At 35.6% G+C, this 72,089-nt stretch overlaps 4 protein-coding genes, 1 long non-coding RNA gene, 1 other non-coding gene and 1 pseudogene across 7 annotated transcripts; 3 read left to right on the plus strand and 4 right to left on the minus strand.

The window, feature by feature from the left end:
- Positions 1–4,143: 4,143 nt before the first annotated feature.
- On the minus strand, positions 4,144–5,134 carry LOC115228599. The gene is made up of 5 exons (XM_029799156.2): positions 5,121–5,134; positions 4,931–5,051; positions 4,850–4,898; positions 4,751–4,815; positions 4,144–4,719 (listed from the first exon to the last, which is right to left on the minus strand). Exons 1-5 carry the CDS (start codon positions 5,123–5,125, stop codon positions 4,144–4,146), a joined length of 816 nt encoding a protein of 271 aa, XP_029655016.2. The 5' UTR covers positions 5,126–5,134.
- Positions 5,135–12,324: 7,190 nt separating this feature from the next.
- Positions 12,325–22,398, minus strand: LOC115228600 (annotated as a pseudogene).
- A 732-nt stretch (positions 22,399–23,130) lies between these two features.
- On the plus strand, positions 23,131–30,683 carry LOC115228601 (neuronal calcium sensor 1-like). Its single transcript, XM_029799158.1, has 2 exons — positions 23,131–23,659; positions 30,442–30,683. Exons 1-2 carry the CDS (start codon positions 23,131–23,133, stop codon positions 30,681–30,683), a joined length of 771 nt encoding a protein of 256 aa, XP_029655018.1.
- A 329-nt stretch (positions 30,684–31,012) lies between these two features.
- Positions 31,013–31,214, plus strand: LOC118761226. The gene is made up of 2 exons (XR_004997224.1): positions 31,013–31,129; positions 31,181–31,214. It is a non-coding gene; the product is annotated as an uncharacterized LOC118761226 (long non-coding RNA).
- Positions 31,215–32,208: 994 nt separating this feature from the next.
- LOC115228602 lies at positions 32,209–32,692 on the plus strand. The gene is made up of 3 exons (XM_029799159.1): positions 32,209–32,459; positions 32,494–32,559; positions 32,593–32,692. The coding sequence occupies exons 1-3, from the start codon at positions 32,209–32,211 to the stop codon at positions 32,690–32,692; spliced, it is 417 nt and encodes a 138-aa protein (XP_029655019.1).
- Positions 32,693–33,393: 701 nt separating this feature from the next.
- LOC115228588 (axin-2-like) lies at positions 33,394–34,682 on the minus strand. Of its 2 annotated transcripts, none has more exons than XM_029799147.1 (5): positions 34,146–34,682; positions 34,010–34,114; positions 33,820–33,975; positions 33,609–33,787; positions 33,394–33,578 (listed from the first exon to the last, which is right to left on the minus strand). In XM_029799147.1, exons 1-5 carry the CDS (start codon positions 34,665–34,667, stop codon positions 33,446–33,448), a joined length of 1,095 nt encoding a protein of 364 aa, XP_029655007.1. In that variant the 5' UTR covers positions 34,668–34,682; the 3' UTR covers positions 33,394–33,445. The 2 variants fall into 2 exon arrangements, with proteins under 2 accessions (XP_029655007.1, XP_029655006.1); XM_029799146.1 differs by having other exon boundaries at positions 33,820–33,978.
- A 22,892-nt stretch (positions 34,683–57,574) lies between these two features.
- Trnal-aag lies at positions 57,575–57,655 on the minus strand. The gene has a single exon. It is a non-coding gene; the product is annotated as a tRNA-Leu (tRNA).
- Positions 57,656–72,089: the final 14,434 nt, after the last annotated feature.

Here is a 72,089-nt window from a genome sequence, read left to right on the forward strand (position 1 = left end):
CGATCGACAGACGTTTCAAGAGCACGGATGACTCTCTGGAATCGTGTCTTACTCTAGATATCCGTCGGCCGAGAGAGTGAAGGAAGCGAGCGTCCTGGGACCAAAGATTCTTAAGACTCCAAAGCGATTGGGATGAAAAGGAGAGAATTCGAGAGGTGACCGTACTTGAGAATCTTGCGATCCTCGGTTAGCCAGGTTTGACAGCGGAGAGGGCGAGGTTTCCGAAGGTGGAGTCCCAAATAAGTTATTTAACCTGCTTTTAAAGAAAGGTGGTCATGCCGTCTGGGCGTTTTCCGTCTCCTCGGTCCAGCCCAACCAGCTTGAGGATTGACGGGACACCCGCGGAAGCGAGGGCTCGCTGAATGATTGCGTTAGTTCACTGTGACAAGGGGCACGACTAGCACTCAGACGGAAAGCGAGAGGGTGCAAACCGTACTCGTCAACAGTTCCCCCACAGCGGCATTTATGCGCATAACAGATCTTCAGTCCGACACGAAGGGAGACTGCCATTATTAGTCAATCGTTTTCCATTAGATTCCCGATGGAAGGGAGAGGGAGAGCCTTTAACCAAGCACCGCTGCTTTCGCAGCGACCTGTACGTAGACATGCGAGTCGGTGTTGGTTAGAGACAAAGGCCAGAGCTTCGAAAGTCGCCTGACACTTTTCAAGGACAAGATTTTCTAATTTATCTGGTAGACATTTACATTCAGGAACTATTTTAGCGGAACTAGTTAGTTAACTCCTGAATTTTCCAATTTAATATGGTAGACATTTACATTCAGGAACTATTTTAGCGGAACTAGTTAGTTAACTCCTGAATTTTCCAATTTATCTGGTAGACATTAACATTCAGGAACTATTTTAGTGTAACTAGTTAGTTAACTCCTGGATCAAGTCTTATTCTTGTCAGGACATAGTCCATGACTTTTAAATTATATGACTTGCCTCCGTTCGAGTCCAAATGAGGGCGGCTCATGGCTGTCGTTGCGGAAAAGTTGTCGACTCTAAGGGACTTCCTTCTCTCCCTTGCAAACTGAGTGCGATTAGTTTTTCTAGACATTCCGCTTTAAAAGACATTTTGGAGGGCTTTGAACTCAGTTGGCTCTCGTGTTATTCTAGACCAGTGGTTCTCAAGAATTTTGAGCCAGGGGCCGCAAAAATCAAATTTTTTATTTATAGGGGGCGCACATTTTTTTGTCAACTTAATGAAGATAAGATATTTGTTATTTTAGGTTGAACTGAAGAAAATACATATGATTTTTGTTTTACTGTGTACATGCAATTTAGAGTTGCGTCCTATTGCCGCACATTTGTTATATCAATAAATGAAAGAATTTATAAACTACTTTGTCATATTTTCAAAATCTGGTACGATATTAGATGTTAAAATCCGCAACATCTGATCTAGATGGATATCCGTTAGTTCATTGCGGTATTATTTCCTAATTTTAGTATTTTAGTATCGTTACTTAGAGGTAACTTGTGTGCAATATCGAAAACAGCGGGCGAACAACATTCCGATGCAAATATTTCGATTGCCGTTTTATATAATTCGCCATCAGAATAAGGCTTCATATTTTTAGCCAATAGGTAACTAATTTTGTATGATGCCAGGTTAATATTAGACGAATATGTCCCACTTTTGAAAGTGGATGATCGCTTTAAATAATCTTCTTTCATTTGTTTTAGTTTTTTCGTCCTAGGAACACCAGTGAATTTGTCATAAAGAATAGAGTGGGAACAATAGTGCCGTTCGATTGTATACATTTTTAAAGTTACAATAATAGAATTGCATATTAGGCAAAAAGCCTTTCCATTGATCTCAATAATGAAATATTTTTCTTCCCAGATGAGTTTAAAAATCCTATTTTCCTTGGAAATTTTTTGAAAACGTTTAGAATTCGACATCACAACAACAAATAAAAAACGTGACAAAAATAAAATATTTATAGAAACACAAGCCCCTCAATTAAATCCTAGGGGCCGCAAATTAAATCCTAGAGGCCACATGCGGCCCCAGGGGCAGCACTTGAGAATCACTGTTCTAGACTCTAGAATATATACCAGAAATTATGAAGTAGATCTTGAGCTTTTTGTCAATCCTTTTTCCGTAAAAGTTTATGATTTACCTTCAAATATTCAAGAAGAATTTATTGAGTTAATAAATTTTTACGAGTAAAAAATCTTATTTGAATCTGCACCATTAATTAAATTTTGGTGTAAAATGATATCAAAATATCACAACATTGGATTTTATATAATCGATTTTTTGCTTCTGTTTCCGGCTACATATCTCTGCGAACAAGTATTTTCATCGTTTTTTAGTTTAAAATCAGTTCATGATGCGAGGCTGAATGTTGTTGATAATATTCAGTTGTGTCTTTCGTCAAAGGATCCAGAAATCGATAGATTAGTAGTTGAAAAACACCACCATCCATCTCATTAATTGAATAATTTTGTTCTTAATTTTTTAAAAATCGATAAGGGTTACGCGAAAAATTATTTAGATGGCAAAAGGTACGCAAGGAAAAAAAGTTCAAGAACCACTTTTCTAGAGCATGTGGTACTTGATCGCAGAGATAACGATTTTTTCGGGAGGGTAAATGTTTCGTTTGGGATGCCACCTGTGCTATTTTTTTGAAAACTTAATCTGGTTGACTTTTCCTGCATTCCCTGGACCATTCCTGAGTTTGTCGAGAATTCGGAAATCGTACAATTTTTTTCCATTAATGAAAATTTCTGAATGACACATAATACGGGAGAGACCAGCAATGTTTTCGGTGTGAAGGTATGCAAATTCTTCTCTTTTTTGGGTTCTCTCATCTCAAAAAAAGTGTGTGACCCTAGAGAGTCCAGCTGGCTGTCCCTGTATGTTTGTTAGGCAACTGTACTCCGGAATTACATTGCAATTTAACTGATTGCAAAATGTTAAAAAATTACATTATCTGTCACAGGTAAGAGACGGAACCACGCCGGAGGCGAAACCTGGAGGCGGAATTTTTCAAATTGTTTTTAAAATTAAAATTATACACTAAAATATTTATTAAAACACTCAAATATACATTTTTTGCTCAAATTTATTTCACTTTTTCCCCAAGTGAAAAACTAACCCTAACGCTAACCTTAACCGTAACCCTAACTCTAACCCTAAATGATTTTCCAATGAAAATTAAATCAAAAAATTATTGTTTATTAAAAATTCCGCCTCCAGGTTCCGCCTCTTACCTGTCACATTATCATTTTCATTCTCTAAAATTATCTTTTTTTATAAAAATAACTGATCAAGTATTTAATTAGTAGCAAAGGATAAGATGGAATGGCAATTCCCACGCAAGATGGCTATTGATATGCGTTGGAAAAGCCATCTCCGTTCCCGATAATCATTTCTCCTTCTGCTTGCCAGGTCCCCAGTTTAATAAGGAATTTTTTAGTTCTGGGACCGAGGACTCCCGACGTTTCCACTGCGATCGGGGCAAAGATATGACGGTGAAAAAGATATTTTTTGAGAATGAAAAAAAATTATCACTTTTAATGTTATCTAAACATGTAATTGATCGATAAGCAAGGTATTACGTATGTACTGAAAAAACCGATTAATTTTTTTAGAAAATCAATAAAAATCTTTATCAAGGACTTTGTTTGGAGGAGTATTATTTTTAGTTAATCAATGGTACTATTGTCTGAAAAACGCTCATTTGTGGTCGCATATGCCTAGACTCATTTAATTAATTTATTAAATACAAAAGCGATGAAACAAATGATTTTATAACGACCATTATATGCATTCAGGCACAAGTTAACAAACCGTAGGAAAATTGGACAATCCTTTTCTGCTTAATATTTTAAGCTAGTATTTTAGCCGCAGAAAATTGATTAATTGTTATAATTAGGATTATTATTTGAGTATGATCGATTAGTCTAATTATTAAAGTAGTAATCTTTACTATATAAATTTCCGCAAATTATAAATAGAAAATTTAAAATATATTTAATCGAAAAATTAATTTGATCGACTACAATAAAAATATGTACAGGGAATCGATTAAAACTAATAAAAGCTGAGATTCAGTTATTAATCAAAAACAAGCAAATTAATCAGAAATAACGATGCACCACCAAATCTCAACCACACACACAAATACACTAGTTGTCATTGGAAACGCCCTTTTTCAGGTCAACGCGTTCCAAACTTTCGCCCAATTCATCAACAGATTTTCGATCTCTCTCCTTTTCAAGTTCCAACTCTAACAATACTAACCCAACATCAAAACCGTAAGACTTTTTCCTCTCTTCAAGAACAGAAATGTCACAGCCTCGCCTGAAATTGCCACCAAAATCTGCTCCTTTTTGAAATCTTCCACATAAATTTTGATCTCTTCCCTTCTGGAATCTTGAGTATCCCCGGTCTTTGTCGACTTCATCTCTCCTATACCCGTAAGAGTATCGGTCAAAATTCCTTCTTTGTTCATTATCTCCATAGCTATTCTTCTGAGACCGCCAGCCTGCATTGGAAAACTGGCGTGGAAAATCACGATTGTTGTTGGAATATTTTCTATTAGTATTGGACTGATCCTGATAGTTCCCATAAGCGTTTTTGTAAGATCTTCTGGGCTGATTGTAACCCTGATTTTGATAGCGGCCGCCGTCGTATTGTCGTTGCTGTTCTTCGCGGTTTCGAGAGAATTTTTGTTCAATTTTTAGATGGCGTTCATCAAATGTCTAAAAATTCCATTAAATATAAATTTCTAACACATCCGTCGAATTCAAGAGCTTTCTTCAGACACTCTTCGCTGCTCAAATTTACGAATGCTCGACCTTGATAAAATCGTTAAGAAAAAGTAAAAAATACCTGTAAATCTTCCATCATCCGGGTTATTTACAAGTTTTATACTTCTTATCTAAAAATAGTCTAGTTGGACCAGAATTATACCATACAGCCATCAAGAATGTCATGAATATCCTTATCTATGGTATCGGAAGGAAGTTCGGATATTACAATACGGAATTTATCCTCGTCATAGTTTCTTAAACCACCAAAGTTTCTCGATTCACTAAATTTTTATAATTATGTAATTTAAGTAGTGATTTTAGTATTTTAGTAAAAAATTCAAACCACCCACCTCATCAAAATTATACAAAACTTCACGATAATGAATAAGTTATTAAATAGGGTTTACCAACAAATAAATAATAAATTAAAATCATATTAAATAAATAAAAAAATACTAATAATTTTTCTTTTAAATTATACATCAACAGATTTAAAAAACCAATAATTAAAAAATTTTGATAGGGATATATCATAAGTAACTACTGGAAATTTTTAAATTTAGGGTAAGAAAAAACAAGTTGAAATATTTAATAAATGCCGGGGAGTTGCAACCACTCTTGGAAGCCAAACGACCTCAACTGAAGCTAGTTCAAGTGGATACCTCAGTTTTATTTCATTTTGCTATATACGGAATTACAAAAATATTAGTCAACATCGGTAAATTGTACGTTTGAATTCGCCAGAAAGCTTAAGTTTGTCCTTTAAATAGGAAAAATCGATGGGATTTCTATAGGCTATAAAGGAGTTTCGGCAGGATCAAGAATCCTTTAGCAAAGAAAGATTTTTGGAGAACACGAAGTAATTTTTCTAAAGAAAAAAGTTTTAAGTTTTTTTATCAGGGTTTCGCGAAAATATAAGTTTATTAGCACATGTTGTGGGAAAGCCTGGGAAAAAGGATTCTTCTGTCGCCAGAAAAATTTTTCGGGGATAAAGGGTACAGTAAGAAACTCAAGGAAATCGTTCTGTTCGTGACAATTTTTTATTATAATGAAAGTTTTATGTAAAGTTGTAGTGGTCATAGAGTTGTTAAAAATGAAGTGAACTGAAAAATCTCCAAAATCAATAAAAAAAATTTTAAATGTGAAAAATTACGAAATTTTTGTATAGTATGAATTGTCTGCTTTTATAGAACTTATCAATAAATTTACGTGACAGTTGCTGTGGTGTTGTGCATGAGAAGAAATTGAATCCCATGGGCCTTCTTGCATAATCAAATAATAAAAACAGTATAGTGGATGCAGGAATACTGTCTCTGTAGCTATATAATGTCACAAGGGCTAGTATCAATAGTGATCCTACAGTTCGAAGTCGCTAACCCAACTAACTTTTACTTCCCCTCCGACATTATTGAAGTCAATTGTGTCTCCTAGACTGAATGGGTCTCAGATTTTTCATGCCCCAAAATAAAGATTTTGGAGAATACCTCGAGGTGGAATCCTTAGTTTAAAGTTCAACACAACATTTTCGAAGAGTACGAGCCTTAGTTGACTGAAAAATATGATCTAACCAATAGATGGAAACATTAATGAAGGTGGTCGATGTAAAAGGAAGCAAAGCCCCATAAGGAAGAAAGTAGAAATTTCCTATTTCCGAAAGTGCTTAGAAAAGCTTAATTTTCAAATTAAGGAAATTAAATCAATCTCCAGAGAGGCCCGCAAGCCTACCCAGAAAGTTCCAATGAAGTATGTCAAAGCCGATATTTTATCGAGATTAAATTATGAGATATATTATATCACAAAAGACAACCCTCCTCACGATATCAATGTTATCTGTGATATTTTGTACGACTATTTAACTTTAAATAAGTTAAGCCACAGATCACATAGTTGGGGAATGCCCAAAATTATCTGCTCTATGACATTAGTTTTGATGTTTCCGACTGTTTTTCCAAATTAACATCTATTTTATTCGAACCAATGTTCAGTTCTGTAAGAACGAAAACGGAAGCTGTAATATGTAATGCAATTTTTCCATTGGCCAAAGAAGATTTGGCAATTAAATTAATGACGGTCTGTTTTGTATCGATTACAATTAGCACGTCAAATAAAAAAATGTTAAACTTATGTTAATTGTCGTCAGATATTTTTGCCAGAGATGGAGTGAAGGTTAAATTTATTGCTCATGTGTGTCGTATTTGGAATTGTGGAAAAAAATTATAGCGGAAGAGAATGCTTTCTTTGGATACAAAAAATGATATTGAATGGATTAATGTAGAAGTATCGGCAGAAAAAATTAATAAAGCAATTGGATTCAAAGATATAAATGTCGACGATTTTTTAGATGAATTTGGAAGGACTCCCGTAAAGATAATATTTGCTTTGAACTAAACAGAAGAAGATTTACAGAAATTTATCAGGGAAAAATGGAGACGTCATATGCTTTTGGTGATGAGGAGTCTATGTCGTTTTGGGAAAAAGTCAGGAGCAAAAGGTACGAAACATCCGTGTTACCGAACATTGTTAATTAAAGAACAACCTTCAGTGAAGATATGCTACCGGATTTCACGAATAGTTACATGATGGAAGTCATTAAATATCTTCCTGATTGGAAGGCATCTGGGTGCGACGGAATATATAATTTCTTCGTTAAAAGATTGGAATCTTTGCACAGATTCCTATTTGCTGAAATTAACAGAATAATCAATGGGGACTACATGCTCGAAAGCTGGTTTTATACTGGGATAACATACCTAATTCCTAAAAAAATGATTGTGAGACCACAAAAGATTTATGCCCTACAACATGCATGCCGACACTTTAAAGTTAGTTACCAAATATGTTGATGGAAAACTGTCTGAGTTCGAGGATGCATTTGGGTTGATTTCCGACAATTAACTTGGTATGAGGAAATAGTATCAGGGTGCTAAAGAGCAGATTTTTATTAACCAGTGCTTAAATAAAGAGTATGGAAATAGGTTACAAAGCTCCATATTGATGGAAAAAGAATTAATTCTATAAAACTGGGCCGAGAAATTCTATGAGGAAACTCATTGTCCCCGCAACTATTTGTAATGATAATGGACCCTCTAAGGAGGATCCTTAATCTCATGTTTCCAAAGTCCAGATTAGTCAGGAGGACCCAAATATGTTGTCTTATACTACGAATCATTTGTTCTATGGAACATATAACAATTTTGTCCGGCAGAAAGATAGAGAACAAGGGACTAGCAGCAAATTCTCCCCCTAAAAAAAGAATGATTTTTAACAATAAGGAGTGAAAGCCTTGATTAAATAGTGAAATTTTGGAAATTAGTTTGATTTTTATTTCAAATAGATTTCAATAAATTTAGTTTTTCTTTTTGTTTTATGAAATTATTTTTGATATGTAATTTACAACACACAAATGAAATTTAAATTTTTACAGGCCGGAGTACATTTGGTAAATTTTAAGGATTGCAATAAATATGTACTACATTATCACAGTAAAATGAATTGATTGAACTAATTCAAAAACGATTTTTTAATTTGATTAATTAAAACAAAAGCAAATATATATTGTGAAAATATAAACTAGTGTCGAATTCCTCGTTTATTCCAATGAAGACATTGTCCTAAACCTGCAAAGAATTCAGTATCAGGATCAAAAGTAACACATGGAATCGGATACTTTGATTTACACACAACAATCCTAAAAAATATAATAAAAAGCTACTTTTGACCATGAGAGACATCCCAAGCAGCCACTCCATCAATAGAAACCTGAGCATTCTCAATCGGTTCAAGCTATCGCAATAAATTCAAACACAAACTATAATTTTGGAGTATAAAGGGACAATTAATGGACGAAAAGACAGAGAATGAGAACAAATTGGGCATATGACCATCCCCGACACTTCAGGATGAAGTAAAGACGAGCCTGCAGCCGCTGCATAAGCTGTACTGCCAGTGGAAGTCGATATGATGACACCTAAGAATAACTAAGAAATAAAAACCATCCCCTTCGACGGTTGTTAAAAGAAAGTCGTCAATATAAATATTAATTCGACAAATTCTCATAAACTTATCAGCCATTCTGATAGCCACAATGTCATTCATTGCCTTTGTGGTCAACCACAAAAAACTGTTGAAATTGTAGGATTGTCGCCGTCCTGGTTAATTTCAGAATTGTCTGCCTTGATTATTTTGCAACAAATTCTTTCACGGTTGAGTATTTTATATTTACCTACAATTAAACATCCAATTTAATAATTTAACCGTCAATAACTTTTTCTAAAATATTTTTATAGTCAACAAATGAATGTGGAGTCAGAAAACCCATCGTCCCCAAATTGAAGGAAATTGTCAAAGGCATAGAATGAGGAAAAAGTGAAGAAGCGTGCATTAGAGTTCCATCTCCACCAAGAGTTACAACAAGATCAACAATATTGTCTAATATAAAAAGAGACTTAAAACTACCACTGTTAAAAGTCTTTACATTTCCATTCATTGCAAAATTATCAGTCTGACTAATTGCTATTTGTTCGGTATAAACAGTTACATTTTTGTGCTATAATATTTGAAAAGGATGTATTTTACGTTGACGAGCCAGGATACAATATCACAAAATTCGTTTACTAATTCACAATCGTTAATCTTTTTGACGACTAGAACTCTAGAGAAACGGGACAACATAACGAAATGTTATCAAATTTTAAATCAATTTAGAATATTCTTTAAATTGAAACAAAATAATTAAAATAACATTCAAAAGTCATTAAATATTTCAATAAGAACGTTTTATTGGGAAATTTATACAATTTTTCAAAAATTCTGAACAAAAAATTTAGGAACGACTGTGCTTGCTAGCCGAGCTCATTCAGATACACCCCAGGAACTATAGCAGAAGAATAAATTGTGTGTCAAAGATGTATGTATAGTCATTTACTTAATGCCATTTCAGATAAGATTGAAATGACTTCCAAGTCTTTTTTCCGGGGTAGGCATCACTTAGTCTGCTCAGTGGCGAATAGAGTTGCTTAAACAAACCATAAATACTAATTTCAGTGAGTTTTTTTATTTTCGAGATAATGTTGTGTTACTTTTTTGTATACAGACAGGTATACAGACAAAATAGAATTCTGGAAAGGATAACTTTGCAATAAACAAATATGAAGTTTTTTTTGGCCCAGATGAAGATTCCTTTGAAAGCAAATAGATGGTATGACCTTTTCCAGGAAGATATGGAGTAAGTAACCTGGTTTTTTTTTAATCGTGAGGTCCAAGTGACGGATAGTTCTAGAAATCTCTTAAATGATCATTGGTAATAGACGACAAGTAACTTTTAATGAAACTCTGACGTAAACGGATTTGCTCAAAGCAAGTTTTAGTAGTTTAAGCCATTGATTCGTTCTCTTCATCTAAAGCAGTGTTTTTTAATCTGGGTTCCGCGCAAAATTTTTGGAGTTCCGTGAACTTCAAAATATTGTGAATAATTTTTCATCATCTGTTTCCATTATTTATAAAACGGAATTGTTTTAAAAACTTGCAAATAGTGCAATGGCTCCAGCAAAACTTAAACTTCATCTCTCCTCCAAGCATCCTATAATAAATAAATTCTGAACTTTCTAAGACAAAAAAGAATATTTTATAAGAAAATTGGACCAGAATAAAGTTCAAGCATCTAATTTTTCTAAAAGATTTAAAATAACCGAAAAAGTACTGCATTCTAGTTATGCTATGGGTGAGATCGGTGCCAAAAAGATGAAATCACAGACTCTTGCGGAAACTGTTATTTGTGCCTACATGCAAAAAAGCAGTGAAGATAATGTTTGGAGAAATTCGCTGCCGCTGAGCTCGATTGAAATTTCAAATACTTCTGTGAGCAGATGGATCAAGGATGTCTCTGATAATATGGAAAGCAGTTTGGTTCGGCGAATAAAAAAATCAGAATTTTTTGCGCTTCAAGTGGATAAAAACTCAGATATTACAGAAAGAACCCAACTGCATTGATGATGACAATGACAGGGCATGTTAAAGGCTTTGTTTCTGTTGCGAAAAATAAGAATCCGGACTTAATTTACGCGCATTGTTTACTTCACCGTGAGACATTGGTCGCACAGGCTAATGGGCATGAACTTAAATATTCTTTGGACATGGTCGTAAAAATTATCTATCATATCAAAATTAGGCCGTTGAAATTACGACAGTTCTCGAAACTTTGTAAAAATGCAGAACATTCAGTTTTGATTTTCAAGAATGCATACCTTGCAGATATTTTTAATCAACTCAATGTTCTCAATAGCAGCATGTAAGGAAGAAATAAAAATCTTATTTATTTCAAATGGCAGAACATTAAAAATGGAATATTTAAAGCGTAATATTGATTCATTGTCAAAAAAAGAATATCCTATTATAGCCAACAAATCTTTAAGTTTAGTTCAATTTTCAACGACCAATCTCTGTGAAAGTGAATTTTCTGCTTTAACAAATATAAACCATAAAAACTTACTATATGTAGAACAAGACCTGCGTTTATCCTTGTCAAAGATAAGGCAGAGCTATGCAAGAGACATCAGCTTTAGCCATCTCACTAATTTTTGTCTTAATATAATACTGATAATTGTTAAAATCATATATGGGTTCTGTAGGTCAAATAAAATTTAGTTAGGGTGCCGCGGTCTCAAAAAAAATTGGGAACTACTAATCTAGAGAGACAGGCGTGGTTCCGTGATCAGATGGCTGATGCTTATTGTTTTGTGTTTGGTGCAAAATACAGCTTTTTGTTTGAATATTGAGTATGGTTCAGAGCTGTTTCTTATAAAATTAGTCCAGTCTTTCAATTTCTTTAATGCTTTTTCACCAATTGTGCAAGTTATATAGGAGGACAAAATAAGCGTTTCAAATAGTCTTAAACACTGTTTTACTAAAACGATTTTGTGATGAGTTTCAGGGTCTTTCTTGAATTCCTCGACGCACCTAAAGGTAGACAACAAGGGACAAATAATCTTTTTCAGAGTGTTATCATTAGTAAATAGCTTTTCAGTCTGTTTTGTGGCTAATCAGCAAATTAGTTTCGCTTCAGAAAGAAGTTTCTTTATTTTCAAGCAATCAAAAAGAAGTTAATAGCCTTTTTAGTGTATTCATCACCAATTCTCTATTGATGCAATCAAATGCCTTGGTAAGGATAATTCCTACGACCTCTGCGTATTTTTGGCATGGAACTGCATATCAGAGACAAATTCATACTAAATCCGAAGCTACTGTGACAATGCGGTGAAAATTCTACCTTATCCTGAAAAACATAAAAGCGATCTTGTATTATGTACGAATATATAAAAAATTGTTTTATTACAATCCTCATCTCTAATTTATTGGATAAAAAATATCAAATTAAAGAAAACTTATTTAAAATATTGGGACCTCGACGGAAAATTAAAAGCTTTTCGCTATAATCCATAGGGCAACAAGCTGCTATCCATGAAATATTAGTGCGCTACTATCCACGAATCATGAAAGATCAGGATACAAAACAAGAACTGAATAATCGAAAAATCAAAAAAGTAAAGTGGCCGTAAATTAGGCGTATAGATTTTCGACATCAGCACCAGCGGTCAACTCATGATCCTCAATTGCAGCAAAATTTATGAAATGTGCAGGACGATGACTTTCATCATAAAATTCCTTTGGATCATTTATAGTTACTTCATAACGTGCCTTATCGTCAAAACGCACTCCTATTCATAGTAATAACTATAAATTACCAAGAAAATGATAATTCCACGGACCTTGGGTCGGTACCAGGAAATACCCCAAAAATCTATCCGACAACAGCATTTGCACTCTCTCATAATGTGAGATCATATATCCCTTAGGATTAGCTCCAGTCTCCTTATTTTGCTTTCCCCACTCATAGCCACTCGGATTTAACTTATATGCCATTAAGGAACAAGATCCAGGAGTAAAACTATTTATTAACCAAACTAATAATACCTGCAGGTAATAACTATAACTTTTTCACAATCCCAGAGAAGATTGTCAGACATCATTCTTGAATGAAGTGTGATGTCTTGAGGACTCATTTGAGGCAATTCATTAGGCTGTGTATGAATCCAACCCAATGGTTCCAAATCCTATAAAATGATAGAGATAACGTGACCTCCAATAGAATATGTTGTGGTATTATACGCGGGAACTTGACATCCTGCTGCGTTCCAGTTTGTGGCGGAATCACAACACAATGAATCTCCTTCACTTGAGGATTATCTGCTGGACTCTTTCCATAAATAAATCCAGCAACCTAAAAATGACACATAATAAAAAACTTGAATTCTCAGATCGGAAATGATAATAAATCTCTTGAGTATATTCTTTGGTAATATATATGTATAGCCAGTCTCTCTAATATCATCTGACGAGACATAGATGTATTGAGTTCGATTATAAAGACTGGACGCCGAAATGGCCCGTGTTCTCCACTCTGTCTTGGACGCGAATGTCTGTGTTTCATAAGCACTCGTGGTTGTTGTGATTATCTCATCTCCATGTTTGTTGAATGATTTGGTAGTTATGGCCGCTAATTGTGACAAATCCTTCGTCTGCTTCTCGATCTCAATGATTTGTGCTCTTTCTTGAGAAGGGGCAGAGATTTCCATTCCCAATATTATATCTCTCACTTCAGATTGGGTAAGTGATGCAACGTTCACGCTATAAATCAATCAATGTGATTTATACTTATTTTTCTTTCCATAATCAGCCAGAATTAAATCCTTCAACTGAACTTCGACCTTCATCCACTCTTCATCACCAAGAGTGGGCCAAACATGGTGTGGCTCTGTCACAATCGTCTTGTCAGGCTTTAATATAATTTTAGTTCTGTCGTTATTGACATGCAATGCACGTAATATTAAAATCAGACGAGAAAAGGCCTAGAAGATAATATTAAATAAACACATCACAGTATAGGAAGATATAGACTCGAGCCAGTCATCATACAAATTGAACAACACCATTTGTGGCTCAGTCGCCTTTAGAATCAAATCACCAAATTTCTCAACCTAAAAGTTAAATATCAAAAGTATATACTTTGAGACATGCTTGAAATGGCAACTGCAGTTCACTCCCTTTAATGACAATGTTGGGGAAATCCAGAAGGTGGACCTCCAATGGATCCAACATTCCTTTTCGAGTTACTATTATTTGTCGAGGCTGTTCTTCGACTGGTAATGAACGAATTAATGCCGCTACTTCCTCTGCAGTTTTCCATTTTGCAAGCTACTTATAAAAAAAACAACACGACCTGTCCAAGTCGTTTCTGTCCTGCCCAGACAGAAGTATGAATTATCTTCAAGAATAAATGTCCCGTTCTTGGATTCATAATGAATATGGCCCCACTGATTGGCTTAGTCGTCAAATTCCCCTCAAAAGTCTAAAATCAAGACCACTCGTCTTAAACCTTATGAATAGTAACACGGTAAACATTCGTGTCATCCACAAACCAAATAATTTGGTTAGAAAACAACTCTCCATAGTTCTGCGAGTTCAAATAAGGCTCAGTTGGCTCAGAGGAATACAACTGTAGTGCCTTACGAACACGTTCTCTCAGAACATACAAAGCCGGATTTGCTTTCATAATTTTCCCCAATGCTTGTTGCATGATTGGCTTACATCCGGGGAACCAATTCCCATAACAACTAAAAACCATTACAACATTACCAAATACCTGTGCAGGTTATAGGCCAAATCTATGGCAACCAAAGTCCCACAAGGCGAAGGATATATACTCATATTATCGGCAGTATAGTCCAAGAACTTGGCTCTAGCATATCTTTCAATGTCATGAGAGTCATAGTCCCCCCAACGCAGCTGAACGTCGACCCAAAATTTCTGTGTCATTGAATTATCAGTCAATTCTCTGACTAATAAAACAGTTCTACAATTACTTTGAATCGGCCAATAACGACGGTTTCACTATATTCCATTTATAGGCAGCAAATAACAGAATATCGGCACACGAACTATTCATTTTATATGATTTTCGTGGGTGGATTGTCTCCTTTTGAACAGTCTCGATCTCCAACGAGTCCAACTCCTGATCAAACACCTAAAAAATTAGTTGTTACAAAATGAATTACCTGGCAAATATCCATTACTATGCTTTCGTGTATCTTCTGCCACAAGTGGGCTCTAAAGATTTGGATCAATGAAATTTTCAAAGTAGGAATTTTTCCGTGCATAAAAATCCCGGTAAGATCAAGTTGGACTTGAAAACCGACATAAACCTTAAAAATAAGCAAAAAACAAAACATTTGCACGGTTAATTGTTGGTGACCACCACAGCGTAAATCTCCGGTTTGGTATTTGATTGAGACCAGAGCGCTGAGCATTCGTCAGTTTTTTAAACTTCATCGACTCTTCAAAACCAGAAGCCTTCTCCCAAAAAAGTCCTTCCCATGTTGGAAAGTATGTTCCTTTAAACAGCGTATGTTCGAGTATTCCTTCCACGCCACCAAGAGACTGAATCATATCCGTTCTGTAGTTGTTCAAGTTCCATAGTTTTCCATCGTGTCTTTGATGAGTCCACCAGAAGGGGTTTTGTTTTAGTACCTTGATACTTATTTACTTAATTTCAACTTGATATTGTTTAAATTCAGTCCTCACTCGCCATCCTTTGTCATACGCTAATGTGTGTCTGTCCTTCTGGAATAGAGTATTTATACGAGGAATCCCACGATCCCAACTATTCTCCAAATCTTCTAGAGTAAGTCGTCTAAGACTATGTTTCTAATAAACAACCGATTTTGCTGATTTGCTTCCTGTCTCTTCAAAGCATATTCAGCCCAAACTCTATGAGAGTCTATAAATTCGCTTTCCCATGGCAGAATATATCTATTAAAAAAGGATTAGACATTAATCATAATACCGGTAGAGATTCGGAATGAGTTGATCCTTGTCGTGAGTCATCCCAGACCGAAAGTGAGTAATATCTGCGTCCGTTTGCTTTGACCACCGAAGGTCAGACTGAGGAATAAGGACATGCCCCATTGACAACATCCCAAGACCACCTTCGGATTAAATATTAATTAAAACCAAGTTCCTTTGGGGTATAGAACACAACTGGAGGAAATCTGCTTGGCATCTTTGAATTGAGACCAATTTTGACCCTTGTCTGAATCTTGTTCTCACATTTGACCAACAAATCAAGTAATTCTGGAGTACTCACAGCAGCCTCTCGGAAATATGTGATAACTCCAATAAGAGCAGTATTCCATTTATTAATAATCTGTCCAATTGATTAAATAAAATCCACTTTTGTGAACGTCGTTGACCCAGAAGCCATCAAAATTTGTCTAATTCGATTATTGAATTTAGTCAATGATTCGTTATCAAGTCGTAAGAAACACTGTGCGGTCCTTTCTTTAGTGATCTATAAAGTACCATGATATATAAAAGGCATACCTCATTCTGAAGATTCCATAGTCCGTCTCTATGACTGAATTCTTGATGAACTACTCGACATTTTGGGAGTATTCGACATTCAAATCCACACATATCGAAGAGAAGGTTTGGATTGTCTTTACTGTAGACTGAAACAAAGCTCTTTTCCCACAAAATGGTCGTAACTGGACGTGGAAGGCGGTCCTTTATATTCCAGAAAACAGCACGTCCTCTGGATATGATTAATTAATAGTCTACAAATTAACATCATGCTTCATCAATCTCATCCGAGCATCTCTTGGCCAACATTTTTTGTTATTATAGCCAACGATATTTTCGTTGTTGGGATCAGGATGCTTGGTCAAATACTGTTGGATCAAATCACGAGCCTCGTCCGATGTAAATCTAATTACGTTACATTACCAATTATGACTTAAAAAGTATCCATATTTTATCAATATTGCGACAATAAAGTCTGATTGGATGGGAAATTTCGGTTGAAACGTCCTAAAAGTTAGAGAATCTTTGTTTACTTGGAACTGCAAAAATTCGTTATTCATTTGCGGTGGTCCAGCAAGATCGCTCGCTCTCGGCAGTCCAAGGATTAACAAATCAAGTATCAATCCATAGTATTGTACCATAAATGAAGTATATTGAAGGCCACGTACAATTCCATATGTATTAACGTGGTTCATATCCTTGATTAGTAGAATTTTTAAAAACAAACCTTATAGTTAATAACCACGTTGTTCTTTGATGTCATATAATCGGCAATGTTGTGATCTACTATCAATCGGAGGAGTCTATTGAAAAGCGTAAGGTCAATCTTTTCATAAATCCTGTCAAATTCGGATTGAAGCATCACAAGACACTCTCCCTCGGAAGTTGTCCAAATATTCTGAAGATTGTTAATTCCTAAAATTCATTGAAAAAATATCAACCCTGACACCACTTATATACAAGAAGGGGAGCAGGCTCGCTGTCGGATGGTTTTACCCATGAAGGAAACAATCTTCTTTTGTCTGCTTCGTACCATAAATATTGATCGAGGTAAGCATCTGTGATTTTTTCGAGTGGCTCAATGTCGTAAACTGGGACCAAGTGACTGTAAAAGTCCATAAATTGAATTCCGACCTAATTTGGTAATTTTATTTAATTAACAAACCTCTTTAAATGACCTAAGAGTTAAAAGGTGGCGTTTAATCCGAGAAAGTGCCTCATGGGGGTTATCATATGCTTGCTCTATCAACCCCAGTTCTTCTCTTTGTGAGGAACTCAGTCGACTCTTAACGCTATAATAATGATCCAATTAATTAAACCTATAGGCTTCTTTAAGTCTTTCAAGGGCAAGAATAAGTAGTTTAGTGTCATGTTTATACGACAGAGGTGGAAACTGAATAGGGGAAAAGCGACGAGATTCGAGCCAATGGACAGTCGTAGTATATATAGCTACACCTTCTTCGGGAGAAAGATATGGACCATCCTAGAAATTTGATGTTATTTAATTTGCCTTTAAAAAATTGTGTTGACGTTCCTGTTCAGACTTTAAGTAAAGTCTTGTAAGACGACCAAGATTTTTCTTGCAAACTGTTTTGTCGACCTAAAAAACATTTTATATTTAAAGTGAACGGTAGCGCCACGACGTATTCTTTCGCGGTTATAATGCGCTGTATTTGTCCACCAGTCGGCTTTGGCCTTTACATAGCGAAGAACCATATCTTCTATCTGCTTTGGAAGTATGACCACTTTCCACGGAATATTAGCTTTCCAGCATCTCCAAGCCTCGCTTAAGTGATTCAACACAAGTCTTCCTTTACTCTGTTTAACACCCTCAGGCATCATATCGATAATATCGTGCATCACCTTTAAAATAAGTTAAATATAACGATACAGCAAGTCTTAGTTGAATATCATACTGACTCTCAACACGCTGTTTGGTAACAGTCTTGGCCACTCCTTTCGAATGGCGACCCTCGAATTGTCGGGAGAGAAGATTAGAGAGCCAACGTTCAAGAAGCGGCGTAACTCCGCGCATAAAAAATACCCATACACGCCATCCGGGGGCCCAAAACCCACATCCATGCCCTTTACCAACCGGGCCCTAAAAAGACGATTAAAAACAAATCAAACTGTATTAAATCTGTAATAAATAAGATGTTTTAGGTCCTTACACATCCTTACTTGCTTCATCAATTTGTATTTGTATCGATACATTCCTGTGAGTTGCCCAACGTGGGAAAATATATATTGAAGTCCATCCGCCAACTATAAAATTCAATATATTAGTTTTAGTACCTGAAAACTATCAACATTCCCCAATCTAAATTGCACGTGAACGTCCACTACTAATTTCGTGAGTCGCAGGATTTCTCTTATTAAATGAAAAGCGTTTCCAAATCGAGATTTCTTTCGTTCCTTAAAATAAAAAATGTTTAATGTGAACCTTCGTTGTCAGTGTTTTAACAGGCTTCAAATTGAAGTTATAGTCAAGATGCAAATAATTTAAATTTTTCCGATGAATAAGCAAATTGAGCATGTTGTAGCCTTGTCGGCAAACTTGCAGTCCTACTTCCACCCAATCAAGTTCTGTCATTTGGAAGAACTTTGTAGATTTAAAAGACCGGAACAAATATCTAAAAATTCGAGCACAAAAAACCTCTTTTTCTGTGCTTTTGGTGGTCTGTGATGTAATGCGTTGAGAACATAGTATTTCAATAGCTTTTGATAGGAAACTCTCACTTTGACTGGCATTCCAACAGGGGCGTGTTCTTGATACCTTAAATGATAAGAGATCCTGCGTATACCATGAATTAACCAGTGGAATATCTACTGATCGCCTTGTTCTCGCTGACCGCAGATTAAACGGACGTGGAGCCCAAAGTAAGGCTATTCCATTGGCAGTGTTATCAGTATAAAGAGGAAAATCTGCCAGGATGGGAACTAGATAATTCGGAAGCACAAAATCATCAAAATCGTCATCTTCCATATTATTCTGAGTTGACTGCGAGATATATTCCAAAATTATCACCTTTGGAGCATTCCTTGTAGATATTGGATTTATCAGTGGATCGAAGTAGAAAGCTGGCAAATCTGGATCTTCTGTTCTTATAAACTGCACATATGGATAGTGGTACCTAATAAAAGTATTAATTACAGGAAACTAACCATGAGACGTGGACTTGGTTGGGGACATTATTGTAAAGGTAAGGGAATGCGATCTTGTATTCCGTACGAATAGACTGACGAATAATTATTTTATTTATATCATTAAACTCATTCCAATCCTCATCTCTAATTTATTGATAAAATAGCAAATATCAACATCAAACTGTAATTCTTTATCTTTAGTCAGAGGTTCGAATTTCGGTCCTCCCGGAATAGCCAAGTTTAGACTCTTCGCGGTGAAAAATGATTTCAGGTCAAACAAATAGAAATAATTATTATCCAACAGATCCGACAAAAGTATATTCGCCAATCTGTACAAGTTGGAAATAATAGGCAGAGGAAATGACCAGCGTCTATAGGACGCTCCATTTATAAACCTAGGCTCAGTTTTACGTCACTACTTTGATTTCAAAAGCGGTTTGAGGTCGTAAAACCAGTCGATTATTCTCTTGTCCTCTTCAATATCTAATTCCATTTGAATTGCCTCAAGAGGTTCAACGTCGATAATATTATCACTGTAGTCCAATGGAGGCTCTTCATCATCAAAGGGTGGAAGCCTCATTCTCTTAAAATGCTGTCTATCCCTCTTCTCTCTTCTCATCATAATCCACATTGTTCTGGACTATAATTACACCTAACATACCCCCATTGAGCGATGTAAAGAGGCTCAATTACCCAAGGGATCTCGTTAACAAATGTTATGGCTCCAGTTATGTGATAAATCACATTCACGTCCCTAATTTGTTCCCAGGGCATTGGAATATTTTCGAGCAATTTGAGCACTGCATGAGGAATGTACTTCAGAGCACTAAGAAACATAAGTTTTAGACAGAAATACCCTAAATAAACGCGTTTGTCATGACGGAATTTCCTAGAACTCATATCTCCGTGATCACGGACTATTTTACGGACATGTTCTGGTGGCATATTCGCCTTTTGAACTTTAGAACTGTCAAATTTTTTCCTCTCATCATATCTTTTGGATTGCATCAGTTGCCATTTACGAGCTATTGAGTTTTTGGGTTGTTTTATTACCTTTCTCTTCTAGGGCTTGTGCGCTTAAATTAAAGTTAAGAATTGAATCAGCGGTATCGTCTGTCCCATAGCTTGCATAAGGGTTGTTCATCTAAAATTTAGAAAATATTTTTTTAATTCTTTAATATAGTTAGTATTAATCATTAATTAATAAGAATATGAAAATAGTGAATACACAACACAAATAAACCAGAAACACGGCGAACTTAAATACTATCTAATTATAATTTTATTACATATATTTTTATAGTAATATTAAAAATTAACTTAAATGTTTGTTAGAGAGATTTAAAATTGAATAATTGTTAAAAAATTAATTTTTAAATACTTTTGCTTCCGTATCTAAAAGTAAAAGATGAATCTAGCCACCAAAACAAGGAGTCAAAAAAATTAAAAATCTTAGGGAAAAAGAGGGAGATAATATAACGTACCCAGAGAATACGAGATAATGTCTGACGGCGAGAACCCACACGAGTGACCGGCCTTCTCGAAATGTGAAAATTGTCTTCACGTTCTGTCTCTCGCCATCACTTTCGTCAAAACCGGCCGTTCGAGGATTGAGGGGACTTCGAGGGAAACGACATCATTTAGTGTCCCTTATCAGCAAGAAAGAGGGCACATTAAAGAGAATGGCTGCAAAAAATCGAGAAGTGGAATCGAGATAGTGGAGTTCAATAGCTCCAACCCGCATCAGGAGTTTTCCCTACCTCCAGTCAATTTCAACAAAGCCCTCAATTATAATTGATTTGTTTGATTTCAGAAAACTATTGAGGTTCGATAAAAGATTAATGTACAGGTAGCACTGCAAGCGCAAACTTTATGTAAGAACTTAAGGACGTGTAGGCTACTCTTCAGCAAAAATGCGTTGTGTGAATTGAGTTGAAGACGACGATCTGTTTCCCGTGGAGTTTTTCGTCCTTGGAGTTTTGGTAATACATAAGTGTCTTGGTTCCAAGAGGATATATTATTTATAAGTGTAGAGTATGAAAGACCATCTTATTTTTGAGATAGGCTATGCACGTTAAGATTAACGCAATGTAACAAATGCTCTACAGGATCGATGACCAACAAAGTGCCAAAGAAATGTTGTTCATATCGTGTAAATTGGCCTTATGACACCAAGTATTATCTAAGTGGAAAAATAATTTGAATTCACTGAGGAAAGGTTTCGTTGTTGTTTGTATACTTTTCTTTCAGAACCCCACCATTAAGAATTAATTTTTTAGTTACAGAATTGACTATATTGACGTTTTTGATAGTTTTTTAATTAAATAAGAGACTATCTGATTGTTGCAGTGTGTCTTCGTACCTATTTTTCGAGGAAATTGTTTGACAATTCACTGCTTTTAAAGGCCCTTAATTCCTTTTTTCTTTTCCAATAACTTTCACCAACATAATTAGTCATACAAAAAATTTAGTAACAAGAAAAGTAATCAATCGATTCATTGAATTGTTTTAAATGATGAATACAAATAGATTGTAATAACTAATTACAAATACATGAATTGAGTGTAATTTCATTTGATATAAATCATTCGTGCGTTTGTCTATATTAATAATGGGAAATAAACATTCTAAGTTAATATCAGAAAAATAACAAATTAAGAGCTTTTGGAAATTCTATCTCAAAAAAGGAATTCGAAGATCTTCGCGAAATCCTTGTATCTAAAAACCCAGATAGAAAAATAACTCTTGAATTATTTACTACCATGTACAAAAATATTTTTCCAGCGGGGAATCCGACAAAGTTCGCAAATTATGTCTTCAATGCTATTGACAAAAACAAAGATGGAAAAATCGACTTTTCTGAATTTATTATAGCAGTACATATTTTAAAATCTGCAGATAATGAAATGAAATTAAAATGGATTTATGTACTCTGTGACATCGATTGTGATGGTAATGTTTCAAAAAATGAATTAATAAATATTTTTCAGGTAGTAACTTATACTGACTTTTTTCAAGGCTATTGACGAAATGATTGGCAATAATTGTGAAAATAAACCAAATAACCATGCTAATAATCTTTTTGTTAAATGCGATTTGGATAAAAACGGTGTTATATCAGTAGACGAATTTGTTGAAAATGCTAAAAACGATTCTTCCGTTGCTGAACTTCTCAAATTTTGTCCTAAATTTTAAAATTTAATATTCTAATAACACATATTTTAACATTTCAAAATAACTAACATAAATTTAAAAACTCTTGTTTTTCAAGCCCCCTTTTAATTTCTTAAAGACTCAAAATCTACCGAATTATTCTGGAAATGTAAGATGTTTAAAATAAAATTGATTGCAGTTAGTTAGTCAAATTCTATTGCCTATTATTTGTCAACACGATTTTTTAATTAAGTTTTAATCAAAGGAAATTCAATATCAAATAAATTATAAAACTCTAGATAAGTAAGGATAAATCACTATTTTCATATATTTTGTGTATAATCATTCCGGACCAGTAAAGACTTTAATCTACAAATATGTCAAAAATTAACATTTAGTATGGCAGTAGTTTTTATTATCATAAAAATCAATAATAAATATGTAAAGTAACGTTAGACCTAATTCTTGTTTTTATAAATACATTAAAAACAAAGTCGCGAACATTTATAAACTAACAATTAATTAATCAATTTTTCAAAATCATTTTTAAATGATCAATACAACTTGATCGAAATAACTAATTAAAATTATATGAATTAAATTTAATTTTCCCTAGTATTTAATCATTTGTGCGTCTTTGTATTTGCTATGGGAAATCAAAGTTCAAAGTCAAATAAAAAAATCGACGAAGTAATGGATTTAAGTGATTTAATTTCTAAAAGAGAAATAAAAGATTTAAGCGAAATCCTTGTTTTTGGCGAACCTGGCAAAAAAATAACCCTTGAGTTGTTTATTTCCATGTACAAGAATATTTTTCCTACAGGAGATCCGACAAAGTTCGCAAATTATGTTTTTAATGCTATTGACAAAAACAAGGACGGAGCAATCGACTTTTCTGAATTTATAATAGCAGTAAATATTTTACGATCTACAGAGGATGAAACAAAGTTACAGTGGATTTTCAAACTTTGCGACTTTGATTCCAATGGTGATATATCAAAAAATGAAATAATAAATGTTTTCCAAGTATTAACTGAACTGTACTACTTGCAGGCACTTTACGAAATGATTGGAGATGATTGTTGTCTAGATAAAGCAAAGAAGCATGCTAATGATCTTTTTGTTAAATGCGATTCGGATAAAAACGATCTTATATCACTAGATGAATTTATGGAAGGTACTAAAAAAGATTGTTCTATTATTGACCTTCTAAAATTTTGTCCTACCACTTAACAACCAGTGATATAATAACAAAAATTGTCTACTAACATTTAAAATTATTTCTTTCATTTTTTAAACGTTGAAAATTAACTGCATATTTTTCCCTTAGTTATAATAGTATCAATATTTTGCTTCGCTGGTATTTTCACATTTTGAAAGTCTTTAGAACATCTGTTAATGGTTTTATTAATGGGTTAAAAAAGAGTTATAAATTAGCTAATGGCATCTGTTTATAGTACTCGGATTGATATTTATCCTATATTCAGAAAACAACACTTCTTTTAACTTGGTTGTGTCAATAATTTATTATCATCGACGAAACCAGAATGTATTCTATTTTTTATTTGTAATCATTCAAATTAGCCCCACCCATGCCGGTGCGGGTCTACGATCTCGCCGAACGGTTTGCACGCCCTATCGTGCAAGAAGAGTGCTGGCAGAATTCCTCGCCACACTCACCTCAATGACGCCGTCAAAAGGGCACTAGAGTCGGCAGGTTTCCCCTCCACTCTAGAGCCAGTCGGTCTCTGTCGGAGTGCTGGAAAGCGTCCTGACGGGATGACTACCTTCCCTTTCAGGGAAGGCAAGTCCCTGATTTGAGATGCAACTTGTGTTGACTCGTTCTCTGCGACGATGTTACCCAAGACCATCACAAACCCGGATTCTGCCAGTGCTCAGTCTGAAGACGCTAAGAGGACGAAGTATGGAAGTATTTCGGACTCTTACGAGTTTGTCCCCCTCGCCTTCGAAACATCTGGAATCGTCGGCAGGTCTGCGACTCGTCTTCTTACCGACATTGCCAGGATGATTGCTAGGAAGACCAACGACCGGAGGGAGACGAGCTGGCTCTTCCAGCGAATCTCGGTCGCGGTGCTCCGCGGAAACTGCCACTCGATACGCAGCGCGGCGTCGTTGAGCTGACCTCCAGGCTCTCGTCTATCGCTCTATTCATTTTCCTTCAATTAATTTATTAACTTTCTTGTTTCTCTTTGTTTGAATAAAAAAAATTTAGAAGAATAATTCCCATCACGAGGTTTGCTCTCAATATTATAAAACTTATTATAATTCAATTATTTTGACTATATTTTAGAAAGGCAGCCCTTAAGTATGTGAAATTAATAAAAATAAATTAACATAATTTTTAATGTTCAGGTTAATTTATTGTTTCATTTATTTAGGGCTTTCTTAGGTGTCTTGTTATATTTGGTGTCGATAATCTTATTAAAAAATGATTTTCTTCAAAATGAGCACACGGTACAGACATATGGAATACATTTATGTAGAGTTTGAGTCGCCCTAAATTAAATGTAGCGATATTTATTGAAGCAAACTGTCCAGACTCTTCACGATTTATCATAAATCAACTTTATAAATCCTGGCCAAAAATTTCTGACAAAGTAAATGTTACAATTGTACCATTTGGAATAGCTAAAGTAGTACTAATAAACAAATTTAGATATCATTTGAGAACGGGGCATACAATTTCTCATGTCAACATCGTCAAAAAGAATGTAATCGAAATAGATTATTGGTATTTGGGTCATTTTGACTTTAAAAAGGCTTGTGGTTATAAATTACTGACTAATTCTCAATTTGAATTAATTAACTTTACACAATGCGTAATGTCTGAATTTAACGAACTACCAATAATGACTGTTGAGCGAGTTGATTTTAATATATTATTTGTATAGTGCGTTTCCAGAACTGATAGAAATTTTATCTTTCGTTGTTATCAGGGACCTTTATCGTTGAGATTGATTGGGATGTATCAAGAATATCAGTTGACTTATTTTAATCCTATACGTTATGTGCCTACTATAATGTTTAACGAGGTTATTGTTTATATTTTAAATGTCAGATCCACTCTAGAAATCTTAGTTTACAAGCTGAATTGAATTTGGAAAAAACAGTTAATCAACTTTATAATCCTACCAACCTCTAACTGATGTTGATTACTAATCGATTGATTAATACGGACCTTATTCCTTAAAAAATGAAAATTTACTTAAGTTTTCAAAATACAGACAGAACAATACTAATTTTAATTCTGCCATAATTTTCATAGTTAGAGATGAAGTTCTCGATTTTTTTCCTGCCTCTAAGTGCTTACACACCTTCCTGCTCTCAAACATACAAACAATGCCGTGGTGTCTGAGTTTTTCCGTTTTTAGAATCGAAATTCGCATAAAGTTTTAAAATTAAGTCCATTTGATAAAAAACTAATTAATATCCTAACTAGGTCCAGAGCCTTCAAGGTGAACAGATTATTGCAGTCCACCCACCTCCTTCCATTTTTCCTTCTTTTCTCTGGCACTATAGACCTCCGAGGAGGTGCAGTCCAGCCCCTCTCGTTAACTATTTACACTGATCCATCAATCCTAATTCGTTTGCATACCTCCTCCTTTTCTTCCCTTCCACTATCTTCAAACGATCTAGGTACCTGATGCCAACCTCCACGATAACAGTCTCCTGGTGATTTTATCGTGGATCACAATATTGGGTTTGCTGTGCTGAAAACAATCGAGGTGCGTATTGGGGTATCCACTGTAATGCACACCTTCAAGATTACGTCCAGTGAGATTACGTACTCGTTCAAGGCGTAAAATAATTTCCGTCAATTGAAGCGAGTTTTTCATAATATTGCTGCCCTACTACGCACAACTTCCACGACACACTTTCTTGTTTTCAGTTTGATTAATGAGACTGAACTCTTCACGACAAAAAGATACTTATACCCTTGGTGCTCCTCCAAGAGTTTTACTAGGTCACCACACACAGGGGCGTTAGTCTCCGACTTGTTTTATTTAAGCTTCAGGCTCACAACTTTCATAAAACTTTTCAAGGCTTTATCTACCGAGTGGAGGATCTCTGAAAACCGAGCGAATAGTTTAATGCCGTCTATAAACATGAGATAGTTGGTGCTAGAACACTTTCCATCATGTAAGATCGACATTTGTTCGGATTGGGCAGTGAGGACTCTACTCAGCAGTTCTAGGCAGGGGACAAAAAGCAGCGGAGACATGCTGTCGCCACGTAATATGCCCTTTTCTAGCTTAACCTCGGCTATATCGCATTTGTTGTAGTCTAGATGCACATTTCTCCTCTCCATCACAGTTACAACAAATATGATAAACTACAAAGGCAACTTGAGTTCGCTAGCCATAATAAATAAAAATCTGATCTAGTTCTTAATCTTTAATCCAGGGAAGATGCAAACAACCTTTTTATAGACAAGTACTAATTTATAGAAAACCTGCCTGTTAACATGGTGATAATCTGCAAATTGTTACACATCACAGATTTAAGAATAAGAATAAAAAGAATGACACATGGCTTTCTTGATTTATTAAAAACATAAATTGTCACAACATTACTCAATCGTATTGCAATTGTTATAGCATCGGCCTATCTATACACGTGGATAAATCCAAAATTGTGAACATTCATCTAAATCCAAGTCTATTTACTGCCGCAACTTTCACGTGCCGAATTATTCTTTCCGACGTCCAAATTACCGACAAGTCAAATTTGACGATTCTCAGTAATCTCATGGGTTCTTTTGCCCTTGAAAACTCATTGTCTTGAAAAATTTCAAATTTATTTAATATGATAGAGAAGCTTAAAGACTTCAAGCCTCATGTGGCTCTTTTTCTCTTGGGAAACCATCTTTCCGCCCCTAAGATTTTTTACACGTTAAGATGCGCGCCCTGTTTTCACAGAGGGGAGCTTCTTTCCGACTTTGACAATATCTTCAGGCTCGGTACAGGCTCACTTTGAAATCTGGCCTTCGACGATCCCGGTTGGATTCAGGCATTTTTACCTGTGCGCTGGGGCGGCCTTGGCTTGAGATCCTACTCCAATCTGGCCCTTCCTGCTTTCCTATCCGCATACTCTGCTTCACGTATTCTTTCAGACATCGTTCTAAGAAATTATCTGAAGATTACTCTGCGGTTTGTGGCCAGTTGGAAGCTCGGTTTGACTCGAGGCTTTCCGATTTTGCATTTATCCAGCTTCAGTGGGATAAAATCTCTTTTTAGTCAATATACAAAAACTTAGTTTCTGTCTAATCACTCTCTCACTTGCCGCCGAAGTGCTGGTCGTGACCCTCGTCATAGCGAACTTAACGTTATCATACAGAGAGACCTTGCTTCCGCTGATATCCGGTCAATCCTCGAAACAATTGGGCTGGATAGAAAAGACAGCAAACGCATAGATGGTCTATTCATATTCCTTATTTTGGATTCTACCCGCTCAGACATATTTTCGCATGAAAATCTCGCTCGGTCCGCTGTCGATCCTGACCACGCGTCAAGGCAGGGCGAGGATTTCAAGATTCTCAAGTACGACCACTTTTCAAACTTGTTGTTTTTTACCTCAGCTGCTTTAAAGTCCTGCGGCATCTTCGGCCCAAGACACTTCGCTTGCTTCGCTCGCGCAGTTGACAGATATCAAGGATCAGACACGACTTAAGAGAGTTCTCTAGGCTCTTGGAACGTCTGTCGATCGCTGTGATCTGAGAGAATGGCTTTGCTATTTACGAGGCTGGTCGAGCTTCTCGTGAAGCCTTTAACTAGTTTAACTCCTTCGTTTAGTGTCTTCCTTTAATTGCAACTTGAACATCATAAACAATAACTATTTTTATTATATATGCATTTTGGCGATACAATTGATCGTGAAAAAACTTTTGCAGAACAGGAAACAATAAGAGTTTTTAATTTGATTTATTTCCCTCTAGCCTGGGCGACGTCACGTAATACGCCAAGATCGTGCCCATTCCTTAAATATTTCCCCACACTCCGAAGGTCCCTGTCCAGTGTAACCGGGAGAATATTTCTTAGGCGTCAACGGAAATGAAGGCCGTCAGCTTTGGAATAGTCTCCATAGCGGTGTTCTATCCTTAGAATGTGTCCAAATAGCCTCCACCAGCATGCTGTAATTTCGAGAGAGATTAGTTTGCTTGATATCCTGGGATAAACTGTTTTACTGCTAAGACATGAATAACATTTAGAGGCTAGAGTACGCCGAAGTTGATCTCTATGGAACAAGTCTAGATTGAAATTGTCCGTATCAGAAAAAGTGGATAGGTTTTACCAGTGAATTGTATGAGCGTATCCGTGTTTGTGTACTAAGTTCTTTGCGCTTTAGCCAATTTTCCTTTAGGCTGCGTAGTGCGCTGTTTGCATGTGGTTTTGCATAATTAGGTTTAATTCGTATTTCAATAGAGATCCAAGTTTCCTAAATTTTCTCCAGTATTCGTTCAACTTACATTTTTGTCTGACAAATTCGATAAATTATGTTTTCTCCGCATTTACACAGAGGAATTACTCTGCAAGTTTATTTGGAATCACCTCCAACAAACTTTAGAGTTTTTAAAATTGAACAGATTTTAAACAATTGATCACTTGTCTCAGGAAAAAGAGGATGCACAGTTATACAATTCTACTATTATGCAACCTACAGCATAGATATCTACAGATGCACTATAGTTTGTAGATCTTAATAACAACTTCGTGCTCTATACCTTGATCAATTAATAAAATTATATATAACCATCTTGTAAATACATAAAATCTGAAAAAGATGGATGAAAACGTAGTTCTCTCGCCGAGTCAAAGTCAGCTAATTTTATGCAATTGATACTCGAGTATAAAAATTTTCAGGTTTTAAATAAAAAAATATATTATTCTAATTTGAAAAATACTTTTAAATTGCGACTTTGTCTCCGCTTGATTTGATAATATCTGAATATGCAATTCCATATATTCCATCTCCCAGAATTTTTGAAAAGGAATACTTATCCATAAATTTACAACCAAATAACGTTCAAAATAAAATAATTAATAATTTTACCTTGTAGATACATTCAAATCAACAGTAATTCTAATCAAATATTGAAAAACGTCGAACTTTTATTCATGCTCAAACTTTGGCCTTATTAAAAACATGCCAAAAAACTTTTTAAACTTTCATGCCGCTCTCGTCTATAAAACTTTTAAGTGTTAAAAGGAAGCAGTCTGTTTGTAAGTATTTTCATCAAATCTAATTAATTTGAATAATTTTAACTATTTTATTCAGATTGTGGAAGATTCTTTAATATATTCTGAAAATCGAAAAATGAATCGCAAAAGCTTCAATAAATCATTAATCATTTAATGTGAAAGTCTATTTTTAAACAAGTCTCTACAATATTATGTAAAAACTATAGAGTGATTTCTTGTTATATATATTTTTTTTGAAAACAAAATTTTCTTAATGTAATAAAATTTTAGTTTCTATAGATCTAAAACCTTAATGGTAAAAAAGGATTCTAAGAAAAAGGAAGAAAACACAAACGATGTGATATTTTGTTAAAATTTATTAACTATTAGTTCGAAAAAATGGAAATTGAGACAAAAGAAGTAGCAACTGCTGTTCTTATGCTAAATAGTACTGAGAATGAAGTATTGGCTAAATGTTGCGATTCAATTTTTAAGTTTGCAAACAAATGTATTATTATAAAAAATTTAATAAACAGCAAATGAGACAATAAAAATTTTATACGATTTAAACTGTGTTGAACTTTTACTGAAGCTTATAAACAGTGAAGATTATTCAGTAAAAAGAAATGCTTGCATGGTTATTGGACAAATGACTCATTTAGGTTTACAATATCATTTTTAAAATACTTAGTTGATGTGAGACAAAAATTGAGCTCATCTAAAAAGTACATTCAATTATTTATAAATCTCATAAACACAGAAGGTGATTTAATTACAAAATTAAAATTTGAAACAGAAAGTAAATTAATTCACGAATTCTCCGCAATGAGTCTCTGCAATCTTGCCAACGACATTGTCTGTCGTTCATGGATTGCTGAATGTTCTGGTCTAGACGCTATTAATAACTGTTTGACATCCTCTGACCCAGATGTCCAGAAGAATTCCATTGAAACACTTTTTAAAATATTAGAAGTTTTTGAACATATAACTTTATTTAATTAGGATTTTAAAGTAAGAAAACAACTAAAAAAAGTCAACATTTTACCAAATATTTTTTCGCTTTTTAACTCTGAATATCCAATTATCCAACGATTTGCAATTTCTTGTATAACTTTAGCTGCCGAAGAACGTATGAATGGTCCAAATTTATGATTTAGATGAAAATAGAGTTCTTTTAAGAGAACAAAACGTATCTAGTGTTTTGTTAAATATGCTTACAAATTCAAAATATGCTGATCTTCAGCCATATACTATATCTGCAATTGCAGTTATCCTTGAAGATTCGCAAATAGCTCAAGTATTTTTTATCTTAATTTTTCACAAGGAAATAAAGGAACAAGGAGGAATAGCAACTATTTTGTCGATATTAATCGACAATCCAATCGAACCGGTAACTATTGATGCTAAGCAAGACAAAAAATCTCCAAAACAGAGAAAAGGGAAAGAAGGTTTATATTTTTGATAAATTTCTTACTTTCTTTATTAAATAAAACATATAGGAGGTAAACCTACCAGAGGTGCAAGTTCAAAAGGTTTTATTTTTTTAAATATAAAAGGAAAACAAAAAATAGTTGAAAGTGAAATAATCCCAATGATGCCAGACGTGAAGGTACAATTACTGAAAGCTTTGACTTCACTCGCCAAACACGGTTTTAAATCAAAATACTATTTTATAGACGAGCATAGGAAAATACTTTATGACAGTGAAATTGAGAAAACGTTCATTAAACTTTTAACAAATGATAATCAACTCATTCAGTTTGCAGCGTTGGAAGGTTTATCAAACATGGCAGAAAACTTGCTTAGTCGAATACGTATTGGAAAAATCGGTGACAAATAATTTATTTCGATATTAGATGGAATTTCACCAATAATTAAACTTATGACAAGTGATAATTCCGATATTAGGGAAACTTCTTCAGGTGTTCTTGTCACACTAACTTCTGACAACAAACTTAACGGCAAGTAAAAAAACTAACATTTTAATAATTAATTTTAAGGGAAGTAGCAGCATCTGGAAATGTTGAAACTATATTAAGAGGACTACGAGATCAAAAAATAGAAGTTGTAACAAATTCAGCAAATATTCTAATCAATCTGGTTATATCAAATGCAATTTCGGCGTCGCAAGCAGGGAAATCTTCAGTAGATGGGATTTTTAACTTATTTAAAAAATCGTTGATAAAAATAGTAAATTTTGTAGAAATAATAACAACTTTAAAGCAAAGGCCACAGCTTGCCTTGCAATTTCGACATTTTCAACTGATCCTGACACTCGAGAAAAAGTCGCTGCATATTGTAAATAACTATGTTTAGTATTCAAAAACTCGGATTATTAAAGAATTGGTTTCTCTTCTTGATTCAAAATTTGAATGTGTGAGAAAAAATGCTGCATGGAGTGTAATTGTTCTGTCATCAAAGCCCAATGTATCACAATCATTATCCGAAATGGGGTTTTAATAACAAGATTATAATCAATTTTTCAAGAGCACTAAGAATATTGCAAAATGTTATGGAATCAACAACGATGGCAAACAAAATGTCCTTGGCGGCGTACAATGCCATTTTGGATTCCAACTTGGTTGCAAAATTTGCTTATGAAGATTTTCTGGGTATCAACAATCTATTTAAAAATTTTGATTGTACAAATATCACTGGAGATACATTTTTGGATATAGGAAAAATGAAAACTAAGTCCAACATTCAAAGTTTAGAAGCATATTGCAAACAGCCCATAAATCAAAATTTGCCATATGTTTTATTCAACTTTTATGCTCAGTAAATAATTCTATCGGCTCTATAAAATTATTAGAACCACAGAAAAATCAATATCTGAAAATGACGATGAAGAAGATACAAGTAATTTATACTATAAGAGGTACGCTATATAAAAATATTTTTGCTTACTTAGCGATGACAACGAAAGCCGAAATTCGTTGGTTATAGGGATTGAAGAACCAACAAAAGAAAAGCTTACAAAACAAAAAACAAGGTGGACTGAGTTTTATTAAAATCTAAGGGAAATTTCGTTAAACCTTGAACTCAAAGAAGTTACTAACGATCTTGCAAATAATCCCGCTGAAGATACATTCAATATTATGAAGGATGATAATTTAATAATGTACTTAAAAGAAGCTTTTGAAGCAGTCAGTCCACCTCAATCACTTTACTCAAGAGTAAGTAAATTGGCAATGTTTGATTTTGATATATAATGGATCAATAGAATTGTTTCAAGGGTCCTTGGAGGCCAAGTGACTGATTTTGATCAAATGAACTATGATTGGGAAATTCATTTCGCTGAGCTTAGGGATAAATATCAATCAACAGTTATCCCGGTGGGAATTATAAAGAAAGGCTTTTTTATTCACAGAGCTGTTTTATTTAAAGTCATTAGAAATTTAAAAATGAAATATAGATTCTGGCTGACAAATTGGCGATTCCCTGCACTCTTTACAGAGGAAATTATGGACGAGGATGGAATACAGTTTTCATAGAGAATTTAGAAAGACAGGTATTTCAAAATATTATTAAAACTACAAACAGGGAGAGAGAAAAGAATATATTATCGATTTAATGACTAATATAGGTCAAATTATAGAACTTGGATCACGCGATGCCAATAATTACACTAGATTAAATTGACAAATATTTCTAATATATGACTCATTAAAAACAAAAAAATTTTAATAATGATATTATGTCAATTCCGAGTAACATCCACACCCGTAGAATAAAATAAATATATGTTCGATTTGAGGAAAACACTAATCAGAACAACTCGGAAAGATCTTTGAGAATACTTTACCTTCCCAAAGAGGAACTTCGTCTGAATCATTAAAAAGTTCTACAAAAGCGACAGAAGAGTCAAAATCAAAACAAGCTGTTTTAAAAAAATAGCTAAAAATAATTAGAACTACACATTTTTACCGGAAAGATCCTTTCCTTCCTACAACTTTCTTAAATTCTCCCAAATCAATCACAGATTGATTAACTATAGTTCGAAAAGGAAATTTTTCATTAGAGAATTGATATCCAACCACAAGTGAGCCCGCAGGAGCAGCTAATGAGTAAGGAAATTTCTCAATGCTAAAATTCATTGACCTTGCCTATTAATAAGTAAATATAATACGATTAATACAGTTTCATTAAGCCTTTGAGCAAAACACGACGCGGGCTTTATATTTAGAGGTATTGAAGCTTCTTTAATTGAGGTTTCATCCCATATTTTTGAGATGTGTTCCTCAAGAATGTCATCTGGTCGAATGTGAGAGCGACTGAAGGGCTTCTCATTCGCCTGCTATATTATCGAATGATTAGATAACAACCACCTGAGTTCTATTAATACTCATATTCTCAATTCTGTAAGAAAGTTCATCCCCAAAAGTCTTTGGATCAGTGACAGCCAGATTTGGCTGATAGCGAGATCTGCTTGTCTAAAGAAAATAAGATTAAATAAGTATTAACTATTTGCTGACTTGGATATTTCCACATATTCGACGATTTAGACAAATTTAAACAACTTTTTTGGCTGTAGGCCATTTGGTTGGACTTGCAAACGTCAGTATTGTTCAAAAAATCGAGATATTCAGGAGATAAAAGGAAAATCCGGAAATAATTGTCCTTCAGGAAGACATAAGTCTCAGATTTAGCTTCTTTGAATAATTTCTTAAAGTCAACAGACTCGTCCTTCATATTGACACTTAAATATATCCGACTAGCCATTTCAGGAGAAATACAGGAAATTTTCCCACGGATAATAAACCGACGATGAAGAGACTTGGCATGGTTGTAAAGAGCAATGGGTTCTGTAATTTTGATAACTCCCTTGCAAGCGAAATAAAAATCAAGACAGTCTCCAAGATGTAATTTGTCGAGGAAAGTCTTGAAAACTATTAATCCCTTCGAGCTTTGGAGTAGTTCATCAATGTTGTTGAACCAGGGAGGCTCGTTATTTTTCATTGAAGCAATATCAGCGTCGTTATCCATTAAATTCACGATCACCAAAACCAACTAAACAAAACATTGATAATATTAAATAACCGGTTGATAAAAATAATAAATTATTAAAAATATAATATAAAAATTCCTAAACATAAAACAAACGTGGATTAGTATAGACTAATAATTCTTTCGCTATCAGAAATATAATCCTTGAATGCGGCGCGTAATTATGATTACAAGCTTTGAAATTCTAAAAAACAATGAAATAAAAATCGATTCACCAATTCGTGTAATGAATTATGAAGAGTACATAAAATTTATGCAATGTATTACCTAATTTTAATATGTAATAAATAAATGATAAGAACGTTTTTGAGCCACTTAATGTATATAGAGACTAAATAAGTGCAATCAAACCGTAACTGAAGAAATGTTTGCAAGATCACGAAGAATTAATTTAAGTAGGCCTCACGCGAATCGGCAATTAATTAAAAGACTGAACGTACATTATACGAATCTTCAAAGACACCGGTATTAATTGTTCCCTTTGTTGTGCCGCTATAGTTACATAGGCAGTTGTTGATATAAATAATTTCCACGGTATTTTTTTGAGTAAATAATTCAGAAAAAATTGAAACAAGTATTTTAAAGAAAATTAAATACAAGACGAAATTAGTTAAGATAAATCGAAAAGTGCCAAACTCAAGAAATATTATGGCAATAAATGGTCATTAAAGGTGATTCATCAATTTTATGTTCGGCTTTTCTTTGAATTACACTTGATGCTAATGGCCCAGCGAGACTCAGTTGCTATCACAGTATAATAGTGCTATGTTAATTATTCTAAATGATATCACAGACAAGTATTCATAAATCAGATCGATTTGATGTCAATATAAAAGCTGAATTCCTACTAATAGAAAATGAATGTAGATCCGATACCTCCATAAAGTTTAATACATTAATGATTTTATTCATCATAATTGATTATATATTTTTTATACAATTATTGTATTTTAAAATAACTATATTAAACGTGAATAAGTTTCAATATTGTTTTTTCCATTTGATTTATTTCTAACGAATTGTAAAGAATCAATGAAAATTGAGCTTTTGAAAACATTTTTATAATGAAAGCCATTGACAACTTAATTAAACTACAAGAAAATGTACTAATGCAAATATAGATTAACTGTTTTTATCTAAACAAAATTACTATTTTTTTAATATGAGGTTTAATTCATACAAAAGTGATAAAAGATTAATCGAAGGGAAGGCCAGCAGTCTGGCGGATAGCCAAACTGTTCCCCCGGATAACGGCGATCGAGAACCGCTGAAAAAGCCAATTACTATTTTATACAAATTTCTAAAATAACTTTTTTCATATTTTTTTACTGAATTTTCCGAATATTATGAAGTTTAATGTTTTTATCACCTACTTATTGACCTCAAGTTTGTATAGAAAAGATTATCTGAATACATAATCTATAATGAATTATTATTAATAATCAATACACATTATTAGGTGTTGAACTACCTCTTTTTTGCGGTCACGTTACACGTATTACTCAAGCCTAAAATACAATGAAAGACTATTTAATGAAAAATAATTTGGAAGACTGTGATCTTTCGAGGTTGGTGCAATAATCTGAAAACACTAAAGATTCCTTTAAACTGTGAAGTATTGCATCTGTCAGATTTATAAAAAAATTAAACTTGACAGAATTTCAAATTTTGAATGACTCAATTGTGTATTCAGAATGAAACTATAACATGATTATATCATCAAATTTTATAGATAAAATACGATTTTATCGAGTTTAAGGGTGTATTAAGTAATATTCTATGCGTTAAAAATAATCAAGTAAGATTGATATGATTAAAACTCAATAAATTCGACGCTTTACTATTTTAGAACGAGTAAAGTTAATTGTATAAAGATGAAATTTGAATTTTTATTATTAATCAGGCCAAGAAATGCTTTTATAAATTCGTGATTTATGGTTTTTCTTTATAATGTAGCAAGTATTTAAGGTAATAAGAAATTCCGAACAATGAGGAATTTCGAATGACATAAGGTAAGATGGTTGTGAGATGATTCGTCGTCCAGTAGTAACCCCGTACTAGGAGTGGGGAGAGCTTTGAGCCAGTCACCCGTGTGCGGGTGACAGGCGCAGTTAAGGGTGGCCAGCTGGAGTTGGTCCGACTTGGAGCGAAGTTTTCGTAATGTGTTCGAGCAGAGAATTTCGTCCAGCCCCTTTGAACTGAAGGGATCGTGGGAAAATCAAGGTCGAGTGAGCACCACGTACGGCATGCAGATGAGAATTCCGAGAGCTCATTAAGTTCGAGAGAGGGAAGTAGAACTGAGCAAACGGAATTCCTGGAAGCCGACATGGATGAGAGATAGCAGGGTAGGGCCAGGTCCGCACAAGAGCGGATCCCGATCCCCCCGAAGCGAGTTGGTAAACTGGCACGGGTAAAACCGTCACCAGTGAACCTCAAATTGAGGTGGAATGTTAGCGATTGGTGGACAAGATTATCGATTCTGGATAATGAGTCTGTGGCAGCGAAACACGGGGAGGAACGGAGAATGTAGGTCAGTCTGGGGACGAAAAGAAAGTTCTTTAACAAGAAAAACGCAAGATGCGAGCCAAGCCCACGGATCCGATCAGTGAGTAGTTTAATTTCGTCCCATTTAGACGATAAGGCATTTTCTATGCCTTCAGCGGAAATTGGAGAGCCCAAGATAACTAGATCGCTGGTGGGCGTTAGCCTTAACCCAACGATCAGGCTGCTGAGAGCGGAGAATGTGTTGCGGAGAGCGGCGGGGGCAAGAGAAATGTTTACGAGTTCGCATTTTTCGCCGTTAAGAGATAGTCCGATCTTGGAGAAACCGGAACCGATCGTCACGTCGTCCAGGTACCAGAAGTTAACAGTGGAAGAAAGGTTCCGTGCAATGTGGTCAACGGAGAGGGCAAACAGCAATGGGCCCAGTGGGTCACCCTGCTGAATGCCGCATTCTGACATGATGATCTGATCATGGATCAGAAGGCAGCTTGGGGCAGAGTATGCCAGCTTTACAATTGGGAAGAGAACGGGGCAACGTGCCGAGACCACTTCGAGCAGATGGTCCCGGCGGACGCAGTTGAATGCGTTGCTGACGTCCAGCTTCACGATGAACTTGCAGTCTTCTGGCTTTGACTGGACAAGTTGGCGAGTGCCGTGCGCGAGAATTTCGCAGGCACCTTGGACGCCGACACCGTACTGGAAAGGGAGAAACTCCAGACTCAGGGGGGGAACCACCCTGCGGGACATTATCTTGGCCGAGAGTCTCCTGAAAACGTTACCGACCGCAATGGGCCTCACGCCACCATCGGCTTTCGACAGGGCAATGAGGCCAGCAGAGAAAAGAAGATCTCTGGCGACGGTTGGAATCTCGCCCGAGACAATGTGCGAACAAAGACGAGTGACAGAAGATAGCAGGTCTTTTCCGGATTCGTGGGTCAATGGGCTCAGGAGATCGCGTAGGTGGATATCCCGCCGCTGCTACTGGGCGCAAAAGACCCGAGAGCGGCCGAAACCTCAGACGAGGTTATCGGGTTGGACGGAGCCGAAACTAAAGTCGGTGTTGCACGGAGGTCGGTGGGAGCTTGGGGGTGTTTGCTGCGGAGTTGATTCAGGACAGCATCACACCGAGGAGCCACAGAGGAGTTGGATGAAATTGCGCGCACTGCTCCAGAGATATCGCCCTGGAGGAGTTTGCTTCGGACTGCCCGGGAAAAGCGCAATTCTGCGAGACCGGGCCGTTTTGAGGGTGCCTCCTTACAAGGGGGCGTAAGAGAGACAGACAGCCAATCAGAGTTGAACTCTGAGTGGACGTAAGATGTACAACGGTCCTTAATCCGCTGGGCAGAAGAAACGTGATTAGCAGCACATGGGCGCATGGGAGAAGAATTGAGGCAAAGGGAAAGAAAGAGAACAGCTTGAACCAAGGGTCAGGAGCGCTGGAAGCCAGCGCCTGGTCGATCAAGGCTGCGAGGGACTTGGCCACAGTGGGTCTGGCCGATTTTGGAATCCTTACTGGGATGAATGATTCGCTTCGGAAAGCAGATAAGGATTTGAGGAATTGAGAAGGGGTAAAATGGCTCCCGGGAATTGGGGATATGCGTTTGGGTAGACCAAGGCAACTCGGGCACTTCCAGCATTGGATAACGGCCGAGCTGGCCCTAGAGAGCCCGACGCAGGATAGGTGGAAGTACAGATCGCAAGAGGAGCACAAGCGGCCCTTCTTGCGGGAATTGGGTGATTTACAAGAGGAACAAGTTGCCATGTAAAGAATGATGCAATAAAGCGAAAGGAAAAGGAACGATTAATAGAATCAACAACCAACCAACAACAACCCCAACAACCCAACCCTTTAAAACTTCGCTCCAAGTCGGACCAACTCCAGCTGGCCACCCTTAACTGCGCCTGTCAGCCGCACACGGGTGACTGGCTCAAAGCTCTCCCCACTCCTAGTACGGGGTTACTACTGGACGACGAATCCTTGCGGATTGGGATCAGCTTACGATTGGGTTTGGACATTTGCCAGCCCCACCCTTGCCGGTGCGGGTCCTCAATTTCGTCAAACGGCTTGCACGCCTTGTCGTGTAAGAAGAGTGCCGGAGAATTCCCCGTCACACTCATCTGAATGACGTTATGAGGAGGGCTCTAGAGTCGGCTGGTTTCCCTTCCACCCTAGAGCCAGTCGGCCTTTCCCGGAGCGACGGCAAGCGTCCCGACGGGATGACGACCTTTCCTTTTAGGGAAGGCAAGTCCCTGGTTTGGGATGCCACGTGTGTCGACTCTTTTTCGGCGACAATGCTTCCCAGGACTGTCGCAAACCCGGGTTCCGCCAGTGCGCTGGCTGAAGAGACAAAGAGGACGAAATACCGGTGTATTTCGAACGCTTTTGAGTTTGCCCCCCTCGCCTTCGAAACCTCTGGAATCGTCGGAAGGCTGCGACTCAACTCCTCACCGCCATTGGTAGAAAAATCTCCACAAAAACAAACGACCGGAGGGAGACGAGCTGGCTGTTCCAGCGAATCTCGGTTGCTGTGCTCCGCGGAAACTGCCACTCAATACGCAGCGCGGCATCGTTGAGCTGACCCTCAGGCTCTCGACAATTCCCTTAGCCACCCAATTGCTTTAAATTCTTTGTTGTGTTTTTCGTTAAAAAAAAAAAAAGATGGTTGTGAGTTGGTTTCAAACTGTATTCAGTGAATATTATTCAAAGTAATATTTAGGACCTAAAGCTTGGAAAATTATAAAAATATATAAAATATTTTTTGTGCGGCCCGCGAAGCTAATCTTAATTATCGATTTGGCCCTTGAGCTAAAAAGGTTGAGAACCCCTGATTGTATAAGTCACCTCAATATTAAGATTTAAATAAACTGAGAATATATTTACATAATGAAATACGAAAGTAAATAAACTAACTACGACTAAAGAACCTAAGAGTCAGCTCTTTGACGCCGCGCGGCGTATGAAATGGCAGTTTTCGCGGAGATTTAAATTATCATTTTTTAATATCGATTAATTAATCGTGACAAGATTCTGACATTTTTATAACTCCAAGGTTACAGATTTTTTAATCAGACGACAGAAATAGATGTAAAATATTTCGAAATATATTTTTACTTTAAAATCAAAAAATTATGGTGCGGACAAGTGCAGTGTCCTCAAAGTCTGTAAAAGGACGAGGGGTTACACTAATTACGTCCCTAGATTATTGCTGAACGGGTCAACAATTGATGCAGTTGATCGGATGACTTATTTTGGGGTGCTCTTCAAGCCGTCCGGTAAGTTTGATAATCATATTGCACGTACAAAAATGCGTTCAATGCAGCGTCTAGGCGCGTTGAGTGCTTTCCGGCTGCGGAGAGGTGCCTGGCTACGCGTATTTAACGCCATGGTGTTACCCGTGTTGACCTATGGCGTATATGCCCGGCACTTCTGCAAGGACAGGGAGAAGTACGTTGACCCGCTCAAAAAAATCAGAAAACGAGCCATCCGGCTAGCCCATGGCTTAGGATGTCGAGAGGAGCTCTCGGACACCCAGGAATTGTCCCTCAAAGGCGTCCCTGAGGTCCTAGAGAAGATAATGTCTGGGTGGCAGGTAAGGCAGTAAGTTATAGTTTGCGGCTGAGAGGTGAGCGTGTGTGCGGGACTGAAAAGGCAGGAATGCCGAAGGTCCTTATCTATCCTTCACTAACAGCCTCTTTTTAAATAAATAAAAATTTTTCTTTCTTCTTTTCTGTCAAATATACAAAATAATCTAATATGTCAATCATTACACGAAAGGTTATTAATTAAACTTTATTTTCAATTTTTGAGACAAAATAACAAGTGTTTGACAAATCATTTCTTATTCAGATAAAGCAGCCGTGTCTAAAATATTCCAACTTAACAATGTTTGGAAGTACATATTTATGTAAACAACTTTTCTCTCTAATGAACATAAACAAAACAAGATTTCGACCGAGTCTGACCAAAACTCATCCAAGTGTGATTCTACGATTGACAAAAATTCAAAATTTCACACCAGATATTGACGCTAAAATGAAGAAAAAAATGTCAAGTTTCTGAAATTATTCAAATCTTAATTTTTCAAACTTCCAAAGAATACAACGAATATAACCCCTTGATATGAGGATCATCAATTCTTTTAAATGATCTTATTCAAATGTGCTCTATGAAGCAATTTGTATTTCCGATATTTATGAGAATTATTATGAGACATATTAAAGATAAATATGCGGCAAGGTATCATATTTGTAAAAGAAACGTGGAATCGAGTAACAAAAGACACAATAACTAATTGCTGGAAAATGATTTATTTGAAAAGTCCGGATAAAATTGATTTTTAATTATTGCGTCTGCTTTCAGTTGAGAATTATTATGAGACATTATTGAAGATAAATATGCGACAAGTTATCATATTTGTAAGAGAAACATGGAATCGAGTAACAAAAGACACAATAAATAGTTGCTGGAAAATGATTTATTTGAAAAGTCGACATAAAATTGATTTTTAATTATTGCGTCTGCTTTTAGTCGATTCTCCTCTTCTTCGAGCGCGAGCTAATGTCTTCGACGGGTACATATATCCATTTTACAGGGCAAGCCACTTTTGTGGTTGTTCTCGAGTCGGATTTAATCGCATGCTTCGCCGCTGGCAGGAGTTTGTACTCCGGGCACATGCTTTCCAATGCTCTCTTGATCACGATTGTATGGACATTAGCTCTAATTACATCGAGTATTCGGACTGGCATGCTACTAATAAGACTTTTTGCGTATTCTATTTTGAGTTCATTCCAAATGGATGATATTTTTGAAATAAATGTTCTTTTTAAAAATTATTTTCCATTGATTTTTTCTTTAATAAATGTCTAAACGTTCTATATGGGTTTAAATCTGGGCTTTGTGCAGGTCATGGTAGCAATTCGATATTATTTACTTGAAAAAAACGCCTTGCTATTGCCTAAGTATGTTTCGGATAATTGTCTTTTTGGTACCTAGGATTTTTTATGTTCGATTTTGTTCAGAAATGAGATAATATTATTCGTTAATATGTTAACATACTAAGCTCCACCTATCTTCTCTTTTATCAAAACCAAATTACTGATTCCAATAATGCTTATGACACCCCATAACATGATAGTTCATCTACCGAATTTTACTGTTTTTGTCACATTGTTTGTTAAATATTTTTTCTTTCGATTTCTCCATACAAAAGTTCTTCCATCGCTATTGTACATATTAAATTTACTTTCATCACTTAAAATAACTCGCTCCCAAAATATTTTGAGAGCATATTCCATGTTTGGCATAGCTTCAATTATTGAAGTTTACCGTTTTTGTTAAGAATTGGTCTTTTCGTGGGCGGATAAGCATTCAGACCAATTTTTCGTGGTATTTCTTATTGTTTGAGCTGTTACTGATTTCCCTGCTTTTCTGTAAATGTTTTATCAAATTAAAAACAGTTGAAATTGACATCCACTTTTTAAGCCTCTTTAATCTTAATAATAATGGTATGGTGTGTGTCTGTCTGTCTGTGTGTGCACACCAACTTCAAATTGGCAAAGTACAGATAAATTGTCAAAATCTTTTCCCCTTATTAGCCAATAATGAGGAACAAGCTTAAAATCATGACCTCCTCCAAGAATCTTCCACCCTACGATGTCATCGACTTACATAATGAGGTCCTTAAAACCTTCCCCCCCAAAAAAATTAAAAAAAAATTTTCTGCATTTTGGTTAAAATGAACAACTACGATATCCTCGACTTACATGATGAGGTCCTTAAAACCTTCCCCCCAAAAAAAAATAAAAAAAAATTTTCTGCATTTTGGTTAAAATGAACAACTACGATGTCCTCGACTTACATGATGAGGTCCTTAAAACCTTCCCCCCAAAAAAAATTAAAAAAAAATTTTCTGCATTTTGGTTAAAATGAACAACTACGATGTCCTCGACTTACATGATGAGGTCCTTAAAACCTTCCCGCCAAAAAATCAAAAAATTATTTTCTGCATTTGATTAAAATGAACAACGTTAATGTCCTCGACATTCATGATGAGGTCCATTAAAACCTTCGAGGCAAAAATCTCACGTATTAAGAATATCCTTGATGAAAACGACAGCGAGAATATTAACAATGATGAACTCCCAATTATTCGCGATGAAGAAATTCAATTCACCCTATGATTTTCTCTTTAAAATTAAATGCATATATCATTATCGACCATGAATCAAAATTAAAGCTATTATCATATTTGACTTTGACAGAATGTGCAATTACAGATTGCACGACCTTGAATAGAGTGTGCATTTAACAGATTTTGAAAAACACTTTGATAGTTAATTCAGTTAGTTAATAAATAGAAATCCGTTTTCCGCATCGAAAATCGTTAAGTTCCAGCGGCGAGGACGCAGTGTGCGTTGCCCCGAACAATGGCCAGGCCGATGCGCTGGCGGAACCAGAGGCCCTTTCTCGAGTTCTTGAGCCTCCTCCCGATGGACTTCCCGACCTCTTTGAGGAACGAGTCAGTCTCCTAATAGTTGAAACCACATTAGCACAATCATTAACACATTTACCACCAATTGACAGCGCAATCAGAAGAATTTGCCTAAAAATATTAACTATTTAGTTAAGTTTTTCGTAAAGATAGAATTTATTTTCGGTATGCCTCTTTTCCTAAATTTTTTTATTATTCAAAAATAATTTTTTCAATAGATAACCGAAGGAGGGAAGACGACCTTAAGAAAAGAAGTTTTTCGTAAAGATAGAATTTATTTTCTGTATGCCTCTTTTTTCCTAATATTTTTTATTATTCAAAAATAATTTTTTAAATAGATAACCGAAGGAGGAAAAACGAAGCTGAAGAAAAAACGGTCAGCTTAAGGTAATTAATTAAATCTTTTTTGTGTGTCGCTTTTTTGGCTGCTGCTACTCTGCCTGCCGCATCTCCGCCTGTCCCATCTCCGGCTGCCCCATCTCCGGCTGCCCCATCTCCGGCTGCCCCATTTCCGCCTGCCCCATTTCCGCCAGTGGTTTGTCTAATCAAGGTCACTAAGCTAAATCTCCGGACTATAAAGGCTCTTAAGCATTATCTTAATTGGCTGTTAAAAAAATTAGACAGGTTGTTGCCGTGGCGGCAGAGATTTTTTTTGTTTATACTATTTTACAAATTTTTAAAGTTTTTTGTTGTTTTTTTTATTTTTTTGTTTTTAAATTATTTATTTTTATTTGTTTTTTTTATTTTTTTGTTATTTTCTAAAAATTCAACCGGATTGAATTTTTAAACTCCTTAGATCTCTCTGGAATGCCGAATCATCTTTTAAAGTTAAAGATAGGCGTTCCAGTGGTTTTATTACGAAATCTTGCGCCACCTAAATTATGCAACGGAACGAGGTTAGTTATCAAAAATTTGATGGCCAACGTAATAGAGGCGACGATATTAACAGGTAAGTATAGAGGTGAGGATGTTTATATTCCACGAATTCCGATAATTTCTGATGAATTACCATTTAGATTTAAAAGGCTGCAATTTCCTTTGAGGATGAGTTTTGCAATGACAATAAACAAGGCCCAGGGACAGTCATTAAAGGTAGTTGGGTTATTTTTAGAGAGTGAGTGCTTTTCACATGGACAGCTGTATGTGGGATGCTCGAGGGTAGGCAGAAGAGAAAATTTATTCATATATGCCAAGGAAGGACGGACGACAAACATCGTTTATCAACAGGCGATAGAATAGGGTTACATTAAACCAGGTAGTTTTATACATCTACATAAACTTATAGTTGTTTGATGAAACAGGCCCTCCGCAGGAGCTAGGTCGCGGTGAGCGAAGCGAGCTGCCGAGCTAGTTTAAAATATTTCTTGACGATTGAAAACGATGGTCGACCAGACCCGACTTTTTTGTCCGTCGAGGACTTATTTAAATAGCTTCTGATAATTTGCGATATTGTGCCAAGCAATCTTTTAGCGATATCTTGTATTTCTGCATGCCAATTATTCTGCATTTTTCTTCTTATCAAAAAAACTAAAAAAATGTAAAATACTTTAATCTATGTTAAGAATAAATTTGAGACACATTTGCAATATTGTCCCATTGTAAATTTATAAGAAAAAGCATGTTCAGTTTTTTATGTCCCGAAGCACTTAATGAATATTATGTTTTTAAAATGAACGTCTGCAGGAAATTAAGGAAAAAATGTAATATTGGAGGGAAAATTAGCGATTACTTTTTTTAATTTATGATCAACTTAAAAGTCCTACACAAGACTCTCTTTAGCAGCCGGGATAACACGCCGTCATCAACGTGGCTGAAATATGGGAATAACTCTCCCCGATCAGAAGGGTTGTTCTCATATTTGGAGGACAAAAACCTTTTTAATGGTTAACGGAAACAGTGTAACCACTGTAAGAATAAGGCAATGACCGTTGACCATTTAGACACAAAGTGCGGGAGTATGCTTTACCATGATTACACATGGAGGCATAACGAGGTGGTGAGGTCCCTCCATCTTTTGCTTTGCAATAAGTATGGCTTGAGGCGGTCCAGAAAGTTGCGAACCCATCGAGTTCAAGTGGAAGTAGAGAAAAGGAGGAAATATGACCTCCTTGCAAACGAGCTAGGACTGATGCACCAGTGCAAAGTCCATGTCATCCCGTGTGATGATATGGGATGGAGTGGTCATTAAATACCACAAGCGGTACTTAAATCAGTTGGGTGTAGATAAGTCTCTGCAGGCTTATACAGGCTTTTTCCTTTTTTAACTTTTAAATGCTATTTTATTTAAAGAAATTAAAGAAAAAGTCGAAAAATGATATAAATTATCATACCCTATGTATTTTGGGCGAATTTCTAGGGGGCAAGGGTTCAACTGTACTAAAAAAATAATAAACTGTTTTTGACATGCTAAATGAACTGAAGATTTTATTAAAGAAATATATGACGAGTCTTTGTCTGAAACTTATCAGGAATTCGTGTCAAGACTACAAATAAATGATCCAGTTCCAGAGGAAGAGAATCTACTATACGCGTATGAGAATGGAGAGATCTTGGACAATTTGGGAGAAAATGATGATGAGGACATTGATTGTGGAGAATAAAAGAATTAAAAAGTCGTTTTAGATCACGATGCAGTGAATGCTGTCTATACATTGAGGAAGTACATCAAACAGAAAGATTAAGTTAATTTAAATGGCTTCGATCACCTTAGTAAAAACATAAAAACAAATATTAAACGAGAATAGCTGATCAACTTTTTTCATAAAAGAAGTTGTTAGAGGACCAGTCACCCCAGATTTCTCTGCATCGATAAGGATGAAACGAAACCGTTGTCCAATGGGTGTCAACACACGTTGAATCTCAAACTAACGATTTTCCACAAGAGTAATGAAAGGTGCTTATTCTATCTGGTCTTTCCCCATCTCCACGGTCTAGGCCCACTGCTTCTATCATTGAGGGGAAGCCCACTGACTTAAAAACTCGTAAGATTACATTTTTAACAGCGGAGTGCCCAGCACTTCGTTTTCAAGATAGTGAATGAACACTTTTACGTCAACGATTTTTTCACATTTGCAAAAATCCTATTCGCAGAATTAATAAAAAAGTTCAAATTTGTCTCTCGATCAGCCGTAATTTCCCAGGATTCGAGCGGTTTTACTGTAGTATATAACAAATATCTTGTTCAATCAAAAAATCACAAATTAATAGTCTGGCCTGTGGAAGAAATGAGTTTGACAACCCTCTACACAATAACAATCCCTCCGGTGACTTTATCGTGGGCCACAATTTTAGGTTATTTCCATTATTTGTTCGTTATAAAAATATTATTTATATTAAATAATTATTGAAACTATTATTTAATTAAGACGTGTAGGAAAATGGTATGTCGTGAATTATTTTTAATCATCACTTTATAGATTTAAAACTTTCTCTAGGTTAAAGTTCCTGCCAAATCACAGCAAACTATAGTTGAATCTAATAGAAAATGCTTGCGAATATACGAGATCTTCTCAATCATTTCAAATGTTTATTGCTGTGAGTAACTTTATTAGTTAATATTCTGGGGATTCAAGCTTATTTATAAAAGAGAATACTTACAAGTAAATTATTCTTAAAGAAATATGACAGGTTATGGGATTTATTACATCTTTGATGATATTGATCGCTTGGAAAGTATTGGATAGAATGTCAAGGCAAATAACAAGTTCTACTGGAGTGGTCTCCTTTGCAAGTGATATTACTCTTCCGGGGGTCTTAAATGAGTCATTTTCTATTTGGCTTACTTTTTAGAAATTTAAAGGATTTGATTATTATCTGCAATATAATACTGTTTGGAGCCGTGTTTTCAAAATATGCATTTCTGTTGATTTTAATTGTTAAAATATTATATTTATTATTTTTCAGATTATTGGGAAAGCTTTTTACTATATTTGGATTAACTTTCTCCAGCCATTTTTTGCAAAAAGTTATAGCAATCCTCCTAAACGACAAAAGGATACAAATAAAGTCAAAAAAGTTTATCGGCGTAGATAATTCACTTTTTATTTGAAATGTTGATATTCTTGATTCACATTACTAACATATATATTACTTTTCGTAAAAGAATCGGATTTTATCAATCTTTTTAAAAAATAGTCTTGCGAGAGATTAATGCAGCTGAAAATTGTTTTAAGTAACTAAAATAGCGCACGTGCACACTTACTAATGACACGACTGGTCTCAAAAGCAAGGGGCTAAACAGACGGGTTGCGAGAGGGAAAGATACTGTCGATCTTCAAATTTTCTACCCTGGAGAAGGTATGTTCCGGAGTCGCTTCTATGAAAGTCAGGCCCGTAGATGTCTGCGCAGGTCGCATCCCAGACAAGGAACTTTCCACACTTGCACGGGAAGATGGTTATCCCACCATTCGCACACTGCTTTCTTCATGATTTTGTTAGTGACGCATACCGCGGTAACCTTTCGGCACTTCTAAACTTGTATATTCACAGCCCGAGCCTCAGGCAGACTTTGATTCTCAGAGATTTGCTGTCCAACAAAAATCCGGCGACAAACAAAGGTAACGCTTTTAGTTAGTCATCGAGATACGGAATTGATCCCCCTTTTCCAAAACTTTTTCGTACTTTATGCCGTCCCAATTTTTCTGGACGCATTTATCGACAGGTAACAAAACGCTGGATGAATACCGGACATTGGTAACCCTCAAAAACTCAGCCAACCCAGACTGTTCAAAGAAATGAAAATGAGCATAGTTGATGTGACTCGGTGAAAGGGCCATGGATAAGGGAGATAGCATAACAGGGAAAGTTAACGCAACTGCAAAAAACAATACCTTTTTGCTGGATTGGAAGATTCGCCCAATGGGCTGAATTCCAAATTAATGGGCGTGTTTAAAATTGTTTTCGGTGAACCAGACAGGATGAAATCAAAGGCCGATAGTTGTTTTTTTACATCAGAAAGAAGAAGACGACCGGAGAAAAAATAAAATGTGAAATAAACAAAAAATTTTAGCAAAAAGACGGGGGGGAATGTGACTGCAGTTTTAAAGTTAGTTAATTAATAATCCAGAACTCCATGACATTCAATCCCCAGATGGCTATAAAGTCATGTATTAATTCTGATCTTTTTGTCTTCCGTTTCCCAGGTGGATTTTTAGCAGAATTCTTTCCAGATCACCACAGGTACCACGTATTTTCTTATTTTTGGCAGATTTGCAAAATTATGAGCCGTGTGTTTGAGATGGTCTCCAATAGACATGATTTTTGTGACTGAACAGAATGAGTTTTGAAGTCTTGCATAATTTCAATAGTCCCTCAGTCAGCTCTCGTAATCCAAAAATAAGTTTCGGTCCTGTACATAACATTGCTTGGCTAATTGGGGAGTTATTTCTATACTTTAAAGACCATAAGGACTTGATAGCATCCACTTTGGGTTCAATCAAGCACTTGAATAATACAGAATGATTGATGTTTTGTTGATGCGTTTTAGCAATAATTTATTTTATATTTCCTTTACAGTCTTTTCCTCGGGCGGGTTTGGATACTATATTTTAGAGCAACATACTCTTCGAACATGGCAATGTAGTTTTTTAACATAAAAGTTTGTAGAATCGATGTTCTTCCACTACAGTTTGCTGAAAAACTCGGTCAGCATACGTTTAGATTTTAATTCGACAGATTCTAGTCTTCTTTCAAGAATATCCTTTTTTTGTTAGTTCGTGCGATGTGGATTTGTCTGTGAATGACGATTTTTGCACATTTTTGTCAATCGGTTCTATAAAAACCAATCCAATATACTAGTTGATAGTAAATATTCGTTTAGCACTTTTAAACAAAAGTCAGCTGGCTGAAGTGGCAAATCAATCTTGCGAGGACCCTTCGGATGAAGCAAACGGGAAAATCTTGTGTTCGGAGAATGAAAGTGCTGATGGTGCGTTGGTGGAAAGCTCTCCCAAGAGGAGAAAAATTCCAGGAGACGAGGATCATTGAGGTAACGTGATTATGAAGACATTTTCCAACAAAACTTAGAATAACTTTTGAATTAATTTTTCGTATAAAATAATTGTTCAAATTTTGTAATCGATGAATATAAAATTAGTTTTTATTTTTTCTTAAGACACAATATTAGAAAATCTTATTAGTTAATAAAATAATTTTAAAATTCTGCATCCCACCCTGACAACTCTTCATTTGGTATTGGAGCTACTTTTGAGAATTTGTCAAAATTTCTTGTATCTGTTTGTGATTTTACCTAAAAATAAAATCAGACTTCACAGTTTGCTTACTGTTGTTGGAAGCAAAGTTTTCAACGTCCTTGCCTGCAATTTATCCCATTCGAAATTTTGTAACCAACTGTGATATAATTAATTAATAAAATAACGAAATTGTTTTTAAATCTTTAAATGTAGTTTTCCCGTAACCGAGACGCTCTGCTGGGTTGACATTTGACGTAGCTTCGATGAATTTTATTAATTTTTTATTTACGTATCTTGGGAAATCCATTGCTGCTACACCTCGGAATGCTTTTTTGTATATTGTCATCGGGTCTTTACCCATAAAAGGAGGTCTGAGTTATGTTTATAATTAGTATACATTCCAGTAGCTAATTCGAATGCTAAAATTCCCAATGCCCAAATATCAACTGCAAAATCGTGTCCTTTATTTAATATTACTTCCGGTGCTACATATTCAGGTGTTCCACAAAAAGTCCACGTTTTTTGACCTTTAGGAAGATGCTTTGCAAATCCAAAGTCGACCTACATTTTTGGTTGTTTATAATTTTTGAACCAAAAGTAAGTATCCTTGGGAATTCAACATTAAATTTTCTGGTTTCAAATCCCTATAAACTATATTCCGGGTATGTAAGTATTCAAGAGCAAGAATAACAGAAGCCATGCAAAATCTCATAACTTCGGTACTAAAACGGCGCCTAAAATTATTCAACATTTTTAATAGTACTTATTTCTTAAAATGGTCCACAATTCTCCACCCAGTGCTACTTCCATAAGGAAATAGACATTCCTATTATTTTTGAGTGTTTTATATAATCTACTATATACTTCCATTTTTATGAACTTTATTATAAAATCGCAGGAGCAGGACATCAAAATGTCTTTTTCTTGAATTACATGCTTTTGTTGTTTTGTTTTTACGACATATTCTTTAACGAGACACTTCAATGCATAAGTGTTTCCACTGTTTTTTAATTTTACCTTAAGTATTTTTTTATTTCTAATACCAGTTCAACTCGACCAAAACCACCTACGCCGAGAGTCGATACAATTTCAAGGTCTTCAATAGTAGCATCTATAAGTTCATCGGGTATGTGTGGTGAGAGACTATTTATAGATTAAATAACAGTAATAACCATTTTGGTGAATCTATATATTTTTGATTTGAAAGTTTTGTAAAATTTTTTAAATGTAAATTTAAACTTCTGATGTAGAATATAAATAAAAAGATACTTTTTGTCTATACTATAACATTCCAAAATTTCTGAGATACAAATCACGGATGCAGTTCTTTCGTTATTACTAAAATTAAGTATATTATAAAAATCTGACGTCAGTATTGCTTGTTCTCCAAAATAATCTCCGGGTCCTAGTTTTCTTTTAAAATCATTGTTTTGAACGACTTTAACCTACAATTTATTATACAATAGCAACATATCCTTCGGATATGATAAAGAAAAGTTGGCCCACTTCACCCTGCTGCACAATGACATCTCCTCGGCTATAACACTCCTAAAAATATTTTACAAGCTTTAACTTTTTCCATGCAATTAGAAATTAAAACAAGTTCTGAATAGCTTAAATCTGATGTCAACGGTATAGTCTTTAAAAACTCAATATTTTTATTTTTTTGATTTATCTCAGATTTCATCATTATTTTTTTGAATACATTTTGTTCAAGAACAAAAAATTCCGAATTTTCCACGGCTAAAAATAATTAAGGCATATTTTTGAACTTTTTATAGTTGCAGATCGTGGACAATTATGAATTAATGCTAATTCACCAAACACAGTCCCAGGAAAAATATGTCCAATGTGAGAGTTTGATTTTAATACACTTAATTGCCCATTTTTAAGTAAATATAGTTTATTTCCATCGTCTCCTTCTTTTATCATTGTATATCCACTTTCATATTTTATTTGATACATAAATTGGATTATTGTTCTTATTATGTGTTTATCCACATTTTTGAAAAAATCGTTTTTATCGAAGGCGGTATAAATCAATTGAATATCTCTAGTTAGAAATAAATTACAAATATAAATTACTTTTCATCGGTAATTTTATTAAGTGGGATGATTTCGTTGTCCTCAACAATATGAGCAGGAATAGCTTGTTTTTTATTTCTTATTCCACTATCAATGACGCTTGAGTATGCAGCAATTTCTTTTAGGTTGTGAGCTGATTCAATCCAGGAATGCGCTTTCTCGAGTTCCTTCTGAAGATTTTTAATTATTATTTTCTGTTCTTTAATTATTTTATTGGCTTCTTTCAATTTTTTGAAAATAATTCCCACTGTTTGGGAGGTTTTTTCCCAGTTTTCTGAAAGTTTTTCTTCCATAAAATAATTTTACGGTATAATCATGTATTTTAAACCACTACGGTGAAAAATGAAAAGCTAAATATTATATTACTAAGCTAATTAAATTTTTTTACGTAGACTAAACATCGTCATAGTAGTATCTTTATATTTATCTACACCTAAAAGTGATTTCTAATCCGCCAATTTTAGTAACATTTTATACTTGCACTAGCATAAAATATGAAAATATGTCTGTTCTCTAAACAGCTTTCTCCATTTCTGGCAAATTCTAGCCTCTAAGAGTTGCTTTCGCTGTTTATCAAATTTGTTTAAACTGTGATGGACAGGTGGAATGTTTATCTACAGTAAAAGTGCAATATAGCCGAAGTTAAGTTCGTGAAAGCCATATTACAGGGCAAAAGCATTCTTCGTTTCCGTTCGTCCTTTGGCTAGAACCACTGAGTATTCTTCATGGTTCCAAATTTGAACAAATGTCGTTCATGCGTGACGGAGGACGTTTACGCATTAACCATCTTGTATTTTTTGGTGGCATTAAACTGTTCACTCGGTTTGCAGAGATCATTCTTGTGTTTGATAGTCTAGTCAAAGTCTTGAAGGAACGCCAAGGATAAAAGTATCTTGGTGTGGTTGAGTACCCAGCTTAATTAATTTCGCTAGAAACATAAAAAGGCCTATACCTAATCACCTTCCTAATTGTTACTTTTATTAAATAATTGTGTGAAAAGATCATTATTATTTTATTATTTAAAGACCAAACACGGGCAAAGCCAGTTAATTATAGTTATTCCCGTGATCGCCGATCCAAACGAGGGAGATCCTTCTGAAAGGTTCAATCCTTCCCGCAAGATCGGCCTGAGACGACGATGTCCCAGGGTCTGAGAAGCTAAGAGTCCTTTTTCGGTAGGCATTAAGTGCCTCCTGAGCGTTGCCATATCCGGAGGAATTTCCAACTGACATGGTGGACCCCGTAACGCCACGCTAAGCCCGGAAGGTAAGAGATCCCCATTTCCAACTGTGTCGTGCCAGAAGTGCTCGTTGCCTCACGGGCAGGGGAACGATAACGAGAATTTGCCCCAGGATGAAAACTGGCCTCCTTCGGAATCGAACTCACGACCGTCTAAATCCATTATCCATAGCTTAGTCTTCAGCCAACGGGACCGTGACGGAGGACGTTTGTGAAAAGATCAAAAGAGAACATAAAAGTAAAAAGATAACTAAGCTAATTAATGGCCTCACGAGACACCCGGCCAGCCTCGCGAATGGCGAAGCCGTTCCCTCGGATCACAGCAATCGACAGACGTTCCAGGAGCCAAGAATACTCTCTTGGATCGTGGCTTGTCCTTGAAATCCGTCGACCGAGCGAGCGAAGCGGAGTGTCTTGGGGCCGAAGATCCCGGAGGACTTCACGGCGATTGGAGTAAAGAACAGCGAGTTGGAGAGGTGGCCGTACTAGAGAATCTTTCGGTCCTCGGCCTGCCTCGAAACGTGCCCAGGATTGGCGGCGGACAAAGCGAGATTTCCCAGCAAGAACGTGTCCGAACAGGTAGAATCCCAAATAAGGGATTTCCCTTGCTCGTATGGGAAGGTGGACATGCAGTCTGGGCGTTTGCCATCCCCTCTATTCAGTCCAACAGGTTCGAGGATTGACGGGACGCCAGCTGAAGCGAGGGCTCTCTGTATGAACGAGTTGAGTTCACTGTGACGGAGGGCACGACCGGAACTCCCACGGCAAGCGAGGGGGTGCAAACCGTACTCGTCAACAGTTCCCCCACAGCGGCATTTGTGCGTCTGGCAGATTTTCAGCCCGACACGGAGGGAGATTGCGATTCTTAGGCATTTAGATTATGTGAAATTTAAAAATTAATTAACATTAAATTAATTCACCACGAGAAATTTTTTAAGACAATTTTCGAAAACCAATTAGTCCCATTTAGATATTCTTTTACTAAGATGTAGTGTATCATCCGAATTAATGACAGTGTAGTATTGAGACGGAGGATATTGTTTTCTCAAATATATGAGATATATAACACATCCAGTTAATCCTGACAATCCAAAAGTCATTACGAATTTATTCTAATATAGTATTCATTATTCTACAGGCCGTGTGTACAATTCAAAATTGAATGTTCTGAAAAATTTAGTAGAATTGGTAGTTTTAAGACCAGGATCTCTTATCTCAAAAAATTGCTTAATAAATGATTGAATCCTACCGAATACACCCATCACACATAAAATTACCCTACAAAAATATTTATATAATTAAATATTAAAATTAATAATTTTTCATCATTTTTAACTCGCCATCGCCTCATGCCCTCAGATATATGAGATCAAGTAGTAGAGTTAGGGTTAGGGTTAGTAGATATTATTGACGATCAAAGTCAAGTTTTGTTTTTGACATCAGAATATTACTAAAATAAGATTCACACATTTAAGACACTAAAAACAAATCTCATCGCGCAGAAAGTGATCAATATTAAAAAACGACAATCATAATAATCCAAGTGAAAAGTTATGCTAAGTAATAATAATTGGGGTTAGCATGAAAAGAGACACTTCGTGCCTTGTTTTTATCTTCCCGTTAATGATCTCCCCGAAAACAATTCTATTACATTATTCTATTCTATTACATTTTTCTATTTAGCTTTAAATAATATCATTTAGGTTGAAACTATTCCATTTAGGTTAAAAGTATTTCATTTAGCTTGGAACTATTATCATTTAGCATGAAAAATTGTAAACTTTATTAAAAAAGAAACTAATTAACTAAGTAATTTTACTAACTAAGTCCAGAGCCTTCGAAGTGAGCAGAAGATGGCACTCCACGCACCTCCTCCCCTTCTTCCTCCTCTTCTCTGGCACTGTAGACCTTCGAGAAGGTGCAGTCCAGCGCGCAAAATAATTGTGTTAATGAATTCGTTATTGTCGACGTAGCCAGCTTAAATATGGGGTTTCTGACAGAACAGTGATGTTTTTAGTTTCTATATGTCTTTTATATCAACTTGTATTATATCAACTCGTATTTTTTAATAATAGAAAATTTTTACCGCAAAAAGACATGATTCCATTCACAATATTGTGCCATTCTCAGATCACGGCCTACCGGTAATTTAATAATCATAATACATTAGGTCCCACAAATTTATGAAAGATCTACAACATTGAGTAATACTTAGTTCTTTATTGTATGTTAAGAAATCCCTACTACAAAAACAACTTTAGCTACTCAGAAATTCAAAAGTACAATCACAACTCCAGGTGAAACAGTATTCAATACATTTTAGATACTTCTGCAACTAAAGCAACTTCAGGTAACTTAAAATACGATACATTCTAGATACAAGTACAACTATAACCACTTTAGGTAATTTACCAATCAATATAATATAGATACTACCAGTAATAGGAAGCCTGTAATAAGTAATACACTGAACAATTAATACACTTTAGAAAAAATTTCTTTAAAAAAGAATCTTAATCGTATTAATTTTCATCTGTTAATATTTTTATATAGAAAAAACATTACTCAAAAGTCCTAAAGGTAACTAAATTTCATTCAATTGTTTTAGAAACCAAAATAGCTTATAAAAAAAGTTTACCCCAAATATAAATTTTGTTAAAGATAATGAATTAAAGACCGATCATACCCACATAGTTGTCGCAGTTCTCGTAGTTCTAAGCGTATGTATTATTGCTCTAATTCTTTCTGTATTTATGGTAAAGAAAAAAAAATATTTTCAAGCAAAACCAAATCATGAATATTCTCAGTACCTATACTCTATTAAAATTAGGTCTATGTCTCGTGATGTGATAATTACCGGATACTAATTAATTCTTTAGGTTAATTAACACTAATATTAACACTTATTTCTTGGAAATTTAATTTGCTATTCAGGAAATACATCGAGTCAGTCACAATTAGAATAACCTTTAAGAGTAGGGATAAATCAAATGGCTTCAAATTGTACTAGAAGTCATTGAATTTTCCACCGCCATGCTATGGTGTAGAAGAATATTTCATTTTCTTTTAGTCAAGTTTTGAAAGATAGTATGAAAATTATTAATATGTTAAAAAAGACCTTCAAAATTTTTCAATTTACACAATTTGGAAAACAATTTTTGGTTAGTGAGAGAAAATTGTCTATTTGTTTTGTTTTGGGCGGAATATTGGAGGGAATATTTTTAAGATGTATCTGAGCTGCATTTTATGGAGGGAAATAAGATTTTCAATTTTATGCATTGTGAGTGCCTAGGTATTAGAACTTTACAATAGGATCGGTTTCACGAACACGTTATATAATTTGATTTTTAGAAAGCAGAAAATTGTTTACCTCGTAATTTGCTAGTAACTTCGTAATATGTCCTCAGTATCTCCTAAAAAAAACCTTAAGTTTCTTTTTATAAAAATTTGAATGATTTCATTTAATAAAACGGGAATTTATTAATGAACAAATTCTTCGGTGGTAGTAGTTGTAACCATTTTAACGCTGCCAAAAAGAGTGTGGATCATCGTGGTACAAGATGTGGTAGAATGTTGAACAGCTATTACCTGCGTCGCCACAATGAGGTGGTAAAGTGGATTCAATTTACATCTGCCGAAAATATAAGATAAAACAGCCTAGAATGTTGAGGTGGTCGAAATAAATGTAGACACGACGATCAAGATTATACTAAAGTCAATTATAATAAACCGGATATTTTTGTTTAAGACAAAGTTCGGAAAATCATTATGCTCATCGAAGTTATGTTACCCATATTTGAAAAAATACCAGCAGTGAGATTCGAACTCACGCACGTTTCCGTAATAGCACCCTTAAGCTACGACAAAGTTCGGAAAAATCATTATGCTCATCGAAGTTATGTTACCCATATTTGAAAAAATACCAGCAGTGAGATTCGAACTCACGCACGTTTCCGTAATAGCACCCTTAAGCTACGACAAAGTTCGGAAAAATCATTATGCTCATCGAAGTTATGTTACCCATATTTGAAAAAATACCAGCAGTGAGATTCGAACTCACGCACGTTTCCGTAATAGCACCCTTAAGCTACGACAAAGTTCGGAAAAATCATTATGCTCATCGAAGTTATGTTACCCATATTTGAAAAAATACCAGCAGTGAGATTCGAACTCACGCACGTTCCGTAATAGCACCTTAAGCTACGACAAAGTTCGGAAAAATCATTATGCTCATCGAAGTTATGTTACCCATATTTGAAAAAATACCAGCAGTGAGATTCGAACTCACGCACGTTTCCGTAATAGCACCCTTAAGCTACGACAAAGTTCGGAAAAATCATTATGCTCATCGAAGTTATGTTACCCATATTTGAAAAAATACCAGCAGTGGGATTCGAACCCACGCACGTTTCCGTAATAGCACCTTAAGCTACCGCCTTAACCGCTCGGCCATGCTGGCTTTTTAATATATCTCTAGACTCACATATTTGTATCTTGTATCTTTCATCTTTCATATTTTCATATTATTTTATTTCTATTTTTTCCTTTTTCAATATTAGAAAAATATCAAATTATTAAATTACTCAATGAATTTTTCGAATAAATTAAACAAATACATAAACTTACCGAAGTTTTTTTCTTCAACTCAGTCGTTAAATTTCAATTTTTAGTTTTTCTATACTTCTATTTCAGTTAACCTATTGGAATTAACCACATTATCCTATTAAAGATAGATGATATCACATTCTTGCCCATATATGTACAGGAAAAAGACTAGTTTATCTTCCAACCACGTTCTTTGAATACTAAATGTGTAATGAATTTACTTATATCAATTCGACATTTTCGGTTAAAACAAGACCAGGTTGCTTTGTTTCAATGGAACATTACATTCATTTGATGCCTCTTAGGACATTTGATGCTTCTTAGGACACGGATTCCAGAAAGCTAGGCTCGTCTTCCTCAGACGGCGGTAGTTCATAATCTATAATTTCTATAAAAAAATTTTATTAATACAAATTCAGCATTAAAAAGTGTCATGTAGTTAACCTAAGAGTACCATGTCTTCATTTAAAACAAATCGTCTATATTTTGAATCAAAATATACTGGTTTACAATAGGTGTGAAGATCATTTCTTCTAAAAAAATGGACTGTGCACGACTAACCCAATACATTGTAACTTACAAACTTTAATGATCTGTAAATCAACAATTTTTAATAAATTGATCGATTATTATTTGAATAAATAATCATACAAAATAATTAATTAATAAAATTTTGTTTTGAATAAATTAAAAAATAACCAAAATTTAACTGCTGTTAGTTTTACTGAGTGTAGTATTTCTGGTAAAGTTTAAAACTCGATTCTTATTCTAATATTATTATAATTTTAAACTTAATTGTCTAATTTCGGTAAAAATAAATATTGAAATTTAACCTGACAATCTTTCCTTCATATCTTAGAAGACAATTAATTATCAATTGCTTTTCAGAATCTAATTTTTTAAGGAGTAGTAATTAAATATTAAAATATCATTTTAGATAGCTCTCGTCATATTACAATTTGAAATGGCTGCGAAATTATTTTTATTCTATCATAGACTAGTTTTTTGTTTTGTTTTAAATAGATGGATACTTTGCATTATTTGATGGTATTTTGTCTATTCAAATATACAACAGTGCTAGAAATTTCATGAAATTCAAATTTTAGCGTTGTCAGACCATCTCGATTTCTTTCTCTCTATAAAACTTACCGTAAGAAAAAATGGCATATCGACTAAAATAATTCTTTTTAAACAAGCTGCATTAATTAGCTTTTCAAAAGAATCTCAATTTTTATTCCTTAGGTGAACAAACGTAGAATTTTTAACGAAGAAGTGTAATTTTTGTAATAGTTATTATTTTGTCGATTTATGTTTTATTCTGCATGCATTCACAGTGATGATTTAATGATTAGAAGTATCGAAGTCGATATTTAACTACAAAAATTAGTGGATATGTTTTTTGATCTACTAATTATTACCCTATAGATTAGAAGAAGATAAAAAAGAAAAAAACTATAAATATATTTTCCTGTCCACTAATTATTGTTCTATTGATTAATCAAAACATGAAAATAAAAACACGATAAAAAAATATATTTTTGAAAACTATAAAGTTTTTAGATATAAATTATTTTTTAATATTTTTTTCGGCAGCAGTATTAAATCGTTCATATAAAAATCTTTCGATATAAAATTTGCATTCCAACAAGGCTTTGAATACATATGAGTGGATATTTTACAGTATTTACAAAATCGGTGTTTACAATAGCTGCAGTCAACCATTTTGTTTATATAATGTACAAATTTGACCACTTTGCAGAGTGGGCATCGGACGTGCCATCCTGAACTTCTTTCTGTCTAAAAATCATCCAAATATTATAACCAATTCTTTATTTTTGAAATGTTTATTTTCTTGATTTTTATTTGATTTGTTTTTTCTTGGTGGGATATTTTCTTTATTATCATTATTTGTGTTTTCAATACGGGAGCAAAATAAATTCATATCCGAAAAACCAATGACTAGATTATATTTTTAATTTTAGTTATCCGTCACAGATTTTATACAAATTCGTATCACGTACTCCTATCGTAGATCGATTATTTGTATAGTCTGTTGAAAATTAAAAAAATTACTTAAATCAATGACACATGATTTTGTGTTCCAATGTGTTTGAGACCATACATTTTTTTATCATTTACGAATAAATGATTTGTATAGAGAAATTCATGTATGCACTTTATAATTACTCTTCCTTAACTATATAATACCCGGTTATTTAGTATTTTGATTTAATCTAAATGAAGTAATTGGAATCATTCTTCTATTTATAATTTATTGCTATGAACTCATAAAATTTTATCTATATGGATCATAATAGAAAATTACAAATTTATTGTAATTTCACTTGTTAATTGCAAAACTAGGGCATCGATTGTTAGATAATTTTACAGAGACGTATTTAAAAAAATCATTAGAGATTGTTAAAAATATTTACTATGTAATTTAAATTATTAATGTATAGAAGTTTGGTAGAAAAAAAAATTAGAAATTCTAGCTAATCCTTATTTTATTAAAAAAATCATTAAATTGGCATTTAAAATTTATAATGAATGTCTATTAAAATAATTTATTTATAATTTTATCATATACCAATAAATCATGTGCAATAATAATAAAATTTGAATCTCAATTTTTTCCAAATGCATCATGGCATCTTTCTTTTATGTTGAGGAAAGCAAGTAATGCTAAAGAAAACAAGTAAGTAATCTTTATGAAGTCTATGTATTTGATAGAGGAATCTTTTAATTATAATACTAAAAGACAGTAAATTTTGTTATTTTTCTATTTTTGCTAAAGTTTTTCTGATACGAATATTTCATTTTAGTTAAGAGCAATTGAATTGAATTCTACTTAAAAATAATTAACTTCCAGTAATTTTATTTAACAAGTGTTTAAAATTAATTTAATATTGTGTTATTATTTTTAATCAATCAAAAACCAACAGTTGGAAAAAAATTTTAATGACCATTTTGAATGTGATAGTTCTTTTTAGATTAATCAAAGATAAATAAAATCAACGAGATAAACCAGTTTAGAGCTTTTAATAAGGATAAAGAGAACTAAAATCGAATTTAGTTACACAAAATAAAAATTTTAACTAAGTAAAAAAGTAAAAATATATTTTTCTTTATAACTTTGAGTTATTGAGCAGTTCTTCAAAAAAATTGTAATAGTTAAAAATTGAAACTAATTTTTTTCCTTATTTCCAAAAATGAGTAGAAAAATATTTTTGATTAACACCTCCGAATAATGTGGAAGCGGCTTCAAATTAGAGAAGATCTCTTCATGTTACGCGACGTACCTTGGAATTGCCAGAAATGGTAAATGTTATCTAGAGAACTAACTTATTGTGATGCACACACTTTGTTGTGACCAATGATAGCGACCAACATCAAGGAAAGAGAAAGCGCTACCTCCGAACAACGCCAAGCTGATTCGCACTTGTCTATTTTTTTGCTGATATTAACAACCCGATTTACGAGAAGTTTGATTTGAAGCACTCGAATCTTGTCCGAGATGGACCACATCCGGAATACATCCTTGTCCAATTTTTGGTTGATTACAAACCTTGGACTGTGGAAACGGTGATAAGTGTTTAATCTGCTATCTTAGAGTTTCCATGTTGTGTTATTTTTGTCTCTTGCAAGCAACAGATGAACACCATGTGTTGCTCTAGATTTCTTGAAGTTGAATTAATTTTTACATGGGATTGAATTCTCTAACGTTAAGAGTGGCAATTGAAAACTAGCTAGCGGATACCAAGCGTGAAAAAATCATTTGTGTAAAAGAGGGACGTCACTACTTCAACCAGCTTAGAGTTTTGCCCATCGAAATTAATTATTATAATCAATGTTTTATAACTCAATTTTTTTCCGATCTAAGCCTCTTACGGTCCATAATCTCAAAAAATAAATAAAACGTTAGAAAGAATGACTGTTGAACACAGAATATCAACAATTATAATGATCTAATTTCCAGAACCAGAATAGTCTTATAGCTAGAAGAAAAGAACTAGGAGCTTAGTTTATTTTTTAGAAAGTCAGTTTCCGCACTACAATACGGAAAAAACAGATGTCGGAAAAAGTAATTTTTTGAACAGAGCCGTATAACTCCGCAATGGGTAGGACACACACTATTATTTTAAATAAAAAGGAGAAATTAATTTTTAAATTAATCTTAGGTAGGACCAAGAAATGATCTTCACTTTTTTCTCGTGTGTCATGTTCAAAGTCGATACTCCAGTCCCGCAATAAATGTTCACTGATGACGAAGTCACTCGTCAATTACATGATCCCGAGAGTGAAAATAGTACCTATTGTATTAACATGGAATGGAACTCGAAAATTTCTACAATATGCACGTTTGCTTAACATTAGTGAAAGATTCAATCACTTACTATAAAGGAAATCATTAAGAGCATGCTTGTCTTCTATAAAAACAGAGTTGAACATTGGGAAAGGACGCTTGAACTAGACAAAAAAATGAGATTTATCACTAAATAAGTGCATCATTTTCAAAGCCGTAGCTTCCGCCTAGCTACGATGCCAGATGTCGGGAAATAACGTTTATTTTTCCAAAACGAAAAATAAATCTTAATTATTAGATTAGGTTAATTTTGGAATAATTAATCGGGTCTCGTGCTAATAGAGCTAAATTAAAGAAATTAAAGAAATATCAGCGCTTGTTAGACGGCTTTTGATTTTTACCAATTTTTGTTTAGACTTTGCGTGTCTTTGGAACAGACAGTTAATTATCTCAAGAAACTTATCCTCCTCTGGTCATTACGTTTCAAGGATCCTAATTTACTTTCCTAATCAGAAAGATTAAGGGAACAACTGTGCCATCCGGCTTGCTGACCGATTAAGTTAATTCCAAAACGTTTTTCTCTTAAATGATTAATCTTTAATGTTTTAATAATAATAATCTTTAATTCAATTTTCAATAAAAATAATGGACATTAATGATAAAATATCGCATGTGCTTTAGCTATTGGTAGTTGCAATTTATGCGCAATATTTAATTTATATTGTTCCTGAGAATTGCTATAATAATTGCAATAAGATTTAATCTTATTGTGACAATTTATGTTTTTGATACATCAAAAAACCGTGTGTCATTCTTTTGACTTGTCTTTCAATATAGTTAAGAATGGGGTATATTCTGGTTATAAGTAAAATATGGCAGATTACCACATGTGAATATGTAGGTTTTTAGAATAGTACTTGTGTATACAAAAGTTGTTTTCACCTTCCCTGGATTATAGATTAAGAACTACAGTACCCGACAAAAAATTGGATTCGCATTAAATCTATTTCAAAACATGAATCATCCGAGAAGATGACTTTCTTCCATTTTTCGTCAGATATGGATAAAAACTTTTTCGAAATTAACCATCTGGAATTTTGATGTTTTTCGAAGTCAAAAGTTTAATTTAGATTAGTCGGATGGACAGACAAGTTTATTTCAGAAGATGGTTATATATTTGCCAAGCAGTATGGGGTAAGGAAATCAAGGCACGTAATTTTCAACAAATCATTTTCTTTTTATCGTTGACTTGAAACTTGTTTCGAAAAATGAGGATGTTATTGTTCAAACGATGGAGGAGGTTAATCGTTATTTCCGTGCAGTTGGACTGGAGAAAAATCTTGAACAGGCAACCACGAATACCCCATTGTTATCATCGGATCTGAGAGTAATTGAGAGTTCAATCGGATAAATCTAAAAATCGGACATGCTGAAAATCATTTTTGGAGAAATAATGACTCGAATTGAAAAATTAGCAAATACAAAACTGAACGGAGTGAACCTGTTCAAAGCAATTAACAAACACGCTCTCTCATTGTACAAATATTACATCGAGCCATTCAAATATGAAGTGGTGGACGATAAAACCCGAGCAAAATTAATTGAATACAAGATATACTTGTGCGACAGAAGAACAAACAGAGATTATACCTCCCATGTAACATTTTTAAAAGAAAATTGACTTTAATTTCTTTTCTAAGTGAACGTATGCTTTTTGGTAAAAGATGCGTTTCGATTCTTTAGGCAAAAGTGCTGGAAAAACTCATCTGGCCATTATTGAAGAATACTTAAAGAATCATAAAAAAACTGGTGGTCTGTGCTCAAAACAAGTATCTATTAAATCAGATTTTATTAGAATGTTTTCATTCTATTTTATACAAAAGCGCTACAAAAGATTTTGTGAATATTAAAAACTCTAGTCCAAGGAAATAACTCTCCACAGCCCGAAGGTTTATTCTGTCTTGTGCAAGAAGATATTTATTTTTCGCAGAACATAACTCAATGTGATCCCACTGCATGAGATGGAAGGAGACCGTCGACCACTGCGCCAGTAGTTGTGAGAAGATGCTACATGGCGACTATGTGATAAAGTAGTGAGATGCATCCATTTGAATTTTTGTTAAGTATTTGGACTAATAAATGAAAAAAACTTCAAAACACATTTAGTAAAATCTGTATCGGCGAATGAGGAGGTTGAAATCTGCGTGAACACATTTATGAAGACTGATATAGTCTTAAAACAACAAACCCGATTTGTTTGTTTTCGACAAGATAAAGAATCAAATTTTTCGGTTGGAGCTAGGATAACATCTTCCCAAATTTACAGCTAATATAGATTGAAAAATGAAAAAAATATGACTTTATTCAAAGAGCAAGAATTAATTCATCATGCGAAAGTGAAAATAGTACTTATTGTATTAACATTGAATGGAACTCGAAAATTTCTACAATATGCACATTTGCTTAACATCAGTGAGAGATTCAATCACTTACTATAAAGCAAATCATTAAGAGCATGATTGTCTTTTATAAAAACAGAGTTGAACATTGGGAAAGGACGCTTGAACTAGACAAAAAAATGAAAGAGATTTATCACCAAATAAGTGCATCAGAACATTTTTATTTTTCTTTCATTCATAATTTTACATGATCATCCACACCATTCATATTGCAAGAAAACACTTTTCCATGAATAAACGAATATTTATATCTACTGGTAAAAAATCTAGAGTCATCATAATAAATTAAGAAGGTATTTAAAAGGAAAAGATATTTTTATTTCAAAATGATTCATTAAGGTTAATTTCTAACAAAATTTTATCAGAGAGATCAAGGATAGTCACAAACTTTGGGGAAAGAAGACGACAACCCATAAAAAGAAGAATTCGGATCAATTGTTTTTGATCATCTATTAATATAGCAATATGAATCAACCACAATCTTCGTTTTTTTCTATACAAAAAACGACATGAAAAATATGTAGATATTCCACACAATAATCAAAGAGTAATGCAAAACTGTTAGTATTCTCAACAAAATAAGAGAACCTTTCGTGAACTGCTTTTGGGAGCTGATTAGTAGAAGGAAGGAGTACAAATAACCGAGAATAATAGAACAAACCGGATAACATGATTTTATGAGGTACTAATCCAAAACTAATGCTAAAGTTAAAGCGATGAGGAGAATAAGAGGATAAAGAATCCACCTATGTTTTGTTAAGAATATTAGTATTACAACATTGGAGACAGTGGGCCCATACTGAGCCCCCACACCGTCGCCCGCTGTCATGTTAGCGGCGTGGGGAACTTCAAAAACAGTGAGAGGTTGGCATTTCAATTAATCTGTTGAATAATTCTCTAAAATTCATTAATTTTATTATGTTACTTTTCGCTCATATAACAAGACACCAAAACCATTAAATAATGGTGCAATAATTTTATAATATTAAAAACTATACAATTTTATATAAATTATAACGTAAATTATAATTTTAGAACATTTTATAAAGATTTTTAAAAGTAGTTTGAAATTTATTAATAGAGAACAAAATAGAATCCGTTGCCAACTTTCTGGATACCGGGTTCGATTCCCAGGGGCTATCCGTACCGAAAGCTCCGATCGGGTTTGACGAGTGACACTGTCACAAACATCTCGTCACATGCGGATTCCTAATACTAGTTGGATTTCACATGGGACTTCACGAGCTTGCTAGTCTTTGACAGCCGCATCCCAATAAAAAAACCTTAAGATTCAAACATTCTTTCGTCATTTTGGAATTAATTAAAATAATTAACTTATCTGTTCCCTCTTGCTCTGGAAAAATTGTGTAGTTGACACAAGCGAAAGTTTAGGCACTTACGTGCCTCCGTGCTGATAATAAAAGAACAGGACATGTATTAGTAATAAATTTAATATTTTTTCTGCTTTGGTTAATTTCCAAACCACAAGTTTCATCATGAATAAAATTTTTTTATTGCTGATTATCGGTTTAAAATTTAAAAATCTTAAATCAAAGATGCCTCTTCCGAACAGTGTGGAATTCCTGCTTTCGAGAGGTGAGTAATCTTTTGGAGTATCTCCCCTTAATGATCTCGATCATCACACCAAAGATTATTTTTTGAAAAGAGAAGTAAATTTCTTTGAGAAGAAGTTGTATACTCCGTCATTATATCAAAAAAGTATAATGTTTTAATTCGTGAAGCGAAATTCAATTCAGTCAATACTATATACACAACATGTTACAATCGATTTAATACATTGGTTCTGGCTGAAACAAAGATTAAGGGAAACGACTTAGATATGTTTTTGTACAATAAATAACTCAAGTCCTCATTGAAATCTCCTGTCTATAGTAAATAAACTGAACTGGGGCTTCGATAGAGAAAGAGATAACAAATTAGCTGATAACTAGGTCTAGGAAATAAAAAAATTGACTTTGAACCGACCGATGTTATAAGGCTTTCATTGTGAGATGATCCAAAAACTACCGGGGACCTGACGAAACAATATCACCTTATCGTGAGATTCTAATAGAATAACTTAGCTACTTTCTATAAAAATAGTCAATTAATGGATTTTTATTCAAAATAAAATGGTTATTGGATTAGTTTGGTTTTTGGCGGATAGCCAGGGAGACTTGTTCGACCAGACACCGGTGGTCGGATGGGTTCCCACTAATCTTTTCTAAAGAATAAACTGATTTGTCGGAGCTGGCCACGATTGGAAAAACGTCTCGACTGCCAGGGGGACAAACACTCTGTCATTTTCGATACTAGCATAGTTTTAGCGCTCCTTTTTTCGGGCCGTTTGGATAGGGTTCAAAGGTTTTTAGGTGATACATGCATGTTCTGGTTGGAAAAGGAGTTCACGAACGCGACGTCTCAAATCAGACACTTTTCTGTTTGAAAAAGAAAGGTTGTCATCCAATCGGTTTTGCCATAGATTAGAGGTGTCTATTGCGGTCGCATCCGATGGAATAGGCAGTCCCAGTTTCTCCCAAGTGGCAAGCAAGTCATCCATACCAAATGATATTCTTATTTTGTTGTAATAAGAGAAAATAATGTTAATCAATTCTTTAGACGAGAGAACTCAAAGACGCCCTTTGTGCTGAGTCTGCTAAAATACCTCCAAGAAAGATATTTAGAGTGTCTTGTTTCCATGTCTGTTTATTAAAGCGGATTTTCAGAATTCATTCTGCACAGGTCTTTATGTATTCTGCGTAATCTTTTAGTAAACTTAGGTGTTCTTAACCATCCGTTCTCATATGTCTGGGATAAATCGCCAATTCCTCGGTCCAATGTGGCTGTCGACATTAGGTGACTTTTCGGGAAGGCGGAGAATTTAGAAACCTTGGCCTTTATCGCAGCTTGCGCCCTCTTTCAACTATAGAGGATCCAATTAAGATCAATTTTTCCTTAGGGAAAGTGCGTGCAGACAGCAAGTTGTCAAATTATTTATTAAGATAAATTTGTTTTTGTTGATGTTCGTGATTTAGCACTTCCCGCAGCTGAATTTTAGCCCGAGAGTTTGAAAGCTTTGAGCGTTTTTGGGATGGTTTCAGAAATTCATCTAATTGCACCCTCGTCCAGATATCACAGATTAAGGTTCGTTTTACACAATCTTACAGTTTCGTGGATTGCGAAAGAGAATAAGAGTGGCCCCAGAGGGCGGTCTTGTTGAACTCCACTAACAGATTCGATTATGGATGTTCCAAAAATGAGTTAAGTAAGCTTTGAGTAGACCAGAAATACGTGAAATCTCTCCCCGCAAGCTTTAAGGATACAATCTCTCCTCGTGGAAATAGATGCATTTCTGCGGTCAATCTTTACTAGGATTCATTGAGTTTTATCAAATTAAAAATTTTTGTTTATGAGGATTGTCTATTGATATAAAATTTGATAGAGAAAGTAAATCAAAAACGTTTTTTGACCATTTTGTGGAGTTCTAAAAATTTTAGCAGGTATATATTGCATTTAGATATATCAGCTGACCATACTGTCATTTAAAGAACTCTGTATAATTTGTCTATCTGATTTTTTTGAATTGTTCAAATCAAGATGATTTTTTGACAAATTATCGACAACTTAAAAATGGTGTATGTGAAATTCTGAGCTTTAAAAAAGCGCCGACCAGTTTCAGTTAGCAAGTATTAATTGTCCTTGTCAGCCACATTCGGCCGATTGCCTTAATGCGTTACTGATCTCGTGAGCCGGTATGTTCCTGTACAACAAATCCGTCTGCATTGATATTTGTATACGCCTTGACATTGAGATTTGCCAGCCATGGGGACGGAAAACGCCCTGATGGGTCGACTTTATTCTCGTTCAGGGAGAGATTGGCCCTCGTGTGTGATGTTACCTGCGTAAAGTCATTTTCCTCATAATTTTTGATCGACTCTGCTTCCCGTCGTGGATCTGAATCCTCTCTTACCGAATATAGGAAAACTGCAAATATGCCTCGTTAACCGATGTCTGCTGCTTTATCTCCCTGTCTTTGAGGCCAGTGAAAAGTCACGTGCGTCGTGTCGTTGTTGTTGTTTTTAAACGCTTCTTGATCTGTGTGAAATATATGACGAACTCTGAAGAAAATCGAACTATGAAAAAACCTGAACAGTTCACTCGCTCCCCGACAGTATGTCAGTCGTGCCTCGTGTCAAACCCCCGCAAACGGGGAATCCACTGCGCCCTCTGTGATGCCCATTTCCACCTGAGCTGTGTATCTTTGTCTAAAGCGACTGCAAGCGCCTTGGGCGCATGGCACTGTGCCCGCTGCCTCTTCAACTCAAAGGGCGCTGGGCCAAATCGGGGACCCTCTCGTACTACTACCCCCCACAATCTCTCGACTGAGGAATTTATTCTGTCCCTGTCCTCGCTTCGTGGCACAAGAGACATCCCTCTCCGTATCCCCAAACAAGCACGCCTGACGGCCGCTTCCTGCCTCGAACAAATTATCTCAGAAGCACTCAGTTCCGAAGAAGACCTCCCGTGGTTCCGTATCTTCCTGTTTGCACCTCTCGTCTGGGAAACAAGCACGAGCCGTCCAATCCCGGCAAGGAATCTCGTCCGCAATTAAGTCTCGGGCAGTTTCCTTTGGCGAGGAATGCGACAATCTTGTCCTACCCTTCCCTCTTCCCTCCTCTCAGAGGAAGTCCGGCTTATGCGAAAATGGCATCGGACAGGACGCCAGGATGATCGATCGGGTGAATCGAAAGCTCCTCGAAGGAGACGTGAGAGCTGCCCTCCGAGTCTTGTGCTCCGAGGACTCTGTTGCCGAGTGTACGTCCAGAACATCAACTCTGCTGAGGTTAAAGCATCCGCCGGCCCCTGAAGACCTAAGGCCTTGGACTCCCCCCCGAAGCCCCACACCGATTATCATCACTGAGGAAGAAGTTCTGTCGGGAATCAGATCTTTCGGAGCAAGCAGCAGCGGGGGAATTGACGGCCTTCGGCCGGGGCATATCAAGGACATGACTTCTGCGATCACCGGGGAATCCGGCTCTCGGCTCTTGTGTTCAATCACGAAACTGGTCGGAAGGATCATCGACGGAAGGATCCCCCTCTTCGCGAGGAATCTCTTTTTCGCTGCCCACCTTCACGCTTTTCAAAAACCGGACGGAGGTGTCCGCCCAATCGCGGTTGGCAACTACTTCAGAAGGCTCTGCGGCAAAGTCGCTGCCAGAAGGGTTGCAACGAGAATCGGGGCCGAGCTTTCGCCTACGCAAGTCGGTGTTGGTGTGCGTGGCGGCTGCGAAGGAGCTGTTCATGCCACCAGGGGTTTCTTCTACATGGGCCAACGAGTTACTACCGATTTTATCGCTGTGAAGCTTGATATCACCAACGCTTTCAACAGCGTGCGCCGCGATGCTATTTTGGAAGCATGCGCTCGAAGAGCACCAGAAATAATCAATCTTGTCTCGCTTGCCTACGGCTCGGAGAGCAGTCTTGTATACGGGAATGAAATCATCCGTTCGGAGACCGGCGTGCAACAGGGTGATCCGCTAGGGCCACTCCTCTTCGCGATGACAATCGATGAGGCAGCTCGCCTTGCTGTCTCTCAATTCAATCTGTGGTATCTTGATGATGCCACATTGGGTGGCCATGCTGACCACGTTATTCGGGATGTCGAACACATCGTACCAGCACTGGCTACCCTCGGCCTCTCGGTCAACGCGAAGAAGACCGAGATCATTAATGTCTCGTGTTCGGAGGCCGACTTTCGATCCGCTGTGGCCCGCCTCAGAGCAACCCTGCCTTGTGCGAACGTTACCCCAATCGATGATGTCACCTTTCTCGGTGGATCCCTGTCCGACACGAAGCTCCAATGCATGCTTTCCGCCAAAGCCGAACACTTCCAAAGACTTTCAACAAATCTTTCTATCTTGGACTCGCACACTGCCTTTTTCCTTTTGAAGAACACCATTCATATGCCGAAACTCATTTTCACCCTCAGGAGCAATCCCTGCTTTCTGCATATGGACCTACTCGCCGCATACGACGTAATCCTGAAAAAGACTGCCGAATCCGTCCTCAATGTACACCTCGATGGTCCTGGATGGGCCCAATGCTCGCTTCCATTGAGATTCGGAGGTGCGGGAATCGGCACTGCATCCGATGTGGCACTTCCGGCATATCTATCCTCCCTTTCGATGTGCAACAACCTGGCCTCTGAGATCCTACTCAAATCTTTCGGATCTTGCCTGGATGGTGCTTTTTCGGATGGGCTCACTACCTGGGATCGCTCCTTTTCTGAGAGGCCCGAAGATTTCTCCTCCCAACGTGCCTGGGACTCTATTGCATGCCGAGCGCGTGTGTCTGAGCTCTCTGCAACCCTTGATCAACACCGCCTGGCATGCCTTCGTGCGGCATCCGCCCCTCACTCTGGCAGCTGGCTGAATGCTCTTCCTCTCTCCAGCATCGGGACGTTGCTAGACGATGCTGCCATACGCATCGGAGTGGCTCACCGTCTCGGCCTGGATGTTTGTGGAAAACACCGCTGCAGATGCGGTGAGGACGTTGACGAAAAGGGACTGCACCCACTTTCCTGCAAGAGGAGCGCAGGCAGGGAACACAGACACAAGGCCCTCAATGAAATCGTGAAGGCCGGTCTCGAAATGGCGGGCCATTCGTGCCTCCTCGAACCGGTCGGACTCGATCGGGGAGATGGCAAAAGGCCTGACGGGATGACAATATTCCCGTACTCGTCGGGGAAGGCCCTCGTATGAGATGTCACCGTTGTGGATACCTTTTCGAAATCGAAAATCCATTCTTCTGCGGCAAACCCTTGTTCGACTGCAAACCACGCCGAAAAGATCAAAATACACAAATATTCTTCGCTCGCAGACCGCTACCGCGTTACGGCAATCGCCCTGGAGACCGCTGGAGTTGCAGGAAAGGAGACTGACTCGTTCCTCAAAGAGGTCGGGAAGTCCATCGGGAGGAGGCTCAAGGACTCGAGAGAGGGCCTCTGGTTCCGCCAGCGCATCGGCCTGGCCATTGTTCGGGGCAACGCACACCGCTGGAACTTAACGATTTTCGGTGTTAGTTGTTTTTGTAAATAAAAAAAAAAGTGGAATAATTGAACCCAAAAAGCTTAGACTACTCTCAGAGATTGATTCAGGCATCTCTTGGAGGAGTCACGACGGTCGTGAAACAAGCTGGCTTATTCAACGAATATCGTTCGAGATATTGTGTGGGAATTGCCTGTCCATCCGCTCGGCGCCTAATTTAAATTAGCGAACAGTTTTTCCATGTAATAAAATACATAGAGAGAATAGAATTTAGGAATCATTTATTTCGATATTTAGGAATCGCATTAAAAAATCATTTAAAAAACAATTATTTAAATCAAATATAATAAAATTAGTTTCAATATTTTGTATGTATTCTGATAGTGATAAAGATTACATATGTGACGAGATTCCATCGCTCATGGGAGGATTAATCATGAATATGAACCATCTGGAAGACTTATTTAATACTTTAAA

Source organism: Octopus sinensis, unplaced genomic scaffold, assembly GCF_006345805.1.
Source record: "Octopus sinensis unplaced genomic scaffold, ASM634580v1 Contig10832, whole genome shotgun sequence".
In the NCBI taxonomy this organism is placed as follows: Eukaryota; Metazoa; Mollusca; class Cephalopoda; order Octopoda; family Octopodidae; genus Octopus; species Octopus sinensis.

Excerpts from the sequence above, each read along its gene's own strand:
- LOC115228599 (XM_029799156.2), bottom strand. Across the intron at positions 4,816-4,849 it reads GGATGATGGAAGATTTACAG|GTCGAGCATTCGTAAATTTG; the intron begins GTATTTTTTACT and ends GATTTTATCAAG. Across the intron at positions 4,720-4,750 it reads CTCTTGAATTCGACGGATGT|ACATTTGATGAACGCCATCT; the intron begins GTTAGAAATTTA and ends TGGAATTTTTAG.
- LOC115228601 (XM_029799158.1), top strand. The coding sequence starts at position 23,131 with ATGGGAAATCAAAGTTCAAAGTCAAATAAAAAAATCGACGAAGTAATG. Across the intron at positions 23,660-30,441 it reads ACTAGATGAATTTATGGAAG|AAGGTGATTTAATTACAAAA; the intron begins GTACTAAAAAAG and ends TCATAAACACAG.
- LOC115228602 (XM_029799159.1), top strand. The coding sequence starts at position 32,209 with ATGGCAAACAAAATGTCCTTGGCGGCGTACAATGCCATTTTGGATTCC. Across the intron at positions 32,460-32,493 it reads TTATTCAACTTTTATGCTCA|AACCACAGAAAAATCAATAT; the intron begins GTAAATAATTCT and ends TAAAATTATTAG. Across the intron at positions 32,560-32,592 it reads AGTAATTTATACTATAAGAG|CGATGACAACGAAAGCCGAA; the intron begins GTACGCTATATA and ends TTGCTTACTTAG.
- LOC115228588 (XM_029799146.1), bottom strand. The coding sequence starts at position 34,667 with ATGGATAACGACGCTGATATTGCTTCAATGAAAAATAACGAGCCTCCC. Across the intron at positions 33,979-34,009 it reads TGAGTATTAATAGAACTCAG|CAGGCGAATGAGAAGCCCTT; the intron begins GTGGTTGTTATC and ends TCGATAATATAG. Across the intron at positions 33,579-33,608 it reads GGAAGGAAAGGATCTTTCCG|CTATTTTTTTAAAACAGCTT; the intron begins GTAAAAATGTGT and ends AATTATTTTTAG.